The following is a 60,948-nucleotide window of genomic DNA, read 5'->3' as shown; positions in this document are numbered from 1 at the left end:
AAACCAGATACTTCCCAGCCCCATCGAGGGTTTTCTCGTCGTTCATTGAAGACCAATGGGTGGTGGCATTGGGCTGACATCTATTTTGAAACTGGTAAACCGAAAACCTGTCTAAACCGAACCAATTTTAAACACCAAAAGTGTTCGTTTTAGACAGGTTTCACTGTAAAATTACTGTACATGTATTTACTGAAAACCTGAAGTTGTAACACGTGCTTCATGACAGTAATGACCGAACTACTTTCGTCATTTTTATTAGCAGTAGTTGAACAGTGATTATTTACAATATTTATGGAAACAAGTTGCGTGGAGTCGTTTCATTTTAGGTAAATACATAGGTTTACATGTAATTGGACATATCAGATTGTCCTGCACACCCTTGTTTATGGCTTTACCGATCCAGTTTGTGTATCCACTGGTTGTATTCCATACCGAATCATCCATCACTACGATATGGTTGTCCTTTGCCATAGGTTTAAAATTATACAAATCTTTTTCAGGCACGTCACCACTATGTCCACCGTCGATGAAAATAAAATCGCATTTGATGTCTGGGTTTTCCTTCGTATATTTAGGGAGGTTGACGGTCGAATCGCCTCTTATAAGTGTGTGTTTAATGTTAGGATAAAGCCTATAGATTTCCTCTTGACCGATATCACAACCACCGTTGTTATTACACATGTCAAAAGATATTAATTCAATATTTCCCTGGAACAATTTTGCCCACATCATTGACGAATGGCCACCGTTGAATCCTGTTTCACAAAACCTTGAAGAATGTTTCATATTTTCCTGAATATAATCATACAACGCTTTTAGCTGAGGTTTTTTGGTTAACTCTAGCGTAACACTATCCCTCATAAATATATGCCCTGTCACCTTTGTATTAGCTAAACGTTTAGACAAGCGGTCGAAATCATGTTCATTATTACAAATCCACTGTTCAAAATCATCGTCATTTTCACACGTTTTGTCTACTGTACGACAAACGTGATGACTTTTCATTCTAACGGCCATATCAGGTTTTAAATTTAAAAGAGAGTAAAACATTAAGAATAGTGTCCCTGTTAGTAAAACAAAAACAGCGATACAGTATCTCTGGTTATCAAATGGCTTCTTCATTACGTGTATAAAGTGCAGCACGTCGAAAGTGTTCATTGCCGTTCGATTTATAATGATATATATTGACACAAGTAGCCGGACATTCATTATCCTGGATTAGTAAGCGGATCTTACGATTATGGGTATGATTCTGATGATAGGTCCCTATATGAGACTTGGTGTCCCTCCCCCTTTTGTCTATTCAGACAGACCCAGAGGGTTGCCCGACAGAAAATAATGCTTATTGCCTGAGTGTGAAGATAGGCAGTTGTAGTACTAAATATTGCACGGGGCAATCCAATACAAAAATGTTAAAATGAATTACTATGAACAAAGAACTTCAGTTGTAAAATTTCTCCTAGCCATTCTTAACTTAGTAAAATCTCGATAGATCCTCTTTTTTGCCCGTGCATGAATTTTTCCATCGTTAAAATTGAGCATAGAACCATTTAGAATCGACATGATTAAACATTAACATAGTTTAGTTAATTATGCTTGCATATGTTACAGGACAAATTGGAATCCAGGACGATCGGGAATCATCCTAGGGCAAATCGGAATTCCATTTTTTCCTAGTAGAAATTTAAATTCTGATTTGCACTGGTTTAAATCCAGTACAAATCAGAATTCTTATTTCCATTATAACAAATTGAGATATTCCTAGAATCCAGTACAAATCAGAATTCTTATTTCCGTTATAGCAAATTGAGATATTCCGATTTGCCCTAGGAGGATTCCGGATCGTCCTGACATAAATGAGCGTACATTAAAAAGTTATAATATATGTAAATAAAGAAAATTCTAAAAGTGTCTTTGTGTTATATAATAATAAAATAATTGTCTAATCACCTTTTATTAAAAAAAAAAGTAGTAAAGATATTTTATTGATCACAAATTGGTTAGTGCCCGTGACCTGACTTTTAATCCTTTAAAATCGTGGTCATTCATTATCATTAAATGTAAAGTGATAACATGAAAGAACATAAAAAATAGTTTTATGGAAAACTATCGGAATACGATGATAACTTGCAACAATGACTGTCAACTTTTATCCACATGCAATTTTAACGGCCAATTTAACACTTTGAGATGTTCGTGTCGAAAAACAAAGCTAATATTTTCAACTAAATGCCACAAATAGTATCTTACTAAGTGTTGTAATAAGTAAAGTGCTCCTTAAGAAAATTTTTTTCTCAAAATAATGAAAATGTAACTTGATCACATATTGTAGCTCGATCGAATAAAATATTTTTAAATGTAGTTTGAATTCAGCGTTCAAACATTTCTTACAGTTTAAAAAGCCAGGATGATCCAGAATTCTACTAACTTAAATTTCAAGTACGATTCCAGATCCTACTAGAAATTCAGTACAAATCGGAATATCTCAATTTCTACTAGGACAAATTGGAATTCTGATTTACCCTTGGAGCATTCAGGATCCTACTGGATTCCAATTTGCCCTGTAACACATATATATTTTCTCATACAACCATCGTATCGTGTAATGACAATTCGGTGAAAATTACCTTTTATTAGTACACTGAAGAATTATGAAATAATTAGGTTATAATACATACTTATGATATACTTATTCATTGATATTGATACATGTAATACGTGTACATGCAATATTTATATTATATTAAATCATATTATTTTGATATTATATGATTGTAAGTGTAAGAGTAATCAAGGGAACCAATGTTCTAGCGGAAATAAAATAAATATAATCCAGCGACAAAAACCAGACATGGAAAACAGACTTACACAATAAAGAACATTAAGTAATTAAAATAATACATGGATGAGAAACTCGGACTCAACTAAAAACTGGGAGCATGGACCAGATGCACCGGTAGGGTTAGCGTCCTTTGCTTTTCTAGAAACACCCGCCGAGTTGCTAATAAATATTCAAGTCCGGGGTAGGTGAAAGAGGAAAAAAAACTATGAAACGATGAACACATCAGTTTTCATAGTGCAGATGGATACACCGTAACGCTCCACGAGTTCGTAATACCATAAAACTTCTGTAGTAATGACTTCAATCTTGTAGCTTCATAACCCAGTTCCAGAAGCCTAACTGTAAGAAGTCTAGCGCGATAAAAAAGGTCTATTTATGCTTAAGAAACATATTAATTATGATTTTATGACTTAGTCTCTTGTAATTACAACAGGATGCCATTATCTATACAAAGTAACTTGTGAATGGATTAACTTAAGAAGACGTACAAGTTGACACTACAATGTACATCCTGTTTATATTTAAGTGTCAGTCTCTGTAAGAATCAGGCAGTAGGTGAAACATGGTATGAAAAAAAACTTCATTTTGATAGTGTAATTTGACTATTTGCATGATCATAATCAATGGAAAAAAGACAATATTTTCCATATCATGTTGGCTTATTGAGCTGTAATTTTATTGTACTGCATTGAAAGCGAACATTTCAAGTGCAGATAACTCTGTCAAAAACCTCATTTTCTAACATTCTGTTGAAAAATTTCTGAGCAAAGCCAGTGATGCTTAGATCAAATAATGGTCTTTTCGAATAGAAAAAGTATCCTTGAGTAATATTACATTATCAGATAGGTGGGCCGGGTTTTGACATGCATGTTTGTGATTATTCCCATTTTGCCTGATTCTTACAAACACTTACACTGAATAGCCTAAATGTAAAAAGTTGACAACTGAAATAACTTCTTGGATGGCTTCATTATAGTTACATGTAATTCAGGTTACTGTTATTCACTCGATCTATGTGAGTAACACTGTCTAGACACGATTCTGATTTCAGAATTATGCCACAGAAAATCGATGAGAATGTGAGTTTGTTGAGTATTTTCGTGCAGTTACTGTTTACCAGAAGCATATACAAGTAGTGATATACTTTTATTTTGAAAACTGCGCCACAGACTTTCATCGACCGAAAATTAATATTTGGGATTTTTTTTCTACACCAGTGTGGACACAGACTGGTATTGCCCGATGGGGCAAGTATGGTGGCAGACTGGTATTGCCCGATGGACAAGTATGGTTGCAGACTGGTATTGCCCGATGGGGCAAGTATGGTTGCAGACTGGTATTGCCCGATGGACAAGTATGGTTGCAGACTGGTATTGCCCGATGAGCAAATTCGTTTTTTCTTGAATTTGTGTGTAGTGGCTATAAGACAAAATATTGCGGTATTTAACAACAGTTGAAGTTTTAAGTCCAACAACTCAGAAAGGAAGCTGAATAGTTATTATAGATTACATGAAATTACAGAAAAATGAGAACTTTTCTAATATTCTTGTGCAAAAAAAAATTCAAAGCAATGAAGTTTGTGCCTTTTCCTGACAGTTTGTATCTTTTGGTGAAAGAACGCAATGAAATCTCTTGCAAGCAAGAGTTTATTTGAAGCAACAATCTCCTGTGCAGTTTGGTCAGTAATGTCTCTTCAGAGACTGCAAAATAATTAATAAAATTAGTGTAAGATGGTATATTTATATGATAGTTGTTGATTAACTGGTCAATATCGTAATACTTAGACTGCCCAGAGGACAGTGGTATTGAATAAGACAGCGATAATGACCGAGCAGCAGGCAAGTAATTGTGTGTAGTGTGAACAAAGACAGAGTTCTTCAATTTTAATCTTGAAAACCATGCATGGTATTTGTAGTCCATAGATGAAAAACCCTTTCAGTTGATAATATGATTTCTACGATGGGACAGTGTAGATACATTTATAAATATTATAAAAATGTCCAGTGTATCAGGATAGGCCTCTGTAAATTACAAAAAAATGTTCTACTGGAACAGAATAGTAATCAGATTTCTAACATTACTATTTGAGCAATCAAGGCTGTTCAGAATTTTTTTTAGATACGTGTACATAAGGGATAATAATACATGTAATCTTCAAATGCTGGTATTTATTAAGACTTGCTAATCTGAGTTAATCAGTTGCTTCTAATAAACTGTACACATGTAGCACCAATACGTGCAGAATGTTTGGCATTTCATGAATGTTTGTTTATACAAATGTCTGCTTTAAAGTGCATTTCATGTTTATGTTAGACATACTTGGTAGACCTAGGTTAAGGGACATAACTCTTGAAATCAGTGATATGTTTGTATCATATTCAACTTCACCTACGCCTTTCAAGCTTTCCTTTGAATCAGCATGAAATCAGTCCATGTTACTTTGATGCTTACATGAGATTGATGTAAAAAGTTGAATACAAACGTTCCAGTGATTTGTAAGAGTTGTGTCCCTTACCCGAGGTCTACCTCCTTAACTAACCCCTTGTCTTGTGGAACCATATAAGACCTACAACTTTCATTTCTAGTAAAACTAGAATGTAAACTTAAATAACCCCTCCAAAATTTAGTTGGAGAGGGGTACCGCGGGGTCCCAACTTTTCATTTAATAGACAAAAATGTTGACTAACGTGTTGTAAATAATCCACAGATGTATTTCATTGAAAACGTGTCAACTACTCTTAAAGGTAAACTATTCGCATTGAAATCATGTTCAACTAAGTTTTTGAAGCTCAATTATTTATCAAAAATTTCATTCATTTTTAAAAGAAGTTGTTACTGTGATAATTATAAATATAAAAAAAAAAATGTTCCGCTTACTAAAGTACATATATGATTTTCAGGAGTAAATAATAACCAAGGACGTTAAGAAATCCCGTAGTCGGTCACGATGATCATATATTACATTTACCACATATAAGTACAAAGTATTGAGTATATACATGTATTCTTAGCACGAAAACGACAATAACACCAAGTATAGGAACAGTCAGCTAATTGAAAGCGTCACACTCATCGTGCGCTTGATTGGTTAACACTGAAACTCTCTCATAATTATGCTTGGCTAGCAATCCTTATACGGAGTTTCCTAAGATGTGTTGTCAAATTTAGACATCATTCGAAAAAACGACCATCGCATATCCATTACAAATATCTCATAAAGCTTTGACTCCTCTGACTTATAAGCATTAAATATTTTACTCTTGTAACTTATATTTACGAACTGTGTTTTAATAAATTCATACATGTAGCTGACACTGTCCATTGTATATAACTCAGGGGCGGATTCAGGCGAGGCGTGGCGGGCGTGCGCCCCCGTCTAAAATTTACAAAGCATGGGTTGTCAGGGGTAGATTTAGGCGGTTTTAGGTTGAAGCTTTAATTTCTCGCTAATTTTACCAGAAAAGATATCTGCATTGCACCAGCTCTAGAAGAATATTTCAAAAATTTTAACTTTTAACTGTGCGCCCCCCCAATCTAAAATACTGGATCCGCCCCTGTAACCTACGCAAGCTACATGTATTGTTTAGTGGATGTTAACACAGAAATCTTGTAATATGCCACCGAAATAACTTCCGTATTTGTTAATGTAATTGTAATTATATTGTTAAGTGATTTCAAGTCATTTCCTCCGTCAATTATAAAGTACACTTAGTTTTATTTTTGTGACGGGATTTCACCAGTTGTTTTATGAATTGGTTTCTGCATGGTGATATGAGGTTCATTCGGAACTCCCCAGTCGTTGTAGTAACACAGAAGAAAAACCTCGGAGGCACTAGATGGAAGAATTTGTCCAGAATTGGACCAATCCAATTCTAAAATTATAATTTTACTGGTTGAAATTTTTACCCTTGCCTTTTTCCTAGTCGTCCCAAAATTCTTGATAATGAAGTATTAATACTGATAAATAGTAATGAATTCCACAACGGCTTGCCATAAAGTTTAAACATTAGTGTGTTAAGATATCATTAAAAAACAAAAAAAAGTCCTGAAAACCATATGTTCGAAGTGCAATAACATTATATAGCAGAACAAGAACATATTTTTAGTTTAATTCATAATTAAAATTCAATATCCAAAAAAAAATGTAATGCACATATTAATAAAATACAATCAACATTAATATTAGGGTCAGGAGGACTACCACGCCTTTTCGACTTGAATGACGTACTAGGAAAAATTTTCTGAATTTAACACTGGCAATAGATTATTTCGTTTTCTCGAAAATATTTCAGTAGAAATTAAATTCATCATAGTTTACACTACATTTCATAATTATGAATAAATCAACACTAAACAAAATAAACCATTGTAATTATGAATTGAGAACTTTGTGTGCTAGAAAAAAAACCCTTTTTTATGAGCCATTCTCTGTAAGCATCAAAATATAATGGAAAGTCATAATCATAGAATTTGATTAGTTTTTAGAGAATAAAGATCTTATGTGTTGAATAAATAATATCAAGAAACAAGGATATGAATTTATTATTTCCATGGTAACCAATCACCTCTTTTTTCTCTGTAGATTCATTGCAACTTCAAATAATATTTGGAAAGAAGTGCACCCGTAAATTTGCACTATGTAAATAAAGATATAGTTATTTAATAATGAACTTTAAATGAACAAAAAGAAAAACAAAACAAAACAAAAACAAAAACAAAACAAAACAAAACAAAACAAAACAAAACAAAACTTGTGTTATTTCATTTAAAGGAGATATTTGCACTGGAAAACTGACAGTTTTTCTACTGGGAGCCTCAATTTGAACAAGATTTATCTTCCCCTATACGAGCTCTTTAATGTTATTGTGCAGACGTCGGTGATGATTTCGTTTGTGTGTTATTGATGGTCCATATCAAGAAAATTTTAGTGAAATTTTGTACTCAAAAACACGACCTGGAAATCAAACATGTAATTTTAAGTAATTCTAGACTATTACCGCCAGGCCAATTTGAACTACTATTTGTTAGCTCTGTTTGTAACCTACTCCAGCAATGCTAAAGGTTGTCTGACAAGCTATTTTCTGACTTGGTGTCATCCTAACCTCTAGCATCTGACATTTTGAAAGCCATCGCAAATGTGGATTAGCTAAACATGTGTTTTAAAATATTTTAAGTCTTTTCTTTACATAAAAGATGTTTAACCTACCAGAAATCAAGCGATAAAAATCCTAAATATTTGTTTAATACCTAGAAAACATTTGTAATGAAGACAGTTGTCAAAATGACCAACCATTTTGAACTAGGTCACTTATTTTACGGAATACAATATATATTTGACAAAACGAGCTTAAAGTTAGTAAAGGCAATTCGTTGGTTAATTTAATATGTTCGTTTCGCAAATTTTAAAATCCGTAATTTTATCAACCGGAATTACACACTCAAAAAGGTAAAAACTAAATATGAAGTTCATTTTAACTGCTTTTACAAAGGATTTCCAGGATTGCTGGATTTTTCTCATTAGGTAGGTCATTTGTTTTTCTTCAGTTTAGTCACCTTTTCCCGTGTTATGGTAAAGAAACTGTAACAAACGTTTTAAATGGAAAATAGTTTACCATAATTCTGCCGATTTCAAAATATGTCGGAACGAGCGTCATGCAATTTGGCACTAGGAAGTAAGAGACTGGGGTATGGAGAAACGGAATTCCAACTTCTTATGTTGTAGGAGTATTTGTAACCGTTCTTGGTTACGCTCACCCCTTTATTTCATTACAAGTCACCGATGACAAAATGCATGCCAACTGAAAAACACCTGAAATCTATCCCATTACTTAGTAGGCATACAACTTTTTGTTAAAAGAAATTACTAACTTAAAGAGAAGGAAAACATGTGAAGTCCCGAGACTGATAAGTGCTCATCCACTGGCATGTAATAGATCTGTTTTTGGGGAAAATGTCTACAAACGAAATTGTTTACTGACTATATATGCAAGTTTTGTATCAAAATCGCCCCGATCGCCAACTTTTGAGCCCCGATGAGAGACTTCAATCACTAGAAATCGAGTATCGATTGGCTGTCGATTGTTGCCCTATTCAAGCACCACAAACTCTATATAGTGGCTGTTTGATACATTTCTGGTTAAGGGGGTCAAACGTCGTTGGGATTTACAAGTTTATGTCAAAACGGCCCTGACCGCCATGTTTTTTAACTATGAAATATCTTTTTATATCGTAATTGAACGTTAATGAAATTGAATTTAATGTCTGTTTGTTTGTTGGGGTTTAACGTCCGAGCAGCAACCTTTCAGCTATATTCAGACGATGAACATGAAATTGATGACAAAATGAACATGAAATGATGATGAAATGAAAAAGGGATGGGACACAAGGACAATGGGATCGACAAATTTTGATTGCCACTGGAAATAGGGAGAGGAGGGTACGGTCGGGCAATTTAGCCTCCTGTGGCGGAGCCCTATGGTTCCTACTCCGGGAGAATACCACAGTAGGGTTCATTAACGTGCGAGGAACGTGGCATCTTTCCCAACACGGTGCACCACTATGGTTTGCGGTCAGGTTTTCCGTATTATACCTGACAACCCCAGCATGTAACACACCAGGGGTACCCCATTCCACCACCTGGGGCACACATCCCAGTTGCTCTGTGGGCAGAGCGCCCTAGCCCCCGGCTAAGGTTCTGAGCACTATTTAATCGCCTTTTACGATAAGCTTAGCACTGCTGCAGGCCTATTCTTTTACCACCCGGACCTGCACGGGGCGAATTTAATGTCAATCGAATGTCAAATGAATATCAAACAAATATCAAATGAATGTCGAATAAGTAATTTCACATCGCTGGTTATTCATTGATTTTCAATTGAAAAGCAAAAAAAAAAAAAGCAAAAAAAATTTGTGTAATGAGATATATGATACATGTTCATAGGCGGATGTAAGATGCTGGGGAGGGGGTATATCATCAGTTTGCAAAATTTGTGAAAATAGTGTATTTTCCCCTTGGTTTATAACCATCACCTATAGCTTGAGGTGTGCAGGGTACCTTGGTGCCAGGTTGGCTCCCCCCTTAGGTGATTCTCTGGATCGAACCTCTTTGATCAACATCACATTTAAATCCGTGAAATTAAATGCAACAAATACAATTACATTGTACATGTACATTAAATGCAAAACAAGTTCAACAAAACATCACCTATATGCAAACACCAAGTAAGATGTAGAGTCATTTTGATGTATTTTGAAATCTGGATACAATGTACATGCTATGCGTTAGGAACCAACAACTGTCGAACTAATGCAGAAAGATGCACCAACCAAGTGATGCGATTTTTCAAACAATTTAAGTAGCACTCCAGCTAAGGATCATGCAAAATGTGATTCATGGGTAAAAAGCCTACATATTTTTATTTTTGATATTTTGTGTGAAATGCCATAGTAAACATAAATTAACATGTGGTTTTTCATATAACCCGTACCCTTAGGAGATAAAAACTGTATAGAATGCACTGTAGATTTCAAAATTAAGGGAGATAACTCTGTAAATGACACTCAAATGCAATAGAATCTACTGGATTTTCAATGTTCATCATCCCATAAGAGCAAGCAGATTTGAATGAATAATTACACATTTCATAGTATAGACCCACCCATAAAACAAAAACATTACAAAAATAAAAATATGTAGCCTTTTTTAGGATGTATCACATTTTTCAGATTTTGCATGATTCTTACAAAGACTGCTTCTTAAAGCAAATATGGGTATTTTTGTATTAAATAAATGTATTCCTTTATTACTCTAAATCATATCCAAAATGTATAAACATTAATAGAATATTATAATATCATAAAATGCACGAACATGGGATTTTTTTCTTCTATCTTCATGTCTATCATGTCTTATCAAAATATCCGATCAGACAACAGTGAATAGTGTAGGACATGAAGAGTTTGAGAGTTTTCAACGTTCAACGTGTCATAGTTTTCCTTTCCTCTTTCGTCTACCCCGGACTTGACTTTTTATAAGCAATTTGGTGGGTGTTTCTAGAAAAGCAGAGGATGCTCACCTAAACAGTGCACCGGGTCTATCTCCCAGTTTTTAGTGGAGTTGCTCATTTACTTTTGTTACTTTCTATGTATTATTTTAGTTACTTCATGTTCTTTGTTGTGTATGTCTTTTTTTCCACGTCTGGTCTTTGTCCCTGGATCACATTCTTTTGATTTCCGCTAGAATATTGGTTCCCTTGATTACTCCTTCAGCTATAATACGATAATACGATTGTGGTATGGAAGATGCATTGAAAAATTATTATACCCCTCTTCTAAGAAAAGGTGGGTATGCTGTTTTAGCTCTGTCTGTAACCAGAATTTTCATAACGTTTTTCTAAGGAACTACTGATCGTAGCGACTTTATATTTGGTATGCAACTGCAGCGAGTGGTCTTTTAATTACCCAGCTTATGACGTCAGTCCTGTTGGAAAATTAATTCCTCTTTTCCAATTTTATTTTACTTGCTTCTATTTTTGGCTGATTTTACTGGAAAAAAACACTGAAAGGCTAGTTCTTGTATATGTAGCAATAAAAGCGATCGTTGATACCACACGCTAATCGTCTGATGGCTTTGATTAAAGTTGGGCAAATTAACAATTAATTTTCTTGTACTCTTCAACATTATATCAAGATCAGTTGTTGTATCTATATTAAACATTCAAGTCCGTATGCCTACAGGCTTCAAAAACTAACATTGCGTCTACAATTGCCCAAAGTGAATGGAGTTAAATATGTTTTATATGTTTGCTCAGAGAATCTTCACTTTCTTCTTGAATAGGGCTTTTCTATTGTATTGAAGTTGATGTGAAAGGAACCATTTGTATTGTTTTGAGTAATCATATAAAAAAAGTTTAAGGATGCCCCTATGGAGTACAATTCAATAAAGGTACATGTAAACACAGTGCATGTATTTCAAACATTTATAGAAAATGTGTGGACAGATCTTTTTGTATTAAATATCTAATATAATTCGATTGTATGATTACTATTGCAGGTTGAATGTACAGATTCTCAATCTGAAGCAGTCAAGCGGTTTATTCACAATCACAAGTATATTTAATGCACAACCCTCTTTGTTTTCTTGCCAATTATTATGGTTGGACTTTTCAAATGGAGTGTAATAGCTTTTATAACATAGATCTTTATACCACCAACAATTTGTTGTTGTATTATGTTATGATTCTTTTTTTTTGGCATTGCCATTTCTAGACTATAAGATTTCCATTCAATGCTTGAAATTTCAACACAATTCTACTTTATATCAATGAAAATTTGTCGACCCTACTGTCCTTGTGTCCCATCCTTTTTTTCATTTCATCATCATTTCATGTTCATTTTATCATCCCTTTCAAGTTTATCGTCTGAATATAGCTGAAATGTTGTCGCTCAGACGCTAAACTCAACAATCAATCAATCAATACTTAGGTTTGGATTAAATTTGGATTGCTTTATGGTAGGGACCAAATCTAATTGTCTTATATTTCAGTGCAAGTTATCTATTTCTTTTCTTCTTTTGAGAGGTTCTTCTCCTTTTTTGACGTAAGAGGTCAAAGGTTACCAAAAACTTAAATTTGGATTGTATGGATAATATGTATTTTTATACGCCCGTCAAAGACGGGATTCATTATGGTATACCGTTGTTCGTTCGTCTTCCATACTTCGGACAATTACTCAAAAACGCTTTCACCAGCTCCATTGAGACTTTGTTGAATTGTTTATATCTTTTGACGTAAGCTCTTTTTCGATTTTTATAAATTTCAGATTTATCCTGTTATGATTTTTTTTACTTAAAAAAGGGGGTTTCAAGTTTTTGGCCAATTACTCAAAAACACTTTCACTAACTTTATGAAACTTTGGTGCATTGTGCATATCTATTTGCGTAAGCTTCCTTCCGATTTGTATAAATGTCAAATTTCATGTTTCCGTTTTATGGAGTTTAACTCTTTAAGAAAAATTTAATCGGTGAAAAATCGTTTTAAATAGACCATTTGTTGTGATGGTCGACTGATAAATATAAAAGGTACTTGGTAACCTTGTCAAAAAAAGTATGTTTTAAACAAGATAAAAATGTATGGGTGAAAAATCAAGACAATAAACTTAGTTAAAATTGAGATAGCCTTGATAGTGCCAATTCTTTTTGTGCATTTTTTATTTCCTGTTTTTTTTTTGTTTTTTTTTTTTGGGGGGGGGGGTAGGATATTTGAAAAGGTTCATAGTATTTCTAATTGATCATATAAATTCATTAAAAGCATAAGGACAAGTTAAAAGGGCAACGAGCGTATCATGCGCTTTAAGCGCAGCTCTTTATTGATTTAAGGTTAAAGGTTTTTTTGCAAATTATTCCTAATGAAGAATTCGACAAATGTTACTACATGTATCATTCAAGTTAAATGTACAATTCTGTGTTCAGCATCTTACTAAAATTGATTGATTTATTTTCTTTATTTCCTCCAGAAGATGAAGATTCATAAAACAAGAAAAAAAAATCACAAGTATAAAACAAAAATTACTTAACAAAATAGAAAACTACACACATATAATTATATACACAAACTGATGCAATACTTTTTATACCATGTATATAATACTGTATTAAAAAAGAGTAGATAATACACAATTTTAGGTAGCATATATTGAGTATGATACACTTACATGTAATTGAATGTTAAATACTAGTATTGAATCTTAACTCAAAATAACTTTCCTGAAGTTAGTGTACAATTTATTTATGTGACCTGCGACGCATAGCATTAGCTGGTACCATATGTCAGAGTCTAGTTCATTAGCAAATTCGGTAATGCCACCAAGGAATGTTATAAGAATGTCATCATCCTCTTGGTTAAATAATTTAACTGAATCGTGTACTGGAAGTAAGTCTACAATGCCGTAAAACATTGAGTTTCTATCATTCGTAAGCGATTCACAATGGAGTATGGAATGTTTAACTATGTCGTCAGTAAATTGGTCACAAAGAGAGCATTGTCCACTTATAATAGCTAGCGACCCTAGATAAATTAATATCATAAGTTCATTGCGTTTGTAATGGTGCTTGGAACAAAGTCTAATCAATCTGTGTTCTGTTAAAGAATGGTGAATTTTGAAATATCGCCAAAGGTCAGGTCGTTGTTGTACCAATAACTTCCATTTGTTTTCTTCATAAATAGTTATTGTTTGACTTACGACTTTTGACCAGAGTCTTTTGTCCGGAATGAAAGCTTCTTCAATGAAGTGCTCAAGGAATGATGACATATCATATTTCAATAAAGTTCGAACGAGATCGTAAGTCAAAGATGATTTGTTAGGTTTGCCAGATATTACATTTGCAAGCCTTAGGTTAAATAACTGTTTATGAGTTGTCGTTACCGACGCTCTACACAACCGACCAAAGAATAACATTTTAAACTTGTCTATCAACCCCTCTATAGACCACAGTCCTAAGTTACTTACAGAAGAAGCACTTGATGAACGTTTATCAAAACACAATATAAAACGAGTAAAGTATCTTTGAGTCTGTTCCAACATAGATGTTTCAGTTTTGTTCAAATGACCCCAAAGTTCACATCCGTAAAGAGCTGTAGGTAAAATTACACATTTCCATACAACGGTATTTGCCACCGGTGACATGCCATTTGAGTTTACACCTACAGTGTATAGTGAGTGCAAGTTACGTTTCAGTTTTTTACAAGCATTGTCATTTCTATCAAACGTTCGGGCATGACAGTCTATGAGAGTTCCAGCATATGTGACTTTGTCTATCCTGTTAATAGTTTGATCACCAAATTGAAAATCTAAATTACTTTTCAACAAATGTCTCTTAGAAGTAAACAGTAATATATTACTTTTCAAAGCATTGTATTTCAAACGCCATTTTTTCGCATACTTGTGGACAATGTAAAGCGAGTCTTGCAGTCCCTTTTTAGAAGAGCTTAATAATGTTGTGTCATCAGCTAATAATATACAAGGAATGTGTAAGTTTTTTATAAGTAACCCATTTTTCGATTCTACAAGAAGTTTAATTAATCCATCGATAAATAACGAAAAGAGCCAGGCAGACATAACACGACCTTGTCCAACTCCCTGACAGATTTTGAATGATTGACTAGATATTGACTTGTAGTGAACATTAGCACTTGCAGATTTGTACCATACATATATTAATCTCCACATCTTTCCAGATATTCCTAACTTCCAAAGTTTGTACAACAGGCCATCCTGCCAAATTAGGTCGAACGCTTTTTCGTTGTCTAAGAATGCAGAATATACCACAGAGTTTCGTTCTGTGTAAAAAGTTACAGATTCTTTTAACGTGTAAATTGCTGGTATAGAACCATGGTCTTTAACAAATCCAAATTGAAGAGGGTGCGGCATTGTTATGTTCTGCTGAGTTAAATACACTTGAATACGGTTTAAGATGATCTTTTCCAATAATTTACTGAGGACAGAAGTGAGCGTAACAGCTCGGTAATTGGTAGGTAATGTTCTGTCTTTATTATTTCCCTTGTACAGAGTTATTATAGTACCGTGACGAAACGAAGCCTGTATGCATTCAGAAGTCATAATCATGTTATACAGTTTACACAAATGTTCTAATACTCGTTTTCCGCCATAAATAATATGTTCATTACAAACGTTGTCTGGACCTGGGGCTTTCCCACACTTCAAAGTTTTTAACCACTTCAATTTCATCAACAGTAATTGACTTTTCTATCTCGTATATGCGTTCAGTCTTCATGGTAAAATACGACTGCACATTACTAGTTACTTCATTAAAGAAAGGTTTGTCAAAATCGTTATCATTTTCCTTTTGTTCTGAGTATAAATCACGAAAATAGTCATGCCATAAGTCACTAATAGAAATTTCGTCACAGGCGACTTTTCCATCATAGTATAGGATAGTTTACTGATTGACGACTTCGGTTTCTTAAATTGACGAACACGTTTGTAGAATTGTTCGATATCTACTTCGGCAGCATTATGTATTTCCTCGAATTTTTTTTCTCGCCACAATTTTTCGGCTAAACGTTTACGATTTCGGAATTTCCTTTTCTTATCTTTGTAATTAAAATAGTTTAGATCAGTATGTGATCGCGGTCTACCTTCAGCTATCCATGCCCGCCGTGCCTGTCTTTGTCTAAAAAGATAATCGTCTAGTTGACATTTTTTCCAGTACGGTTTTAAAAAAAACTTCGGTATTGACCTGTCGGGATACACAAACTTGCAGCTTTATGTAAGGAATTAGTAAACACTGTTGTATAAATTTCAACGTCATTTGTATCAACATCAACAGTTTCAGTGGAGATATTAAGTAACTTACAAATTTCAGACTGGTAAAGTTTCCTTTCAAAATCGTCCGACCATTTCAAAGCATGTCTATTGGATTTATACATTTCCGCTGATGTACCAAGCAGGTCTATATTGACATGTACACTAACTGGAAAGTGATCTGATACAGAATAAGGACAATTAAAACATATTTTGTTTAAAACAATATTATTTGCAATATCATCTGGAATACAAATATAATCCAACAATGTTCTAGTAACAAAATCCTTAGACCTATATGTGTATAAAGGACCTACCCTACTTTGATAAAAAGGGGCCGGTCACAAATTTCGATCTCTTAAAAAGTCAGTAAAGTTAGAGACTTTGTTGACTGCCTGTGTTTTAGTAATATCAACATTAAAATCACCTCCCACTTTTACTACATTATCATCATTATAAATATCATAGATTCTACACAAGTCATCTAAATATTTCAAGTATGTTTCTTTATCATGGTTTATTGATGGAAGCAATACACATAAAACACAATTACTCATATAATGTTTTGAACTTAGTTTGACTCCACATATTCGATGGTTCATTGTATCTAATTTGTGTATTTTAAAACCAAGTGATTTTTTAATAAGCAATGCTGTACCCCCAAAACCTTTCGAGTAACTATTGCTATTCATACCAATACTGTACACACAATCAAACCTATTATCAAACTTCTCTAAAAATGAAATATTTGATGCATTTAACCAGTGTTCAGTCAACATACAGATGTCGCTGTTATCTAATACACTTTGAAAATAAAATATGGCGCACCATACATCGCGCCTCTCATATTCCATACACACAATCGTAACATAAGTGAAAAATTAAACAATAAAGCTATACGTATAAAAATACCAGTACAATGGTAATTGTGGAAGTGGTCTTTCCCTGTACTCTCCCCATTGTGATTCTTTTTGTGTTTTGTTGTAAGGTACATAGTCTCTATAATATACACCTTTCGGCCAGAATGACTCGTTGTTCTCTATTTCACCATAACAATCATCCTCATTTATATTCACGCGCATAATGTAAGTTGCACTTTGACTACTTTCACGCGTTTTCAGTAACCTTGTAAATGTCACGTGAGCTCCTCTCTTTTCTGCGTAGAATCGCAATGCACTTTCAACTGCCGCATAATACTTGTTTGCTCGCACATTATACAACACAATGCGCTTCGTTCGTCTTCTAACAACACCACAGAATGCTTCTGTATCATCAATAATTTTTTGTCCGATTCTTTGTTCGCACTGGGTGTATTCAGAAACATTGTCATAATCGTTCGCACGGTGGTCACTTGTTGCATTATCGTAATCGACAAATTCGTTTCTCTGAGTGACAATGCTCGTATCGATGTACTTTTTCTTTCGTGTTGGTGCATCGACAACAAAAAAAAAAAAAAACAAACTTAAATTATGTACAAATATGGGTCCAAAGAAATACCCAAGAATTTCCCAGAATACCCAAGAATATCCCAAAATACCCCCAAAACATTTTCTATTGAGACGTGACATATTTGAATAGAAATTTATAAATATTAAAAACTGATGAGTTTAGACACTGTTAATAGAACACATGGATTAAACGTTCGTTCATATTAACGGATCCACGGCTTTCAGGTTTGTATGGATTTGTATGTACCTGACCAAAGAATAATGCAGCGTGTTGCCAGAGCTAAACTTTTATTTAATTAAAATGAAAACATCATTTTGAAAACTTTGATTATTTCAAAGGGCAATAACGCTTACAAGGAGTCTGACGACTTTTGTAGTCCTAATAATATGGATCATTTCATCTATTGTTATCTAAGTCAACATATATCAAAGAAAACAAATCGAATAAGCATTATATTGCAGTAAATGGTCACATTGATAAACTCCGGGTATTTGTTGAAAAATTGTTAAAAAATGAATAAAAACAATATCTTTCATTAAATTAAACATATTTTTATCAATATGAAGGTTTGAATGAATATTGAGAGTATTTTTAGGTATTTATATGGTCCGTACAAATACATGTTGTTCACTTAATATGTATTTTAAAAATATAGATTTGGAGCTATCTTTACTTAGAGTATTTGCTTTGAGACTTTTTTTATTTAGAGCGTTAAAAATGCTTAGGGAGAGCTGAAAAATTTTCTTTCATGTTCTACACAAGGTAACTAATATCGTATTTGTTTCAGCAATCTGTTGGAAGTTACATGTATGGCAGTTGCATGAAATCCTTGAATATTTTCCTTTAATCAGTTAATCTACCAGAATTTTCTGATCAGGAAAGAAAGTTTTGGAAGACTTATTCTCTGAAAAGTATAGACAGATTTTCAGATATAATGAGGGTGATAATTGAATTATTATCTCCATGTGAAGTAGACGAGAATTTTACAGGAATGGAGTCTCAGGAAGAAAGAACGGAACATCAAATACCAAGTATTTCAGAATTTAGACTCCTACAAAAAGGTAGAAACATGGCGGCAGGGTAGACAGGTCCTTTCTATTCTTGCATCTAGAATGTCTTACAAAGATGTAATGTCTTTGATTACTGAAGTTGCACCACATCTTTATGCTATTATGCTGCACTTAGCACCAAAGAAAAAATACACTGACAGAAAATGGATCAAGGTCCGGGTGTTAAAAGAATAGGCCTGCAGCAACCCTAAGCTTGTCGTAAAAGGCGACTAAATAGTGCTCAGAACCATAGCCGGGGGCTAGGGAGCTCTGCCCACAGAGCAACTGGTTTGTGTGCCCCAGGTGGTGGAATGAGGTACCCCTAGCGTGTTACATGCTGGGGTTGTCAGGCTATAATACGGAAAACCTGACTGCAAACCATAGTGGTGCACCGTGTTGGGAAAGATTCCACGTTCCTCGCAAGTTAAAGAACCCTACTGAGGTATTCCCGGAGTAGGAACCATAGGGCTCCGCCACAGGAGGCTAAATTTGCCCGACCTTACTAACCTCTCCCTATTTCCAGTGGCAATCAAAATTTGTCGACCCCATTGTCCTTGTGTCCCATCCCCTTTTCATTTGATCATTTCATGTTTATTTTGTCATCAATTTCATGTTCATCGTCTGAATATAGCTGAAATATTGCTGCTCGGACGTTAAACCCCAACAAACAAACAAACAAACAAATATATTAATTCAAATATTAGAGTAAAATTGATTTTTAACGTTTTGGACGGACAAATAGACTGATGGACGAATTTATCGAATTCTTCGTCTGCTTAGTTGGAATATCCACACTTTTTACTGCAAAGGGTATGTGTATAATAAGTGACAGCAGTTGAACACTGTAATTGAAAAGTGTAAGCGACATGTTAAAACAAATCAACTCTTATTACATACATGGAAAACAGCGTTACAATAATGGACATTACTTTTAGATATTATCGATAATTTGAGCAAAATTCCTTTGATGTGTACTAGCTGATAATGCTTAATCGGCAAACGTACTTGATACAAGAAATTATTGGGTCAGTTTGCCCTTAACATGCGCCAATCACCCTCGTAGAGATCCCGTTTTTTGGGTAGGCCAATGAAATAATACTGTACTGTAATATTATGTAAACAAATACAAAAGAAAATACAATACATGTAAAACAAACAATATTACAAATCTCTTTATCATTCATACTGAAATGGTATAATAAATCAATGCGGTTTACTTATCTTAAGCCTCAATAAAAATTTGCTGCAGTCTTACATGTACGTGTAAATCGTCTCCTCTCGCGCTAAAGAATATAATGTGGAAAAACCATGATGATCTTTTGAGTTACGTACATGTAGCTGATGTTTATCTTGTCTTGTAAACAAGTTACTATAAAATACCATTTTGAAATAAAACAGCACTTGGATGGTAACCAGAGAATAACAATGTTTATCGGCTTTGGCTGTGGCTTTGGACTTGAAGCAACACGAGAGTGACCATATTTCCAGGAGAACTGTCAGAATCGTAACTCATTATTGAAGAATAAGTATAATCCTAATAGTAATGCACAACAGAAGTTAACAAATTAAATTTGTGGTATGCCAACCTTCTCTTGTTACATCACTTCATCAACTAACGAACGTGCTAAATTTTGACTGGACGGTATCACAATTCATTACGATCAGTGCTTATCCTATAAAATAGTCTCCGTTTTAGCAATTCTTTTTAAGTAATTTTTTAAAACATATTTCAGATGACGAGCATCATTTTTCCTTTATAAATAGCAGATCACAGATAAAAGGAATAAACGTTTTAGATACATGTAGTGACTTCATCACGGTTATTTTCAGATAATATATGAACCATGATAAAGTCACTATCATAATTGAAGTGCCATTTATTCCTATAGTATTACTTCAATACCCCCAATTACATCACAAGTCCCAACTCCCTCAACTATTTTTAAAACGACATAGCCGAGTGGCTAACTGGGACTTCTAAAACATGCTTTCTTGAGCGATCCAAAATCCGATATAATAAACTGACTTTAAATCAATACCCATCTCTTAGCAAAACTAATTTCTGTGGAATAGAATTGGCTTTTATGATTTCAGTATTTTTCGAAATTGCTAATTTCCAGAGTTTAACGAAAAATATGGGTTTCGCCTGTTTTAAGAATACGATGCTCAAGTGTAATAACATCTTTGAACTATTATACTGGTAACATGATTCCCAGACTTAGAATCCTCACCCCATCTACTTCCCTTCTTCAAATATTCTACTCAATGGACCTAACCGTGCTTAAAATTGCTGTGATGAATTTACCTAAATTTTTTGAATAAAGAAAATAGCAAATGAAGTGCAAATCTTGATGAAGCGGCCAACGTAGGACACTATATACCGGCTTGAATTTGGATCTCCTACCGTTTCGATCCGTCAAGAAACACCAACTCTTCGAATCAAACTCAATTTTATCATCCTTATATTAAGATCAAAGTGAAAAAAGAATTTCGATTAGGAAAGTTAATTTTAATTCAGAAGTAACACGGGGTTAATCGAAGTTTGCAAAAGTGTGTAGTCAAACTTTGACATAACTAGACCTTCGAAAGATATTATACATTCTATCATCAATAAAATAATCTTCTTAGAAAAGCGTGAACTGCCAAATATAAAACACGGAACATCAGATGATCTGACATAGTTTAGCATCACCTGAAGTTGAATAGTTATGTTTGACTGCTGTTCTGTGTGTCATGACCAGTAATGTAACTCAATCACTTTCGTAGTTAGATAAACTGTTAGTTTCAGTCATTATGTTGAGCATGAATCAATTAAGTCGTGTTAAAAGCATGATTGGTCTATGTCATCTGACGATATGCAACTTTCGTCGACTCGTGTGTCAAATATGTATGCTTAGAATAATTTGTTCATGTGTAGGATTTAATTGCGCGTACCTGGCATCTGTATCACAAGCCATTTTCCCTAAAGTATCCACATTATTTACATTAAATATTTACCCGAAGTATTGCGATATTAAAATTGATTTTTCTGGTCTGTTAATGCATTAGATCTGTATTTTGATTTACCAAGATGAGATTACGTGAAGTTTTGAAAAGCTTTAAGCGATGTTTCGGTATTGGAAAAATATTAACAAAGGAGAAAAAAAAAACGCCAGTCAATGTAGCTCTTTCTGAATAAATACTTGGGTTGCATTTTTTTACTGCACTTCAGCATTTAAAATGTGGTCTGAATTATTAATTTTAACCATTTTCTCTTTAGGAACATCAGCAGACATCTATGGATATCATAAATCGCTTTTGGATTTGATTTTTAAAGAATATAATCCTAGTATTATTCCTATCGAAGAACCGAACATACCATTGAAAGTTAATGTTACGATGTTTTTGATGTCTGTTATTGGTTTGGATGAGAAATACCAGATTTTTAAAGCCTCTATATTTTGGGCTTTTTTGTGGCAGGACGAAATGTTAAAATGGAAAGATAAAATATTTTCAAATGTCACAGACATTGTTATCAAGACTGACAATATTTGGGTTCCGGAATTGTTCCTAGTCAATTCTATCACCGATATGCGTTTAAGAAGTTATGACCAGAATGACTACGTCAATGTGGCGTCAGACGGGTTAGTAAGATGGTATCCGGTTATGGAATTAAGGACATCCTGCGCAGTAGATCTAACAGTGTATCCGTTTGATACACAAACTTGCACTGTTTCTCTAGAAACATGGTATCATGACCGCAGATATTTGATTCTCCATGCATCTGCAGATGGCTTGGCGCGATCCCCTTCCCATTTCATGGAAAATGGGGAGTGGGAAATACTTAACATTACTGCTAGACCACGTGAAGCCCTGTACGTCGGTAAAGAAGTTATTAATTACTTTTATTCAAACATACTGTTCAGTGTGACGTTGAAACGTAGGTCATTTTACCATGTTGTTACCATAGTGTTTCCTTTTGCAGTCTTTACTTTTTTGAATTCGATTTCGATTGTTGTACCAATTGAATGTGGAGAAAAACTCGGATTCTGTACATCTAATTTTTTAGCAATGTTTGTATTCCTTACCTTAGTCGCTCAGAACATGCCAATATCATCTTTTTCTATACCTTACCTGACATACTTAATCGGAACCCAGATTCTTGTTAGCGGAATAACAACGGCTGTTGTTGGATTAAGCATATATTTAAGGAATAGGAATGCATCTTGCTCTTCGAGTGTCTGTTCTGTTCAACATCATCATTCAAGCAATTTTGATTTAGATGACCAAATCGATCAATCAACAGACCAAAAAGTTTGTTTTTGGCCAAAGCCCGAACGAGCGCTTGAATTGGTAATGCAAATTGTTCTTATCCTTAGTCTTGTTGTAACATTTTTCTTTTTTGTGGTCTTAAGTCAATAACGTTATATTATTATATATCATATTTAATATGTCTTTCATTGACATTGTTATCACTGATGTACATTGTCGTAAAATCAGCTTATATGAATATCACTTTTGAATTTGTCAATCAGATATTAGATATCTCTTACGGTGTTCGAGTCCAATTTTGTAAATTTGCAATTTTCCAAACAAGTTGTTGTGTCCATAATGAACTGTAAATTCCTATGTCCAAGCGTGCCAGAAACTAGTACTGTGTAACACTTGCCCCAAGTGAATATAGTTCGACTTGCTGCACTCCGCGAAGCTGTGCATTCTCTCCGGAAGTTAAGTCAATTCTTAAAACACATGTAGACCACAAATTAAATACATTTTTGTACGTCTTTAATTTATCCTCGAAATGTTATTGACCAGTTCAATGTGGTGAATTATGACGGTACTTTCACAATATAATATGATGGGGAAGCTTCCTATAGATACAAATGTACTGTGACGTGGGATAATGAGATTATTTGCTGTGCAAGCGAGTGCTAGTGTGTTGGGTATTGTTTACACTTTCGGAATGTGCCATAGTGCCTGGTGGCAGCTAAAAATCAATCAACAGGATATTGGGCACGGAACTTTATAGACAATAATAGTGCACTGACTTTTGTTCCGCTAGGAACGTAGCAGAAAGTTTACCGACATATATTGTTTTGTTTGTTTGTTGGGTTTAACGTCCGAGTAGCAATATTTCAGCTACATTCAGACAATGAACATGAAATGGATGATAAAATGAACATGAAATGATAAAAAAAGGATGGGTCACAAGGATAAAAGGGTCGACAAATTTTGATTGCCATTAGAAAAAGGGGGGATGGGTAAGGTCGGGCAATTTAGCCTCCTGTGGCGGAGCGCAAAGGTTCCTAGTCCTATCGAATACCACAGCAGGGTTCTTTAACATGCGAGGAACGTGGCATCTTTCCCAACACGGTGCACCACTATGGTTTGCGGTCAGGTTTTCCGTATTATAGCCTGACAACCCCAGCATGTAACATGCCAGGGATACCCCATTCCACCACCTGGGGCACACATCCCAGTTGCTCTGTGGGCAGAGCGCCTAACCCCTGGCTAGGTTTCTGAGCACTATTTGGTCGCCTTTTACGACAAGCTTAGCGCTGCTGCAGGCCTATTCTTTTGACACCCGGATCTGCACGGGGTTACTGACATATAGGAATTGTAACAAAGTCAATCTGTTTCATTTCTAGCAGCATGGTATATTTGTAGTTAAACTCCTGTTGTGTTGTTAAAGTCTACATTGTATAATGAAAAAAAACATCGTAGTTACAACTACTTATGGAGCATAATTAACATTCCTAAACATTACACATTAAGTTTTATTATTCTTTTATAATTTTTGTTAATATGTGTCTGTTCTTTCCATGCTTAAAAAAAAACAAATAAAAAAATGCAATATATGTAGCAAATATCTTGCTAAGTGTTAAATGCCTGTTACAAAAATATGGTTATGAAATCCTCCAAATTACAAAAAAAAAAAAAAAAAAACAAGACAAACTCTTTTTGCATTAGAGATATTGACGAGCCAAATAACATTGTTGATCATACTTTTCTTTTCATGAAATATTATATATATATACTGATAATATTATTACTGTGAAAAGTGCGTTGTAAAATTACATCTAGATATAATAATTAGTCAGATGTTTGCAACAAGAAAACTATTATTGTGAAAGATAATTGCCCTTTCAAACTTCTGTTGGTATCAAACAAAACAATTAATTAAATTAATTGTGTGTCTTTTGTTTTCTTTCTAATTTTCATTACCACTTTCAGATTATATGTGTCCATGCTTTAAAAATAAACAAATTACAAAAAAAAAAAAAAAAAAAATGTAATATATATAGCAGGCTCCAAAACAGCGTGTGACGTTCAAATTACACTCTAGACGTTGCAGTCAGACCTCTCAGAAATTTCAAGAATCTTGAAAAGGTAATCAAGGGAACCAAAGATATAGTGGTAATCAAAATAATGTAATCCAGGGACAAAGACCAGACAGGGAAAACAGACATACACAACAACTAAAATCATACATACAAAGTAAGAAAAGCAAATAAGCAACACCGACTCCACTAAAAACTGGGAGCATGGACCAGGTACACCGGTAGGGTAAGAAAAGGCGGGACGTTTTCCGATTATTAAACAACGTTTGATATGAATAATGTGCGAGAATTTCGAAAAGCCTGTCTGCAGCTGTTAGTAAAAGAGGAAACGAACGACTGCTACTGCGTGGAGCTTGTATATGTAGTTGATACTTTAAGCAATAGTTAACATATCGGAAAAGCAAATACACCAATGTTGTATGAGGCTATTCAACCACGAACACGCTATATGTATTATCAAATATACAATCGTAGCTGTTATTAAGTACCAGTCAGTATAAATTTCAGACACTGCCCATGATAAAGTGATTCATGGTGTAGAAAAACCTACCGATCAGATGATGTTTTTTTGGTCTACGTATGCTATATCTATGTGACAATATTCCTTTCCGTATTTAGATCTGTACTTTTGAGAAAACTACTCTTTAAATTCCCGATAAAATCAACCAAATCAAATCATATCAAGAAAGATAACTCCTGGTATGTGCTAATTTTTATGTACATTCGACGCGGGCGGGTCCAGGTGTCAAACGAATAGGTCCGCAGCAGCACTAAGCTTGTCGAAAAAGGCGACTAAATAGTGCCCATGGGGGCTAAGGCGCTCTGCCAACAGAGCAACTTGGTTGTGTGTCTAGGTGGTGGAATAAGGTACCCCTGGCACGTTACTCATAGGGCCGTCAGGCAATAATGTAGAAAACCTGACCGCAACCATAGTGGTGCAACGTGTTGGGAAAGACGCAACGTTCCTCGCACGTTAAAGACCCTTCTGTGGTATTCTATCGGAGTAAAAACCATTTTGCTACGCCACAGAAGTCGTAATTGCCCGACCCTACCCACTTCTCCCTATTTCCAGTGGCAATCAAATTTTTAGACCCCATTATTTCTGTGCCCCATTCCATTTCATCATCATTGAATGTTCATATTAAATTTCCGCCCCGTGCGGTTCCGGATGTCAAAAGAATAGACCCGCACTAGCACTAAGCTTGTCATGAAAGGTGACTAAATAGTGCTCAGAACCATGACGCTGGCTAGGGCGCTCTGCCTACAGAGCAACTGGGTAGTGTGCCAAGATGATGGAATCGGTTACCCCTGGCATATTACCTGCTGGGGTCGTCAGGCCATAATACGGAAAACCTGATTGCAAGCCATGATGATGCATCGTGTTGGGAAAAACGCCAAGTTGCTCGCAAGTTAAAAAACCCTCCTGTGGTTTTCTGTCGGAGTAGGAGCCATCCGGTTTCGACGCAGAAGGCTAAATTCCACGAACCTACCAACTTCTCCCTATTTTTAATGGCAATCAAAATTTGCCGACCATTATCCTTGTGTCTAGTCCCATTTTCCATTTCATCATCATTTCATGCTCATTTTATCATCCATTTCATGTTCATTGCCTAGATATATCTTAAATACGGTTACTCGGGCGTTAAACTCCAACAATCAATAAATCAATCATTTTAATTCTATATCAATTTTTTCTCAAAAGCACTCCCCAAAATGAAAAACTGAGATTTGTTTTGTGATCTATAACGGTTTCTGAACACGAAATAAAACTGAGTTCTGTGGGTTTTTGATTTGCATAAAGTTTAATTCTTAAAAATGAATAAACACTTTATTTAAGCTACTGTTTAAAAAATAAAATATACAACATCAACAAAAAAGCGATACATAGTTTTGTCTCTATCATAGCTTCTATTAAAATAACATAATATTAAATGCTGACTCTTACATCTTGAAAATATCTAAGGATAACATATCTAATAAATAAGCAAAAATCATCATATCCTCAACCTTAAACCACAACTCAAATGCCGTCCTAAACCTAAAATTTGTCAATGAAGATGGATGTAAAGCAAGCTTCAACAAGGTGTTGACAGTAGAAACCTTCAAGTTATTCCTTAACAAAGTCTTTATCAGATTGTACCAACTGAAACCCCCTTCACATTCAACAGCTAAAACAACAGACAAAGAAATGAAGCTCAGCTTCATTGGAGTAGTCTAGAACAAAGGAATTGTTATAAGATGTAACCAACTATGGTAGCTAGGTGTGCAATATATGGCATCATTTGAAAAACAAAATTTGGTAAAAGATCGTCATAACTGATCGAGTAAACTGAATTAGCAAAATTTATGTTTGTTTGTTTGTTGGGGTTTAATGTCCGAGCAGCAATATTTCAGCTATATTCAGACAATGAACATGAAATTGATGATAAAATGAAAAAAAATTATGAAAAATTGACATTTATATATAATTTTGTTATTGATTCAGATGTTAAATCGTGAAAATCAGATCAAATTTATTATACGTAGATATCGATATGTGGTTAAATAAACCAACGCTTATGGCATTTGATTAAAAAAAACAAGCAAAATTAGAACAAAAAAAAAACAAAAAACAAAAAAAAAATTAAAACAAAACAAAACAAAAGAAAAGAAAAAAAATTAAACCAAAAATCGGCAACCTCCATTTCCCTTCTTACTTACGCTTGCAATGTAGGCCTTTTAGAAATTCCCAGCCAATATTGAAATCAAAAGTCCTTTCAAAATCAGATTCAAGTACTTTCTTGTGTGGTTACTGCTAGCTATAATGTTGGCCGCTTGTACAGTGTTGGTTTGAGAGTCCAACACTTGCACATTTGTATCTTGGGTGCTTTTGTTGGCAGGACCCGGGTGCGTGGGGTGACTGAGATCTGCTCTGTGAAGGACTTTTGCCAAGAGTGGGAAAGTATTATATCCTAGACTTGATTGTCAAAAATTGACGAATTTAGTTGGAAGCCAACCCAACCATCCTGAATTGGTTGAAATATTCTATTGAAGCTTGAAATTGAACTCCTTTTCCGTAGTACGGTGGTCGATCAAAGTACCTTTATATTGTCAAATACTGTGTTCGTAAACACACGGGCTAAAGCATAAGTTACTGAGTCGTTCGTCTTGTATAACCTATAGTTTTAAGAGATAATTAAAGTTCGATAATTTATTAATTCAATTAATTATGAATACAGACATGAATACAGACATGTAAAATAGAAGACAGATTTACGTTATTGACAGAAAACTACATTTAGCTGTAAAAAAAATTTACAAACAATCTAAACTTAAACTGAAGCAAAACTAAATTATCTGTGGTTTTTTTTTTGACTAGTTTACCTGTGCAGGTCCGGGGGTTAAAAGAATAGGCCTGCAGCAGCGCTAAGCTTGTCGTAAAAGGCGACTAAATAGTGCTCAGAACCCTAGCCGGGGGCTAGGGCGCTCTGCCCACAGAGGAACTAGGATGTGTGCCCCAGGTGGTGGAATGGGGTACCCCTGGCGTGTTACATGCTGGGGTTATCAGGCTATAATACGGAAAACCTGATCGCAAACCATAGTGGTGCACCGTGTTGGGAAAGGTGCCACGTTCCTCGCACGTTAAAGAACCCTACTGTGGTATTCGCTCGGAGTAGGAACCATAGGGCTCCGCCACAGGAGGTTAAATTGCCCGACTCTACCCACCTCTCCCTATTTCCAGTGGCAATCTAAATTTGTCGACCCCATTGTCCTTGTGTCCCATCCCTTTCTCATTTCGCCATTTCATGTTCATTTTATCATCAATGTCGTGTTCATCGTCTGAATATAGCTGAAATATTGCTGCTCGGACGTTAAACCCCAACAAACATATTTGACTAGTTAGCTCTTTAGCTGAACGTATAGGTTTGAATAAATTTTGATGAGCTAACAAAGAGATAGATAAAGATGTGAAAGATAGATGTCGAATTATTTCTGCATCTCGGCACTTATTGTCCATTCACCATGAGTATGTCTACAAAGGTGTATAAGGAATGGTCATCTAGAAACAAAACAAAATAATATTAAGTTTTAAAAGCGAATTTTGTTTGACATTTGGATGAGTTTGAGAACAAAGTAGGATTTGTTAATTTTCCGGAAGTAGAGGATTTATTTGAGTGGCTTCAAATCTGAACCAAAGAAATAGCACCTGAATGCACTGTTGTGAAATATGTAGGAAATTCATATTACATGTAATCGCGCGTCATATAAACTTATAAACGAATAGTTGAAAGTGATGATAAAAGAATACATATATTACAGAGAGAATTTAGCGTGAGACATGTAGCAAGTCTATGAACATATAGTCAAAGTAGCAAAGAATAGCAAATGAAGGAGGTAGAAATCAGTAGTATGTTTCTATCGTATTCAATTTCACCAAAGCCTATCAAGCTTTCATTTGAAATAGAATAAAATCATTACAAGTTACTTTGATGTTTACCTAATATTGATGTAAAACGCTGAATACTACCGTTCCAATAATTTGCAAGAGTTGCGTCCCTTACCATAGGTCTACCACCTTAATTGCAGGTTTATTTGCTATTAAAGAATCATAACGGATTCACATACATATAATAATTCAACTGAGCGATACAAACAAGGACAAGTTGATGAATAATTAACAAATCATTCCCAGTATATGATTTTTACAGGTCTGTTGCTATTAAATATTTAATTGAACAGTGGTTTAAAACAATCTTGACTGTTTTATGAAAGGTTGACGATTATACAACTATGTTATTGATTCACCTGAAAGCAGCGTTCAGTTGTTAAAACATCCCATGCAGGTCCAGGTGTCAAAAGAATAGACCTGCAGCAGCGCTAAACTTGTCGAAAAAGGCGACTAAATAGTGCTCAGAACCCTAGTCGGCGGCTAGGGCACACTGCCCACAGAGCAACTGGGTTGTGTTCCCCAGGTGGTGGAATGGGGCACCCCTGGCGTGTTTCATGCTGGGGTTGTCTGGCTATAATACGGACAACTTGACCGCAAACCATAGTAGTGCACCGTGTCGGGAAAGATGCCACGTTCCTCGCACGTTAAAGAACCCTACTGTGGTATTCTCCCGGGGTAGGAACCATAGGGTTCCGCCACAGGAGGCGAAATTGCCCAACCCTACCCATCTCTCTCTATTTCCAGTGGCAATAAACTTTTGTCGACCCCATTGTCCTTGTTTCCCATCCCTTTTTCATTTCGTCATCATTTCATGTTCATTTTGTCATCAATTTCATGTTCATCGTCTGAATATAGCTGAAATATTGCTGCTGGGACGTTAAACCCCAACATACAAACAAAGGAACAAACAAACAAACAAACGCTGTCAGGGTTCAATCAATTTCAGTTCCAGAATAAAAAGGCACTGTAACAAAAATGAACATATCAATATATATACATCTAGCATGTAAAGGGTATAACATTAAGCGTAATACTAAGTGAAGTTAATCTTAGCTAAAAATTGCAAAAATGCAAAAGAAACGAAATATGCGTTCATTTCAAAAGAGCAAATGAAATCAATTCCTACTTTAATGATTCGTCATTAATCGACGCTATTAAATACTAATCATGGAAAAATCTAAAGTAAATTGACCAGATTTATAATTGAATAAAACATACAGATGCGTGAAGCTATATTTGCTTGCATTTGCCGTAACAAGTGAAATACACAACAAAATTATACCAAGAAAATTAAATAGCAGTTACCTCACATAATTGTGCAACTGCTCCTACATCATAAACATCATGAGTTGGATAATGGAGTCTCCTGACCATGAAATATCAGTCAATAAGAATTGACCCATGATATAGTAATTTCTATACCTTTGAGGAGAGTTAAAGTATCGGCCGTAAAAATGAACCAGTTATAAATTTTACATTTAATCATTATTGTTAAAATTAGCCGCGTCGTTCGACACTCTAAATATTTGCAATGATGTATGCAAATGTATGCAAATCTCACGGAACTGGTTTGCTATTTTAATAGAAAGTTTATTGCAATTGAATTTAAAGAATAATGGAAATGAACTATGAATGAAAAGTTAAGCAATTAATTAAACAAACCAGTTCACCATTTACGCACGCATTCATACAACACTTTATTAATTAAATTACAAATTAAATAGTATAGTGCGGCAAATAAGAACAAAACTATGCTAGATATATACATGCAAGTATGTAACGAACCTGACTCGAAACTATCGAAAACAAAATGGTGCTGTCCAAAATGAATACTAAATAGTGCTCAGAACCTTAGCCGGGGACTAGGGCGTTCTTCCCACAGAGCTACTGGGATGTGTGCCCAGGTGGCGGAATGGGGTATTCCTGGTGTGTTACATGCTGGGATTGTCAGGCTATAATACGGAAAACCTGACATCAAACCATAGTTCCTCGCACTTTAAAAAACCCTACTGTGGTATTCTCCCGGGGTAGGAGCCATAGGGCTCCGCCACAGGAGGCTAAATTGCCCGACCCTACTAACCTCTCCCTATTTCCAATCGCAATCAAAATTTGTCGACCCCATTATCCTTTTGTCCCATCCCATTTTTTCATTTTATCATCATTTCATGTTCATTTTATCATCCACTTCATTGTTCATTGCCTGAAAATAGCTGAAATATTGCTGCTTGGGTTTCAGTAAAACATAAAACATAAGCTCTGTATAGCTTTTAGCCTACATACATATCAGAAAAACATAATAAATAATAAAACAAGACGCATACAAGAAGCACAGCACATAAAATTCACAAGACACACACAGTACAATGAAATAAAGTGTTTGTTGAGATACTATGTAACTAAAAATGATTAGAAAAATAAAACGAGAATTAGAAGCAACTATAAAGTTAAGATCTGCAGTAGCCACATCTGAATGAGCTGCCATTCCAGTTATCAATGAGACTTAAACAGGTTCAAATTGGACTGAAACCGAATTTCATTTGGCAGTTCATTCCAGAGTGTGGCCCCAGCATACCTAACGGAGTGTAAAACAAATCGTGTTGTTCATACTCCACGAAGTTCTGCCAAATTATCATTCTAAAAAGGGTAATTAGATTTTTTTTAAATTTGATGTTTGTTGGGGTTTAACGTCCGAGCAGCAATTTTTCAGCTATATTCAAAAGATGAACATGATAAAAAGAACATGAAATGATGATGAAATGAAGGGATGGGACACAAGGACAATGGGGTCGATAAATTTTGATTGCCACTGGAAATAGGGAGAGGTGGGTAGAGTCGGGCAATTAAGCCTCCTGTGGCGGATCCCTATGGTTCTTACTCAGGGAGAATACCACAGCAGGGTTCTTTAACGTGCGAGGAACGTGGCATCTTTCCCAACACGGTGCACCACTATGGTTTGCGGTCAGATTTTCCGTATTATAGCCTGACAACCGCAGCATGTAACACGCCAGGGGTACCCCATTCCACCACCTGGGGCACACATTCTAGTTGCTCTGTGGGCAGAGCACCCTAACCCCCGGTTAGGGTTCTGAGCACTATTTAGTCGCCTTTTACGACAAGATTAGCGCTGCTGCAGGCCTATTCTTTTAACATCCGGACCTGGACGGGGCGATTTTTTAAAAAATATATTATGTCATGTAAATAAGTGAAACTTTTAATGGGTAATTTTAAAAAACTTCTATTGCCATATATCGAAGACGTCTTATTTTAAGACATGGAAAACCAGATTTTAAAAGTAATTCTTCATATGTACATTCACAATTTTCATAAATAAAGCGTGAGGGCGTTCTTGTATTTTTTTTGTCTTTTTTGTATTGCCCTCCCCACAGAAATGCCAAACCACTGGACAGTAATTAAAATTAGACATTATAAAAGAATAGTAGATTGTTAACCTCCTCAATTTTGACAAATGTTTTCCAATGTGTTTAACTGCCTTGACATCTTTTTTACATATATTTGTAATGTGAGTATTAAATTTCATTTGTCAATTGTCACCCCAGGAGCTTCACTTCATCTTCCAAAAAAGGCGACTAAATAATATTGTCCAGAACCTTAACCGGGGGTCAAGCCGCTATACCAACAGAGCAACTGGGTTTGTATCCCCAGTGGTTGAATGGGATATCCTTGGCATCCTGAAAGCTTACGTCATCAGGCCATAAAACAGAAGCCCCATCCGGGTCTGGATTTCATAAGAATAGGATCACAGCAGCGCTAATCGTGTTGGAGGTGTTTAAATACTGCTTAGAACCGTGGCCGGGGACAAGGGCGCTCAGGCCCTCAGAGCAACAGGGTTGTATGCCCCAGGTGGCGGAATGAGGGTCACCCTGTCATCCTATATGCTGGGGTCGTAAAGCCATTATATGGAAAATCTGACCGCAAACCATAGTCGTGCAACGTGTTGGAAAATATGCCTCGTTCCTCGTACGTTAAAGAATTCTGCTACGGTATTCGGTAGGAGAAGGAACCTTGGTGCGCCGCCGTACCAGGCAAAATTGCCTGACCTTACCTACCTCTATTTCCAGTGGCAATCAGAATTTGTCGACCCTATTATTCTTGTGTCCCATCCAATTTTTCATTTAATCATCATTTTATGCTAATTCTATCACCCATTCAATGTTCATTGCCCGTATAAAGCTGAAATATCGCAGATTAGGTGTGAAACATTGATCAATCAATCAACCAACCTTAATACAGCAAAAATGACCACAAACCATAGTGGTGCACCGTTTTGGGAAAATGGCTGCGTTTCTCGCATGTTAAAAAAAAACATTTAGTGGTATTCCACAGGAAAATGAGCCTCAGCTTCGCTAGAGAATGCTAAATTGCCCGATGATACCCACCTCTCCCTATTTCCAGTTGCAATTGAAATTCGTCGATACTATTAACTTTCTGTCCCGTACCATTATTCATTTCATTATCATTTCATTTCCATTCATCATCTATCGTATGTTCATCGCCAGGAAATAGCTGAAATAATTATGTTTAGGTGTTAAACCCCCGATTGTTTTGTGATGATAAATATTTATACAAATCAATAATTTGTTTTAGACTTTTGCATAGTTGTTAAATATAATATACAGGTTAAATGTAATTTGCAGTGAAATAAAACAAAGCCGCTTAGAGGAAGGGCATGATAAACTTGTTGCCTTCCCCTTTTCACCTTTACATGGCGGGTCGGTTGATGTTTTATTTATGCCTTAGTTTTCCCTTCTTTTACTAGTTTCATACACTGTGCTCATAGTAATATTTTTATTATACCCTGCTTTCCGGATTGTGTATAGTGATCATGGAGTTGGTCCATCCGACGTTACTGCTACCCATAACTTGTTTGGAATAGTTTCTCTGTGACTACTTTAAAATAGTCACTATTTATTTGGACAGACACTTTAACATATTACATGTATTGGATTCCATTAGAAGTAAGCAACATCAGCTACTGTCCATGTATTAATTATTTGCGGACATTGACACTAGATATATTTTGGGTACCAAGTTTCGCGATTCCTTAAAAAAATTAGCGTTATAAAGAGCTAAAAAAATAATTTTTTGGGTACTATTTGTCGCGGTTTTCTGTCCACAGCGCCAAAAAAAAATTAATACGTTTGCAGTATTTTTTAAAACCGTTCATATTTTGTGTGTATTACTATTGGAATGGAGAGCGGGATATCCTTTAGTGAGATTTGCAGTTTTATTGCTTTTTGTGTAGAACATAATGTATATGACGGTATGAACAAGATATCAAAAACAAAGAGCTCCTTGCAGTGACATGGAAATATTGCTCATTTGTTTATTTCTTCTTTTTATAGTTAAAATGCATTTTCAAACATATGAATGTCAATGATAAAAATGAAGGCAGCGGGAAGAAATATAAAATCTCATTAGAATTCCAAGCTTCTCAAAGAATATCAGTGCGACATAAATCATTTGTCACGTGTAAACCATTTAAATGCATACAATTGAATAGGCATGTGTAACAGTTATGGCATTGTAGCTTATTAAAAAAGAAATGGTAAACAAATTCAATTGTATTGAATAATATTTTCTGCGTCTACATTTGAAGATAAATCGTAAGACATACCAGTTAATGTAATTGTCAATAATTGCTCAAATATCTTCGTAAAATCATTATATTAGACCCGACAGTTCTATAATCAGGGGAATGGCCATTACAGTCCATGGAATGATAATATCAATTTATTATTACGGTTGTATAATTAGTGCCAGCATAATTTACTTGTCTGAAATAAAGTTGATTGTTTGTTTACGGAAGGCGAATCCAATCAAAGCATCTCTTATAAATTTTAAACTTGAACCTTCCATTTATTAATGAAACTTGGAATTGTTGCGAAATTTCTGAAGTATTAAATTAGAGAAATGGGACTAACTGTTATTGTTTTGCTGGTATTTTCTGTATCTTCTACACTTGCGTGTCATTGTCCCAGCAGATACACCCAACAAGCTGTTTGCGACGCAGATATAGGTAAGACTTTTAATTTGAATTTTCTAAATTATGGAATAGATTTGAAGCCGATATTTTTTTTTACGGCTTAACCGCGAGTAGTTGGTCATTTCATGCTTTAAATACTATAAGAATACCAATGTAATGATGCCGTACCTGTATGGGGAAAAACTTCCCATAAGCCATATTGGAAGATGGAAGGCATTTTTGATATGCAGGATGGTGAAATTAGTTTTTTGAGAGAAATCAAGGCAACCAAGGTTATAGCGGTAATCAAAACAATGTAATTCAGGGACAAAGACCAGACATGAAAAACAGACATACAAAAAAAATCATAAAGTAACTAAAATCAATCATACAAAGGAACAAAGACAAATGAGCAACTCGGCCTCCACTAAAAACTGGGAGCATGGACCAGGTGTATCTGTAGGGTAAGCGTCCTCTGCTTTTATAGAAATACCCGCCGAGTTGCTCATAAAAAGTCAAGTCCGGGAAGACGAAAGAGTAAAGGAAAACAATGACACGTTGAACAAGTCAGTTTTCATGGCGCAGATAGATAAACTATAGCGATCCAAGAGTTCATGATGTCTACCAAAAAACTTCTATTAAGTTGAAAAATTAATTTTTTAATTAAAATTCGATTGAAATTATAAAAAAAATAAAATATAAAATTTGATTTGATAATGTAAATATTTAATACGAAATATCCAATAGGGATTTTATGTAGACCTTCTGAAGCATATTCAAAGCTTTTAATTAAAGAAGAAACCAATTTTTTGTTTTCATCCACATGAATATAATTATATATTTTTTTATGATTTTAGTTATAAAAGCACTAGTGGAAGATGTAAATGTGGGCATTGCGTATACAATGTATTCGGTTGTTATCGGAGAAGTTTATAAGGTAAGTATCATCAGTGTTCATAGTTTAATTGTCATGGATGTCTTTAAACTTCTTGCGCCGAATAATCATGAAATATTTGTGACTGGGTGTAAAACAGACAACAATCAAGTAATCAACTGTTTACGGAAAAGAGTCAATGATTTTAGGTCTATTTTATTGTGTGGGCTTGGTTCTACACTTCGATTTTGTTTGTTTGCCAATTTCAGACCGTCTTTATTTAACTTAAACAATTGTAGATACATATTTTGTCTTTGTCGTAAAAGGTGTCTAAATACTAATTGTGTTTAGAAACCTGGCCGGGGCAACTGGGTTGTGTGCCTCAGATGGTGGAATGGGGTACCTCTTGCATGTGAAATGCTGGGGTCGTCTTGCCATAATACCGAAAATGTTGGGAAAGGTTCCACGTTCTTCGCACACTTAAGAATCCTACTGTGTAACACTCTCGGGGTAGGAACCATAGGGCTCCGCCACAGGACGCTGAAATTGGCCCTACCCATCGCTCCCTTTTTCTAGTGGCAATCAAAATTTGTCAACCCTATTATCCTTGTATCCCATCCCTTTTTAGCTCACCTGGCCGAAAGTCATGTGAGCTATTGCCATCACTTGACGTCCGTCGTCGTTAATATTTTTTTTCAAAACTCTTCTCCTCTGTTACTAATTGACCAATTAGAATCAAACTTGGTATGAATGTTCCTTGTGGTATCCTGCATAGAGGTGTTGTAGGGATTATTGATCCGTCGAAAGACATGGCCGCTGTTGTTAAAAATAGAACATAGGGGTCAGACAGTATGTTTTTTGAATATATCTCCAACACCGTTACGTTTAGTCAAATTATGACACTGTAAAAGTGTTCCGAATGACAAGATCTATCTGCGGTCATTTTAATCCATTATACCATGTTGGAGTTATTGCCCTTTTTAACGTTTTTTTGCTATTTTTAATGTTATTTCTTTCAACAATCTTTTTTCTGACACTACTTTACAAATTGAAACCAAACTTGTAATATTGTGTTTCTAGGGGTATATTGCTTAGAACAATGTTGACATCGTTGCAAAAAATAGAACGTAGAGGTCAGACAGTAGTTTTTCGAATATATCTTCAAAACCGTTAGGTTTAGCAAAATTTCTTCAATGGCTGAAACGATCCTTATTATTAGGACTACAAAAGTCTTCAAGCATAAAAGTTTGTTTGTTTGTTTGTTGGGGTTTAACGTCCGAGCAGCAATATTTCAGCTATATTCAGACAATGAACATGAAATGGATGATAAAATGAACATGAAATGAAAAAAAGGATGGGTCACAAGGATAATGGGGTCGACAAATTTTGATTGCCACTGGGAATAGGGGGATAGGTAAGGTAGGGCAATTTAGCCTCCTATGGCGGAGCGCAAAGGTTCCTACTCCTATCGAATACCACAGCAGGGTTCTTTAACGTGCGAGGAACGTGGCATCTTTCCCAACACGGAGCACCACTATGGTTTGCGGTCAGGTTTTCCGTATTATAGCCTGACAACCCCAGCATGTAACACGCCAGGGGTACCCCATTCCACCACCTGGGGCACACATCCCAGTTGCTCTGTGGGCAGAGCGCCCTAGCCCCCGGCTAAGGTTCTGAGCACTATTTAGTCGCCTTTTACGACAAGTTTAGCGCTGCTGCAGGTCTATTCTTTTAACACCCGGTCCTGCACGGGGCTCAAGCATAAAAGTTGTCAGACGACTTCTTGTAAGAGTTATTGCCCTTGACAGTGAAAAATGACAGTTTTTTAACAGTTTTCAGCCAATATCTTGGATAGATAGAAACTTTCAATTGCTGAAACGATCCTTATGATAAGTCCTACCAAAGTCTTCTTGAGTCAACATTGTTGGACAACTTCATGTTAAATTTATTGCCCTTGAAATACAAAATTCAACCAGTTGAGCGATTCAGGCTCCTGGGTGTTAAACTCAAACAATCAATCAATCATTTTTTATCGTTAGTATGTATTTCTTTCCTTTGTTCTTGTTGATATTATTCTTTGCTCGTGCATGACAAAATATTTCAAAATATCCGTCAAATTGATGGGAGTGATTGTGACGTTAGAAGAGTCTTCTTTGGAACTGTTAACGAAAACTGCGTCACGCACTAACAGTTGTAGTCGTACTACTATATTTTGTTAAAGGTACATTACGATAATAAAAATACAATTATTGGATTACCGTCTGTAGTCGTATTACTATATTTTGTTAAAAGTACATTACAATGACAAAAATGCAATTATTGGATTACCACCGGTAATCCAATACTTGCCTTTTTGTTCATTGTAATTTTGTTAAAAGGTAAGTATCATACAACTTTGTCATATGTCTACCAACGGTAATCCAATAATTGCATTTTCGTCATTGTAATGTACTTTTAACAAAATATAGTAGTACGACTACAACTGTTTGTTTTCCACTCTGTCAGTGGTTACAGCCATCACTGTGATTTGTATGTTACATGTATGTCTCTTCGTTACTGGTATGTAGGGTATCATAGCAGTGGTAACTGGTCTCCCTAAAATTGTGGTAGCATCTTGAAAAACTTCATTTTTATTCAGCTTGTGTTTACTTCATTTCACTACATGGAGACCATGATGCCTTAGTATGTGTAATATTGTGCATATTTGGAAACTTCAGCAAAGCAAAGAGTATACATCTACTAATTCTAATGGTGCTTAAAGTTTGATTAATTATCAACATGTATTCACAAGTTACTATTCATGCCATTGAGGTGCAGTAATTAACATCAAACTTCAGTTTTGAGTAATGTTTCATGTTAACCAAGAGAAATTTTAATACACTCTTTACAAAAGTTAAAAAAATATATGCCAGGAGAGCCATAGAATGCAGGATGTTGCTTCATTTTCCTCAGAGTTTCATTACTTTATTAATCCTAAATACCATCAAATGGGGTTGGCATCTCTGCATTAAACAGAATAACAATTCTCGATGTCGATCTCCTTTACTTGCTGCCCTATTCCTTCACTCTTATGAGGCTGAATCTATAGCTGATATGATCCGAAAGAAAGAATATCGTTTGGCTAGATTCTTTAATCTCAGTTTCCGCTATAAAGATGATGTATTATCTTTAAACAATCCTAATTTCGGGGATTTGATACATCGCATCTACCCCCAAAGAACTTGAGATTAAGGATACTACAGACACGTTAAGGTCAGCCTCATATCTTGACATACGCGTAGAAATCGATGGTAAAGGAAAAAACTATTGACCAAACGTGATTACTTTTCATTCAGTATTGTCAACTTTCCTTTCATCTGTGGAAACAACCCTTAAGCACCTGCGTAGTTTTCATATCACAACTCATACGTTATGCCACAGCTTGCAGAGGCTACGCAGACTTTTGGCATCGCGCTAGAACTCGAACAAATAGACTTCTGGAACAGTGTTATGTTAATACCAGATTGAAGTCACTACAGAAGTTTTTTGGTCGTCATCATGAACTCGTGGATCGTTATGGTGTATCCATCTTCATCATGAAAACTGATTTATTCAAAGGTTCATAGTTTTCCTTTCCTCGTTTGTCTTCCCAGGACTTGACTTTTTCAGAGCAACTCTGCGGATGTTTTTAAAAAAAAATAGAGGACGATTACCCTACCGTTGCACCTGGTCCATGCTCCCAGTTTTTGGTGGAGTCCGTTTGTTTGTTACTTTGTTGATTTAACGCCCGAGCAGCAATATTTCAGTTATATTCAGGTGATGAACATGAAGTGGATGATAAAATGAACATGAAATGATGAAATAAAAAATGGGACGGGACACAATGACAATGGAGTCGAGCAATTTTGATTGCCACTGGAAAAAGGGAGAGTTGGGTAGCCTCCTGTGGCGGAGCCCTATAATTCCTACTCCGGGAGAATACCACAGTAGGAATTTTTAACGTGCGAGGAACGTGACATCTTTTTCAACACGGTGCACCACTATGGTTTGCGTCCAGGTTTGCCATATTATAGCCTGACAACCCCAGCATGTAACACGCCAGGGGTACCCTATTCCACCACCTTGGGCACACAACCCAGTTGCTCTGTGGGCAGAGCGCCCTAGCCCCGGTTATGCTTCTGAGCACTATTTAGTCGCCTTTTACGACAAGCATAGTGCTGCTGCAGGCCTATTCTTTTCACACCCGGACCTGCACGGATTAATGGAGTCCGAGTTGCTCATTTGCTTTTGTTACTTTGTATGTATTATTTTAGTTACTTTATGTTCTTTGTTGTGTATGTCTGTTTTCCATGTCTGGTCTTTTTCCTTACACTATCATGATCGGTGCGTAACAACTTTGTACTTTTACAGCTTTTTTTCCTTATAAATCGGTATGTAATCGATTAAAATTCAATATTAGGGACTATTTTTGGTCAATTTCCTGAAATTTTTTTCATTGTTTGATGAATATTTTCATAAAAACATACTACTCATAAACGGAGTAAGTGCCAAATTTACTGCATTCACCGTCTTAAATATCAAAATTCTGACGAAGAGAACACGTCTCGCTGTAATTTGAAATGATATTAAACTGCATTTAAAATATCAAAACAAATTTATTGATTATTTAACATTCTGTAGGGAGAAGAGATATTAAGGGAACTTTCAGACAGATCAAAAGTATCAACACCGAATGATTCTGGAATGTGCGGACCGATATTACTTCGATCCGGTGCATCGTATTTCATCTCAGGTATATAAAAAATATTGTAGAGGGAACACAATGCAATGAGCCGAAAAAGTAAAGAATATGACCATCGAAGTAGAAATAGTTTAAAATTCTGTAAACACCAGTTCATTGGCTTTAAAAGATGTGTAATGGATTGATCATTTGGGTAAAATGAATTGCGCTCATCTTGGAAGTCTGAAAAAAATGTATAACATCTGCCTATTACAGATTGATTTAAGGTATCCGATCCATAAATGGTCCAAAAACAACCAGCAAAATATTTTGGTTTTTTATTAATAGTTATAAGCAGAGGTGTCAAGTGGTTCTTACTATGAAATAAAAATCTGTAAAATGTTCAAAGTATTAGCAAAGGGCTTGGTTACATTACCCTCCCCTTTTTTGCCATATTTTGGGGGTGAGGGGGTTAGGGGGTACAAGAAGTGTTCAAATGACAGTAACCACTTTAATATGATATACTACTATATACCTCAAGAGGAACCATAAAGATGTTTTTATCAATTGAAACTAATAAAATCCTCATAGCTATAGGTTTTTCTATTTTTAGACATGTATGGTTGTTACTAAAAATAGAAATAGAAGAAAAGGCTAAATAGGCACCACCTCAGAAATTAAGGAGTCCAGAAATACAACATTTTTTGAGGCACTCAACATTTGCATTAAAAATAACTTCAGTTATTGTTTATGTTGTAAAAAAAAATCAAATACTTTTACCGTGCCAATTTCTATGAATTAAGATTCGTAATGACAAGGTTATTGTGGTGAGATGTAGACTGGCAAATCAATTATATATTTTTTTGTGTCTCGTTTCAGTTTATCTCTTTTGTTTTTCACAATACTTTAAGTTTGCATAGAACTTTGATAGTGTGTCATAATAGGGACATTGTATAGCTATAGCTGATCACGTCTTATCAAATAAAATAAGAATAAAAAGCTTCACAGAGTGCAGCATGATACAACTGCAAAGGTCAAATCCTGAACACTTGAGAGTGCAAACAGAATATTAGTTTTTGGCACACTTAAGCATAGTGACTTTCAATTCATTATGGACACAACAACAGGTTTGGACACTATATGCACACAATTTTAAATTCAATCAAAATATTTCAAAATCAGACCAAAAATAAGAGTCAATTTTTTGGTATGGGGCCTCTTTTACCGTTTATAACTCAAAAACTGAATGGGATATCTGAAATCTGATTGACAAAAACACCAGCAAGACTTTTTATAAGGAATCAGTTAAAAAAATGTTGAAAATAGACCAAACATTTAACAAAGTAGTAGGAACCTTCCTTTAGTCAATAGTAAAATAATATCCAAATTTCATAACAATGGGTTAACCACACGCAAAGTAATTGCATGGTAAAAATGGTCATCGTTTTCACTATACACACACTGCTTCAAAGCATGGGATACATAAGTCCAAAATGATACATACAGAACTATGGTTCAAATGAGCTAATGAACACTTTAACAATTCTGCAAAAAACTTGCATAATCTTTGTACCACAGACGACATTAATCTTTTATCATTTGAAACCCTAGGTTTTCCAAAAATGTTGTTTGACATCAAGAACATCAAGAAGACCATCTTCTCCTTTACGAACATATATAAGTTTTAAATGTACACAGCTTAAACCTGACCCAGCCATGTTCTCTGATGTTGTCATTTTCATTACATCCATCACTAGCAATAAGGGGATGAAAACTTGGCAAGTTCTTAGATTTTGCCTTGATGAAGTTTTCCTGTATCAGATGACTATTTATTTGATATGAGTACTTAAACAGTTGTTCAGAGGTTATATTTGCTGCAATAAGTATTTTGTCAAGCATCTTTACATCATCTTCAGCATTATGTGCATTATAGATTTCCTTAAAAAAAATGTTGGGCTAGATAAGGTTGACTGTATTTTCCAATTTTTTGAAATTGTGATCTAAATAAAGCTAATGAGTCTACAAGTCCTACTACAGTTTTTGTAAAGTTATCAAACATTCTACAATTATAAGCAGCTGCTGACAAAACTCAAAAATCAAAACTTTTCCCATTATGTGCTACAAGTTAAACATAATTGATTTTTTTTAACCAAAGAAAAAAAATCTGATATGGCAGCCCTAATATTAACAAAATCAAGTTCTACACTTTTAACGAAAGTTTTTGTCCATTCCAAACAATCCCAGTTACTTGTTCAGCTTCATCGGACATTGGCATTTCAGGAGAAATTAATCTGTGTTCTGTGTTCTTCTGCTGCTTTCTGCACAATGTGTGGAAATATATTTCTTCTGCCTGTCAGAAAATAAATAGGAATAAATTTTGAATGATTTCATGCATATTCTCCTTGCCCAGTCTTGCATATATAAATGACCTTTATTGATTGTTCTTTAGCAGATCTGTTAAGAATGTATGTTTGAACAAACATACTATACATTGAAGTAGTCTTACATGCCGATTCAGATCTTTATTGTGCTAACTTTGACTTATAGCCAACAAATATTCATTCTTTCTCCTACATGCATTGTTTTGACTAACATGTAGATAGCAGTATCTACTAACTTTAAAGTGTTTAGTGTGATCAATCTCACAAATTGTTACACTTATGGTGAGCATGCTACCACCGAAGCGGTCCCATATGCAGGGTATGAATGGTTTAGATATTTGATATATAAATGTATAATTGGATTCAAAATGTAACAAAAATTCTAGCTTAATGTAGGCATTTCTGTAAGTAAAACATCCTCATATTTCAAGACCTCTTATTTCTTTGAAAACAGACATAAAGCTAATATCATCAAACATGGCATCAGGCATTGTTTATTGTAAATGTTAGCGTATAGGAACAAGGATTTTACAAATTGCATAATTGTATAACTTATTTGTTCCTCTGTAGACCTGATTTGGTACCTGAAAAGTACCATTACTTACTCAAGTCTGTAGTTTCTAAATCTATTAGAACAAAAGTTGGATTGGCCAAAGGTGGTACTGAAGTAAATGCTGGCTTTGAAATAGCATCAGGAATCATTTCAATGTCATCTGCCTGTTCTGTTAGACTTATCTCTGAAAAGAAACAACCATGAAGATGCACGTCTGTTTGAGTCTTTGCAGTTGACGAAGAGAGTTCAATTTTATGTTAAAATGTTGATAGTAATTCACATAATTCAAGAAATTTTGTCATATTCACAATTAACTTATTTTGACCCTTCTTTGAGTATATAAGCAATTCTTCTTCAACAACAGCAAGTAAAACTTTGACTGGACTCAAATATCAATTTTCACAAAACAGGGCAAATTTCACCCATAAATGTACCGCATACATGAATGTATACCAATGGGTTTTCCATTGTAGATAATTTTAACTAGCTACAAAAGGCATACAAAGTTAATATGTGACAAGAATCTAAGCAGATCAAAAACCTTCATCTTAGGATTGGTCTAACTCTGTTGTACGTACCGGACTCACAGCTTGCATCCTCTGACGCCTCACATGCTCCTTTGGAAGTTGATCTTTCTTCCTTTAGTTTTAGGCGGCGTAATTTCTGTTCTGGTAATATGGACTTTCCTTGACGCTTTTCTCTTTTCAATGTCTTTCTTTAAGTTGTATGAAACTGTATAGCTGCCTGGGGAAAGCCCATTCTTTTGGAATGTCTGTGAACAGTTTGTTTTTGCCTGTTGGGGTTTAACGTCGGAGCAGCAATATTTCATCTATATTCAGACGATGAACATGAAATTGACGATAAAATGAACATGAAATGATGATGAAATGCAAAAGGGATGAGACACAAGGACAATGGGGTCAACAAAGTTTGATTGCCTCTGGAAATAGGGAGAGATGGGTAGGGTCGGGCAATTTAGCCTCCTGTGGCGGAGCCCTATGGTTCCTACTCCGGGAGAATACCACAGTAGGGTTCTTTAACGTGCGAGGAACGTGGCATTGCTACCCATCTCTCCCTATTTCCAGTGGCAATCAAAATTTATCGACCCCATTGTCCTTGTGTCCCATCCCATTTTATTTCATCAACATTTCATGTTCATTTTATCATCACTTTCATGTTCATCGTCTGAATATAGCTGAAATATTGCTGCTCGGACGTTAAATCTCAACAAACAAACAAAATTAAGGGAGATAACTCTGTAAATAACACTTAAATACAATAGAAGCTATTGGATTTTCAATGTTGATTATATCTTAAGAGCAGGCAGATTTGAATGAATAATTACTAATTTCATAGTATAGACCAATAAAACAACTTAATAACAAGAATAAAAATATGTAGCCTTTTTTGGGGTGTATTAAATTTTTTCAGATTTTGCATTATTCTTACGAAGACAGCCTTATAATTATTTGAAGTCTTTTGTTAAAAAATCATATGTAAGCCTCCATACATTATGTAGAGCAAAACTATGCATTACCAGTTAAACTATCAAATCATCTTTTTTGCCATCCATGGTCTGCACAAACAGTCTTTCCAAAAGAATTCACAGCAGGCCCAGATGCATATCTGTCAAAATAAAATCAACAAAATTGAAAACAAAACCAAAAATGTTAGTGACAAAATGTGTTAAGTGGTGTAATGTATTTTATACTGAAACCAAACTATTTTAGTTACCAAGAAGCAATTATAATACATATACATTTAAAACAATGTTACTATTGACAGATGTTTCTTGAAAAGCAGATGGCGCTAACCCTACCGGTGCACCTGGTCCATGCTCCCAGTGGAGTCTCATTTGCTCATTTACATTTGTTGTTTTACACATATTATTTTATGTTATTTTATTGTGTATGTCTGTTTTCCCTGTCTGGTCCTTGTCCCTAGATAACATTCTTTTGATTTCCAATACAATCTTGGTTCCCTTGATTACCCTTACATGTAACATACTGACATGGACTAAATATAACTGATGTATTATTAGCTGTATTTACATCTTCTATAGTATTAAAGTTCCTGTTGAATAATATATTTTTTTCAAAACATTGAAAAATCCGAATAGAAAATGGATATACAATCATGCGGGATAATACAAAAACAATGGACCTTTTTTCTTCTTATTGTTACATCTATTCAATTTTTAAATTACACATACACACATATTTGACATGTGCAGTGCATGCACATAATATAAAATTCAGATTATAATCATAAAAAATACCTTTATGTACAACTTTTAGTGGAACACAAAAATAAAACATTATTCCTTTGTCTCTTGTATCTTTTGATTCTTTGCCAAGGTCATAGCTTCAGTATCATTTCTTATACATTTTAAAACACTTTCAATGAGTGATTTACAAGTACATGTAAATTTCTAGCAGATGCATTTTAATTAATGTTACAAAATAACTAACCTCATTTCAGATTCAAAAGCCTCTCTGCCTCTCTGCTCCACACTTAAGTTTTCGAAACCTTCTGTCATTTCTCCTTCTCTTCTTTCCATCACTTTTAAATTTTTATGGGAAATAGGGGGTAGGTTCAGTGTGGAAAGGACATTATTCACTCTTTGTGGACCCCCTAAGTCATCTATCATTGCTGAAAGGAAAATTCAAAATATATCAATATCATACAAAGTACATATTTTTACATCTCAAATTACAGTAGCAGCATCACACATAATCATGAAAATAATATAAAAAAATGTTATAAAAGTAGCAATTGGTTTGAATCCTATCATTTACAGTCCATGTCAAAATTTCAATGGATATAAATAAATCACTTTTACACCAAATTAAGTTGTTTTTTGTTGTTTTTTGTTGTTCAGGCTCGTAAAGCTTGAACTTTAATATTACTTTTTTTTCAGGGCATTTTGCCTCAAAGCCAATCTTCAATATGAATAAACCATTGTTCTGTAAATTTAACTACTTGAGACTATTTTTACAAGCCTTGAAATGGGCATGTGTTGCTGTTTACTATTGTCTTTTTCTTTTAATGTTTGAGAATTGAAAATGACAGTATGGGTATTCGACTAGAAGTACATTAACAGGTTCAGAACAAGTCCAGAAATCAGGTTATCTCCACCTGACCCAACCCCCATTTCAGATATAACTTTGCTCCCACCCTAAGAATACCATGCTAATTCAGTCAGAGTTTTGCTCCCTATACTTAGTCTAAGGAGTGAGGCTCTGTCTGAAATGGGGACCTACAAATGTATATATGACGTTGTACTGATCAAACTGATAAGCAAGACACATTGTTTCTTACCTGCCCCAAGCTTTGTGTTTATACTGAAACTTGGCATCCCCTTGGAGCTTTTGTTGTCTTTGTGTGTTGTACCATATGCAACTCGGTTTAACTCGTTACAAGTCATACATTGTACATACAGGTAGCCACCGAGTCCACATTTCATTTCTGCCTTCACTATTTTGTGGCTAAGAATAAGCGGGCCAAGCAAACACTGTCTACAAGACTGCAGGTTGTCTAGAAGTGTGCCCCGTTCAGTCAATCTTCTGCCCGAATGCCAGGACGTACTAGTGTTTATCTTGGAACTTCGCAGAAGTTTGTCAATTCCGGGACAACACGCCTCACAAGCCGTTACTCCCGACATGCAAATATGATCTTTACTATAATTATGGTCAATTTCTATGTTCTTAGTGAAGATTCGACTGTCTGGTTCACTGTCAGCGCTGGAGGGCTTAGAAAATCGCCCACGTCTATGCCGGCAGACGACCGAGTCAGCCATGTTGTTGTGTTGTTGTTATGCAATGAACTGCAATTTTTATTTCCGATTCGTAAAATAACGTGCAATATTTTTTTAAAGAAAAAAGGATTATACTATATTTTTTATTGAAAATATACAATTTCAAAGTATTTTATTTCATTCTAAAAAATTGAATAAAAATTAAGTGTACTTTCGTTTACTTTACGAGAATTACCGAGGTTAAAAGAAATAAGACACCTCGGTAAACTTCGGAAAATTGACCGGAAGTTTTTATAATGGGTCGGATACCTTAAGTGCCCATAAAACTATGAAAAATAAAAAAAAAATAAATAGAAAAAAGACAATATTGTTTTGGAAAAGGCACAACTTTTGGTGGAAATATCAAACAATCAATGTAACAAAATAATGTAAGTGAACAAAATAAGCAGGTTATTCATTTTGAATTCATAATGCATGATTTTATAAATATTATGAGTGCATAATTCAAACAAGATGTTTACATTAAATCTAATCAAATAATTTCAAATAGGAATGGTGTATGATGGAGTAATGATGACAACTCTTTGTGATTTTGTTGAAGAAGATGCTGCCTTAAGCGAGTCTGCAGCACGAGGGTTATCAGGAGATTACATGTCTAACTGTGATTGTAAGGTACGTAACTGCATGATGGATATTTCTTGTTTGGTTGGTTTTAATCAAACGTTATAAATGCATGTTTCAAATAATGAACGAAGCGAGGAATTATTTGTTTGTACGCGTTTGGTGGGTAATAAGTTTTAATCATTTGATTTTTTTTTATATATTTTTTTTGTGTATTCAGACGAACGTATTTGTGAGATACATTTACATCATTATTGAAAAATAAATTCTCTGTTAAAAGTTCATCGAATGTAATTTAAGGAGGAAGACCTGGGGTAAGGGACATAACTCTTGAAATCAGTAATTCTTTGATGCTTATATTAGATTGATGTAAAATGCTGAATATAAACGTTTCAATGATTTTTAAGAGTTGTGTGCCTAACCCCAGGTCTACCTCCTTTAATATTGAATTTGGTGACCTGTTGAACATGCATTCTTCATGGATAGGAATGTTGATATGTGTAACAAATAATTACATTTTGTTTAATAAAAATCAAAAACTAAAGAATAAAAAGATAGGTCATTTGAAAAGATGCCGATAAGGTAAAAGTAAGCGATGACAAAGTATCGAATTATTTTTTATCGCGCTAGAATTCTAACAAAAGGGTTATGTTGCTACAAAATTGAAATCATCACTACAGAAGTTTCATGGACATCATCATGAACTCGTGGATCGTTATAATATATCCATCTGCGTCATGAAAACTGATTTATTAAACGTGTCATAGTTTTCATTTCCTCGTTTGTCTACCCGGGACATGACTATTCATGAGCAATTTGGCGGGTGTTTCTTAAAGGCAGATGACGCTTACCCTACCGGTGCATCTGGTCCATGCTCCCAGTTTTTAGTGGAGTCCGAGTTGGCTATCTGTTTTTGTTACTTTGTATGATTTTAGTTACTTCATTTTCTTGGTTGTGTATGTCTGTTTTCTATGTCAGGTCTTTGTCCCTGGATTACATTCTTTTGGTTACCGCTATAACCTTGGTTCCCTTGATTATTATAATACCTGTGAGTTTTTTCTCGCTTGCATTAATGCACTTGTAATATGCCTTACCGGTTTTGAATTAATTTACGTTAAATTGTGGTCACTTTTATGTAGACGGAGATTTACCATCTATTCTACAGAATGTACTGGATTTGTAAGTATTTTTAATATATGTAAAACGGGGCATTTTACGTGTGTCGATTTGACTTATTTTAGCGTACTGTTTGAAAACGCTGGGCCTATCTTAATGAAATGCTTATCAACTGCCCAATTTCGAAACGTCATATTTTGTATACTTTTTGCCTCAAATCGACAAATTTGACACGTGACATTATAAACGCCCCTTTCAAATAAAGCATAACTTTGAAAGCACACAGTGATTTGTTTTATTTTCGTAACAGATACCATATGAGTGGAGCCCAGTTCGCCGTGGAAAACGTCGTTGTGGACAAGCTCCACGTGGATGTTCAGGGGACACAATCTGTGCTAAAAATCAACGTGGAAGATGTAGATGGGAGGAGTGCTAAATCTTTATTTTTTGTGTTAAAATGAAAGAGTCCATATACAAATTGAAAGATAATTTTTTTTTAATTTAATAAATTATTGAGAGTCAAAAATAGTGTGTTTTCTTTCTTTCAAATATACGCAATATACCAAAAACACTGATATGACACATGTTTACAGAAATTGATATGTGGATAAATAGTTATAAGTATACAACGTGACTTTATTCATAGACTACTGCACGAGGTTTTTTTTATATTTTATGTGAATGGATTAAATTTGTGTAAGTACATTACTATGTATTGGAAATTAATATACATATTCTCTAATCAATCTTCACAGATGCAAGAGTTTTGATAATGTTTTATGATATTGTAATTTTCAATTCAAGGTCAAAGATAGACATAAAAGGCCCATCAAAATGAAAAAAAATATTGTTCCCTTTTATATCTTTTTTGACACTTACATAGCATTATCAAGGTTTTTTGTGTCGCAGTCTATGATAAATTCCAGTAAAGAAACAATGAAAATTCTTGATTTGTTTTTGTTAATATTTGCTTTTTCCTGGAAGACCAAAGAGATTCGATAAGTTCAAGAAATAAATGTAATAATGATTTTGCAGTTATGACGCTTGAAATACAACTACATGATCTCTAGATATTTTAATTCACATTCGCCAACATAAGGTGACAAATTGCGAAGAAAACGTTTGTATTCAAAGACATACATATCATGTCTTCAAATTCTGGTATGATTTTTTTTTAATACAAATCGAACTTATTCATAGAAAATATCGTTGAAACTTTATTTACAGCTTTAAATAGTGTTCATAGTTTCATGCATGTAGACATAACCTGGATAAGATGAATAGAGTAGGCATGGCACAATATAATACAAAGAAGTCAACAGTGGAAAATATAGATGACACATAATTCGTTTTCATCGTCGAACTCAAATGTAAATTAGATGGCTTTGACAAATGACTCGGGCCATTCTTTTAAGAGACAGCATTTAAATTCGGGACAACATATATAGGTTATAACATGTTATTATTAGGTAGTTATATTCATATTGGCATAGTTATAGGTCCGATGCTTGTCAAATACGCTTGAGGCAACGTAATGATACCTTACTTATTAATCATCTTCAGGCTGTAACTAAGTTTTATTGCCTAAACTTCCGAAGTCATTTTGAAAAAAAAGGTTATTTGGACGGTATTCCAACCCTATTCTCAAGTTTGTCTTAAGAGTAAGGTCCGTTTGTTGTCATCATGACTTTGATATAACATCCGAATCACCCTTAAGGTCTACATATTTCATTTACATGCAGCTCTTAATGAGTGTGATGAAAGGTTCTCATTTGCATCAATATTTGCGTATCATCATGCTAAAATACAATGTTTTTTTATGATCTTTTAAATAACTTCTTTTGACACAAGCATATTTCATCTGCTTTTATTCTAAACTTTCACATTCAAATAATTCCCCTTGAAAATTGTTTCATTATAGTTTTCATCTTGTGTCACATTTCCACAGTCCACTTGCAACTTTTTTTTTATAAATTTGCAGAAGGTAAAATCCTAAAACTTCCGAACGTTTGACTTTACGCTGAAGTCAAGAATTTTAAAACGAACTCAGAGTAAATTTATAATACTTAGTACATATTGTTTATATTGCCTCCGATATTAGCCCTTTATGTGATCAAGCGATAATACCGGGGCAATATACCGTGTAACGTTTTTTGTTTCGATTTCGTAATTTTCGTTTTCGCATTTTGCTTTAGGAATACGGTTATGAAATGTATTCATTTGTCATCGTCTCAGATTTAATAAAATGAAAATTATATGAAAAAAAAAAATTCTTGAAATATATTTGGCAAACGTTTTTTTCGTGGTTTCCCTAACTTCGCAAATATGGCGAACATTAAAACCTCTCGTTACAATAATGTAATAACATATATATCACATATAAATGGATATAAGAAGAAATAAATTATAACTTTAAATTTAAGAAAATCAACTGAAACATTTCATGTTCATTGCCGGACATAGCTGCTTGCGTTAAACACCAATAAATCAATCAATCAATCAATCAATGAAACAAGAAATACAAATAACTAAGAAAGAATGTGTCAACATTTTATTACATAGTTGTTCTTTACAGAACTGTTAATAATGATTGTAGTATTTCAATCTGCGCCATGAAAACTGATCTGTTTAACCTGTCATGCATAGTTTTCCCCGGACTTGACTTTTTTATGAACAACTTGGCAGGTGTTTCTAGAAAGGCAGAGGAGGCTGCACCTGGTATATGCTCCCAGTGTTTAGTGGAGTCGAGTTGTTCATTTGCTTTTGTTACTTTGTATGTATTATTTTAGTTACTTTATGTTGTGTATGTCTGTTTTCCATGTCTGGTCTTTGTCCCTGGATTACAATCCTTTTTTTTCGGCTAGAACCTTGGTACCCTTGCATGGTTACTCTTCCATGACACGTAGTAGCATTATTTAACGCCAAGACTCTTTGTGATAGTAATTGCATTAAAGTGTTCACTGCTGCTAGTTTTACATTAAAGAGTTTACTGCTGCTTGTTTTACATTAAAGTGTTCACCGCTGCTATCTTATATCGCAATCACTTTCTTGGTCAGCGAGAAGGACAGTTTCAAACAGCATAAAAGCGGTACCAGTCGAGTATTTAAGCTTTGAAAATTATTGTTCGGACTCGTTTAGGTTAGTACATTTGCAAAAGCAGTTTATTCATCGTAGACACACCGCAACATCACTGAAGATTATATCCATTTCCTCTTGTTAATGCAAAAAAGCACTATTATACTCATTGAGAGACGCCAAGTTGCATAACTATTGCTGCCTCAACTTTTGAAATAAAAAAAGAGGTTACAGTGGTTCTTTTACTATATGATTTAATTTTTTACTTTTCGTCCTGATAGTCCACACTTTTCTGACATTCTTCTGGCAATGTTTCAAGTAGTGCTTTTACCCTACCAAAAGCTGAACTCAAAAACAAAATTTAAACCATTTATGTCTAGTGTTTTGTTTGCTCATGAGGGAAACCGACTCTTTTGGGTCAAAATATCTTTATTCATTCTTTAAATACGTTTGTCTGTAAATGAATAAATAAATTACATAAATTGAATATGGATTAGGTTTTATTGAAGTATTTTTGGAATAATATTTTTGTTTATTATTGTTGTCTTGGTAAGTGCACATGAATGTACAATATTATATGTATATGTCTATTCGTTTCTCAATATTCCTTTTTTTTCTTTTAATATTTTTTTCAAAGTTCAAATTGATCTTTGTTAAGCTGCTTTAGTTGTTATTTTTTTATTATTAATAAGAAATCCATGTTTAAATTTGTAAACATTTGTAAACCTTTGAGCAATGCTCACAAAATTTATAACCCACCCCACCTCCCCATCTCATAACATGCACTTTTTACCACCAAATGAATTTGAAGTGTTTACTTTCCTCATCAATTTCTTCGTGTGGGTCAATGTATGCAGCTGACGTCATAGTGGCCCCATCAGGTCCGGATTTCAAAATAATAGGCCCACAGCAGCTCTAAGCTTGTCGTAAAAGGCGACTAAATAGTGCTCAGAACTGAATCACATTACAGTAATGCCCAACGAGAAGGCACCTGGAGTGTGCGCCTCAGGTGGTTGAATAGGGTAACTATGGTATGCTACATGCCAGGCAATAATAAGGAAAACTTGACCACAAACGATAGTGGTGTTCATTAGGAGTAGGAATCTTTGCGCTTCGCCGAAAAAACGCTAAATTACCCGACCTCACCAACCTCTCCCTATTTCCAATCAAAATTGGTCCCTATAATCCTTGTGTCCAATCCCATTTCTCATTCATCATCATTTCATGTTCATTTTATCATCCATTTCATGTTCATTGCCTGAATATAGCTGAAATATTGCTGAGGTTAAAGGATCTAGCTAAATGATGTTCCTTCTTTTGTATTAGATCAGCTATAAAATCAGCTCGTAAGAGTGATGGAATAGGTCAGCAAGTAGAGGAGGGCAATTTTCATTGTTCCCTCTAGAATTCCGACCTTTTGTTGAAAAATGCGTCCACCACACTTTTGTCGATGAAAAATTCGAGCATTTTGAATACATTTTCTTCGGTATATATTTTATATATTCAGTATCCACACGAGTATATCTTTTATAAATCTGATAAACCTCTCAATAATCGGTCTTTTAACATTAGTGTTGGAATGTTGGACTCCAGATCGTTCAACTTCTGTAAGATTTAAGAGTTGACTAGTTCCATCAGGTTGAGACACAAGGAGAAAGTTGCTTCCTATCAGTTCGTTTCTACATTTAATCTGTTAAATCTGCCTGGCCTCAAATAGTCAACACAAAGATCCATTTTATTCTTTTCCGTTTCTGTCCCAACGTAAACATTCAAATTCTTTAAACGTTCAGTTGAAATATATAAAATACTCCTAAAATAAAACGAGTCTTTTCTTTTAATTTACAATATTTGTATTTATCAAATTATACTAATGCATCATACAACTGTATCTAAATTAAGTTATATTGATTAACAATGTTAGAACGTTTACGGAGAAGGTGCATTAAGGGCTCTAATTGGCGTATGATACAAATATATGATATAGATCCACAAGTGTTGATTAATTGTGAATTTGGAGAATTGAATTCATAACAACATGCTCCGAGCAGGTATGGGTGTCAAAAGAGTAGGCCAACAGCAGTGCTAAGCCTGCCGTAAAGGGCCCGGTGCAGGTCCGGGTGTTAAAAGAATAGGCCTGCAGCAACGCTAAGCTTGTCGTAAAAGGCGACTAAATAGTGCCCAGAAACCTAGCCGGGGGCTAGGCGCTCTGCCCACAGAGCAACTGGGATGTGTGCCCCAGGTGGTGGAATGGGGTACCCCTGGCGTGTTACATGCTAGGGTTGTCAGGCTATAATACGGAAAACCTGACCGCAAACCATAGTGGTGCACCGTGTTGGGAAAGATGCCACGTTCCTCGCACGTTAAAGAACCCTGCTGTGGTATTCGATATGAGTAAGAACCTTTGCGCTCCGCCACAGGAGGCTAAATTGCCCGACCTTACCCATCCCCCTTTTTCCAGTGGCAATCAAAGTTTATCGACCCTATTGTCCTTGTGACCCATCCTTTTTTTTTCATTTCATGTTCATTTTATCATCCATTTCGTGTTCATTGTTTGGATATAGCTGAAATATTGCTGCTCGGACGTTAAACCCCAACAAACAAACAAACAAATTGTCGTTAAGGTGACTAATGGTTGGGGCTAGGGCGCCCTGCTCACAGGGCAACTGGGTTGTGTGCCTTGGGTGGTGGAATGTGGTACCCTGGCATGCTACATGCTGGAATCGTCAGGCCATAATATGAAAACTTGACCACAAACCAAACCGGTGCCATGTGTTAGAAAAGATGACTTGTTTCTCTCACGTTTACGAAGCCTGCTGTGGTATTCGACAGTAGGAAACTGCGCTCCGTCGCAGGAAGTTTAATTGCCCTACCCTACCCCACTCCATATTTCCACCGACAATTAAAATTCGTCGACCCTATTTTTCTTGTGTCCTATCCCATTTTTCATTTCAACATCATTTCATGTTCATTTTATCATCCATTTCATGTTCATCGCATAAATATAGCTAAAATATTGCAATCAATCAATCAATCGACATGTAGGTACAACTGAAGTTCCAGAAGGATGAAGTATACTAAGTTACTTAAAGCAATCTTTTATGTAGCAATATCAGCATAGCATGGGATCAGCATGTTTTTTAACGTGATTAAATCAAAGACATTTGATTTTTTCTGCGAGAAATATTAGCCAGGAGTCTTATTTTTTTGCATTACTGGATTTTCATCCTTTATAGTCTACCTTATTTTTAATGTGTACTATAAGAAAAATTTTGGTATCGACTAATAAATAATTAATAGTTGCAGACAGAGGTTTTTAAGTCTTAAATTTAAATGAACTTTGTTAATGGGTCGTGATATTTTGTCATGAAGTAGCATAAACATGTATCTTAATATGTGGATTTGTGTCAAGTCAATGAATCGAATTGGCATTTGTTCGTTGGGCAAACATTTTGTATTATATGTAAAGAAAAATACAAATGGACGATAACTCGATTTTACATGGATCCCAACGACAGTATATAAGATGAAAATCACAGACATATATCCGGACCACATCTACATATATACCAGTGACCGCTACTTGTAGGTCTAAGACAAGGCCATCTGTATTTTATATATTTGAGTCCCATTTTACGTAATGAGAATAAGACGCTTTTATTGTATTACATACCATAGAAAAGCTAATGATAGTATTTACACACATAATTACTAATGAATAGAAGAGATGAATATAATACAGTTCAAAGTCTAAAGGAAAACAAAATAATAAAACAAACGCATTATGATATAGCCCTACGTCAGACTATAATCGCCATGCAATTTAAAGCCATGACCATAACATTTTAGATATGGGATATTGGGTAAACATTAAAAAAATACTAAATTCCATGTTTTATAAAATCATGTATGGTCTTGTGCGACCAAATATTGCATATTTTTTCATTCTTCCCTTATTTTTTTACAAATATGACAATAAATTGCTAGCATGCAATCGGCTTTACTTTTCAGATAATTAAAAAGATTACTATTTATTTACATTACACAGAGAAGAAACTGAAAACGGGGGATTTACCAAGGAGGCATTATCTATCCAACGTAATGCCCAATTAAAAAGTGCTAAAAATCAGTTTATGGTCCGTTGAATAATTTGCATTTTTTTTGTACTCGTCTGAAGTCAGGAATCTCAAGTCCGTTTTATGGCGTTCAATGAACGAAGATAAATTTACTTTGCAAGGAGTTTGCCATCGACAGACACATAAACGGCAAATTCACCAGGCAAATTGGGTAAATCATGTTTTAGTTGGCAAAAAATCCATGTAATGGCATGCGGCATCTTCTTTAAATTATTTTAAAGATAATTGGAATATTCGTTTGGTTCCCTATACTGCCAATAAAAGTCTTTTATTATCCACTGAATTCATTAATAAATATTCAGTAATTAAACTATATGCATATAAAACTATAATGATAATTGTATATGAAAATAGAGGTTTACTTATTAATGTCAAAACGAATTTTTGTCTTATTGGAAGATAGCAACTTTACACCTAATACATAAAAAGACAAATATTTTTTTTTTTTTTTTTTTTTTTTTTTATAACGACAAGTTTATTGACAGTCACTTATATGTCATCAAAGGAAGAAACACGAAGGCCAGAACTAAGCTGTTTATTAGCATGTGCATATGTTATTTATTATTTGTGATCAGAATGAATACCTTAAGCAGGAGACATACATCACACGGAATTTGATCGTTATATAGCAGATTGTGTCTTTTAAAGAGAAACTTAATGACTAGGCGTCCTTTTAAAAAAAAATGGTTTGTATCCAAAAAATCATGCATTTTGATCCCGATTATTCAATTGAGGTGAGGCCGGATATTAAAACGACTCGAATTATTCCATTACATTTCTAGTGCCTCAACTTAATCAGCCCCGTGCAGCTCCGGGTGGCCAAAGAATAAGCCTGCAGCAGCGCTGAGCTTGTCGTAAAAGGCGACTAAATAGTGCTCAGAACCCTAGCCGGGGACTAGGGCGCTCTGCCCACAGAGCAACTGGGTTGTGTGCCAAACATTCAACTTAATTAATGAATGTATTTCAATAGAATGAATTTGCATTGTACTTTTACGAATGTGGTAGAGATAGCATCCTCCCATGTCAGGGTTTTGAATTCACCTTTGTTCCCTCAAACTCCTGACATCACTCATTCATATTAAGCAGGTATCGTTCAGCCAATTTCGATTGGTTACTTATCCGGGTAAAAAGCACCAAAGAAATTCGATTTAACATATTACGTCAGAGGAAAAGTAAACAATAACACGATATAGTAACTGATAGTTATAAGATGTCACAAATAATTCAATGTTAGAAAAATTGATAACTGTAGATTATGTTTAAAGTCTTTACTGAAAAAAAATAGATGTTATGTGTAGCCATTTTGAAAGTAGTATCGAGGAGTTTCTGTTACGAGTGATTTGATTGAATGTTGGATCTATGTTAAATTTAGGTAACTCACTAGATGGCGCTGGATGATACCCGCTAAATAAATGAGTGATGTCTGAAGTTTGAGGGAACGACCGTGGACTCAATACCCTGACTTGGGGGAATTTAGAAATGATTTTTGATCAATGCCATCATAATTGCATAATTATTATTTAGCCATTAGTCGGTTTTTATGTGACCAGAAGCAAAAAATCCACTAATTAACAAAAACTATTATGAATTTTCATCACTTAAATTATTTACATTGGTATTGTTTATTTTTGCTGTGTTGAACTAACGCTAACGCAGACCTTTTGTTTCGCGTTAGAAACTCTTAATAAGTAAGCTTCTTGAACAGGGTTATGTTGCTACAAGATTGCAGTCATCACTACAGAAGTTTTATGGCCGTCATCATGAAATAGTGAATTGCTACGGTGTATCCATCTGCGACATGAAAACTGATTTATTCAACGGGTCATAGTTTACCTTTCCTCGTTTGTCTACCCCGAAAAGCAGAGGACGCTTACCCTACCGGTGCACCTGGTCCATGTTCCCAGTTTTTAGTGGAATCCGTGTTGCTCATTTACTTTTGTTATTTTGTATGTATGATTTTAGTTATTTATGTTCTTTGTTGTGTATGTCTGTCTTCCATGTCTGACCTTTGTTCCTGGATTACATTCTTTTGATTACCGCTATATCCTTGGTTCCCTTGTTTACTCTCTCAAGTTCTTTAGGGTAGATGCAATGTATAAAATCACGATACCAAGAATTAACGATAACACGTGATCTATCTAGCGGAAACTGATATTATAGGATCTAGATAAACAATGTTTTTTCGTATGAATCAGATCAGAAATAAAATCACCCTAATATGATTGAAGGAATAGTACAACGAGTAGAGGTGCATAATTTGTTCCCATTGGATTGCCGCCCATTTATTTAAACCACGTCTACGATACTGGGAAGTTAATTTGTCGATACAAATTCCAGCATTTGGAACGCATTTTCTTCGGTTTATTTGGAAGAAATCGTTTTTGATAAAAAATGAGAAATCTCTTCAAAGAACTACGTATCTGTATCTGGGTATATGATACAAAAACTTGTTTGTACTGCCAGAACACATACATACACAAAATGGATTTTATACCAAGTTATAAACTTCACGAAAGAAATATAGCTGTTTTCTCAAACATATTAATTTGACCATTTTGCGACGTTTTTGGGAAATCCGTGGTTTATTTTAGCAGTTGATATCAAATAATTTTCACTAAGTCTTTTAAAGAGCAAACGGTGAGAACTGAAAATATTTTTTAACAGCATGGTATAAACATAAAAAAGGAAACAATCTGTATACGTTTTTTTTTCATTGGAGCGGAATCCAGAAATTTTTAGTAGCTTCAGTTTTAAAAACATGCATTGTCGGTTTAAAAATTTCATTTTCAAGGCGACTAAATGTATAATGCAAATATCAGAAGCGGTATATGATACTTAGTCATGAAAAGCAAATTTATATTGAACAAAATTTTAAAACGAACAAACGTCTGACGGGTTTTTATTTTTAATCTGAATGATGCCTATATTATATCTATTTTGTTAAAAATCCCTTTGACCTTGCTATAGGATAATTTTCAATTTCACGCCAATCGAATGAGAATGAAAATTATAGCTAGTTTCTATGTCCTCGCGTAGGAATATTTGACGACCCAAATAACCATCTGCTTGTTTACCACGTTTGAAATAATTGTTAATTTGTGGCAATATTTTCTAGTCTACAATGGAAAGTGATTAAATACAGTAGCTTACCCGATTAAAATGAAGTAATTTCAAAATTATTCCACAAATTTTAAACGATAGTTAACCGATTTTTGTTTCAAATGACGTGTTTCATAGCTGCGCAACATACGTGATGTCACGCAGCACGTCGCCGAGAAATAGTCCCGATAGGAAACTTTGCAGCGCTAATATAATTTCCATATTTAGGTCAGGATAACTGAAAATAAAAGAAAACTTATACTTTACACTTCAGCAAAACAGCGATAAACATATTACTAAATTCTTTTTTTCAACTCGCGGGAGTTTCTCATGCTCATCTTGTCTCGTGGCGAAGCATGAGAAACTCCCTCTCGTTGAAAAAAATAAAAATAAATAAATAATCTAATATCAACATCTTATATTTTTTTAAATATACATAAGTTGATCAAGCGTCATAAATCATCAAGAAATATGCTTTTAATCCAAAGAAGGAGACTTGAAATTCCAATAAATCTGTCAATTCGTGGTCTATTTATATTAATGTTGGAATGTTAGGCTTCATACACTTCAATTTCCCTGAGATTTAAGAGCTGAATAGTTCCATCGGCTTGGAGCAGAAGTAGAACATTGCTTCCTATCAGACGTTTCCTACACTTAATTTTTAAGACTTGTCCAAGATAACCTGGCCCCAAGTAATCTCCACAAAAGTCCATTTTATTCCTTTCAATTTCTGTTCCAACATAATTATTCAGATTCTTCAAACGATAAGCTGAAATGTATAAAAGACATTTTTGATTTAAAAAAATAATAGTGTAACAAGATATGAGAAGTTGTAAGTTTGAAATAAATCTCATGTAATAAGATCATATCACAATTAGTTCATATTAGTATTATGTCATATCATATCAATTTGCTATTAATACACCCTCATTAAATGGGTTTCTACAATGAAAGATTGAAAACCGAAGTTAGACGCAGTGGTAGCGCATGTCCAATCAAAATGTGTCTTTAATGTGTTCTCCTTTTGAGCCTATAGAGTGAAATCATGTCCAATTTTGAAATAATGTTTTTTTTTCGGTAATACTTACCACAGCAGTCAATTCGGTTGATTGCCACAATTTCAACAACTTTGCACGTCACTTGTAGATCTATCAATAGGTAGGGCTCGGGTCCCCAATTTGTGGTTACAATATTCATATTTATCAGCCCATCAACTCCAAATGATGGAGAACAAATACTGCAATTGTA

At 34.8% G+C, this 60,948-nt stretch overlaps 4 protein-coding genes and 1 pseudogene across 4 annotated transcripts in view; 2 read left to right on the top strand and 3 right to left on the bottom strand.

The window, feature by feature from the left end:
* Positions 1 to 276: 276 nt before the first annotated feature.
* On the bottom strand, positions 277 to 1,122 carry LOC148597087 (uncharacterized). The gene has a single exon (XM_088563518.1). It carries the CDS (start codon positions 1,120 to 1,122, stop codon positions 277 to 279), a length of 846 nt encoding a protein of 281 aa, XP_088419644.1.
* A 20,839-nt stretch (positions 1,123 to 21,961) lies between these two features.
* LOC148597086 (neuronal acetylcholine receptor subunit beta-2-like) lies at positions 21,962 to 23,091 on the top strand. The gene has a single exon (XM_088564092.1). It carries the CDS (start codon positions 22,039 to 22,041, stop codon positions 23,059 to 23,061), a length of 1,023 nt encoding a protein of 340 aa, XP_088420218.1. The 5' UTR covers positions 21,962 to 22,038; the 3' UTR covers positions 23,062 to 23,091.
* A 12,052-nt stretch (positions 23,092 to 35,143) lies between these two features.
* On the top strand, positions 35,144 to 49,919 carry LOC148597084 (metalloproteinase inhibitor 1-like). Its single transcript, XM_088564189.1, has 5 exons — positions 35,144 to 35,446; positions 36,250 to 36,329; positions 40,926 to 41,037; positions 48,207 to 48,328; positions 49,704 to 49,919. The coding sequence occupies exons 1-5, from the start codon at positions 35,341 to 35,343 to the stop codon at positions 49,827 to 49,829; spliced, it is 546 nt and encodes a 181-aa protein (XP_088420315.1). The 5' UTR covers positions 35,144 to 35,340; the 3' UTR covers positions 49,830 to 49,919.
* On the bottom strand, positions 42,416 to 47,698 carry LOC148597085 (uncharacterized; annotated as a pseudogene).
* Positions 49,920 to 60,164: 10,245 nt separating the features above from the next.
* The window catches only part of LOC148597083 (uncharacterized), a 947-nt gene continuing 163 nt past the window's right edge, over positions 60,165 to 60,948 (bottom strand). Inside the window, exons 1-2 of the mRNA XM_088564153.1 lie at positions 60,789 to 60,948; positions 60,165 to 60,469 (exon numbers count right to left, since the gene is read on the bottom strand). The exon at positions 60,789 to 60,948 is cut by the window's right edge and continues 163 nt beyond it. Of these exons, the coding sequence (XP_088420279.1) occupies positions 60,252 to 60,469; positions 60,789 to 60,897 (327 nt within the window). The 5' untranslated portion in view covers positions 60,898 to 60,948 and the 3' untranslated portion in view covers positions 60,165 to 60,251. The remainder of the gene's footprint in view (positions 60,470 to 60,788) is intronic.

The sequence above is a fragment of the Perna viridis genome, chromosome 15, assembly GCF_037379345.1.
Source record: "Perna viridis isolate PV_CMFRI_1.1 ecotype Kerala chromosome 15, ASM3737934v1, whole genome shotgun sequence".
Lineage (NCBI taxonomy): Eukaryota > Metazoa > Mollusca > Bivalvia > Mytilida > Mytilidae > Perna > Perna viridis.
The sequence above is the reverse complement of the archived record's forward strand: the minus strand, read 5'-3'. Positions and strand labels throughout refer to the sequence as shown.

Bases quoted from the DNA above. Each gene is read 5' to 3' on its own strand.
- LOC148597087 (XM_088563518.1), bottom strand. From the start codon at position 1,122: ATGAAGAAGCCATTTGATAACCAGAGATACTGTATCGCTGTTTTTGTT.
- LOC148597086 (XM_088564092.1), top strand. From the start codon at position 22,039: ATGTTTTTGATGTCTGTTATTGGTTTGGATGAGAAATACCAGATTTTT.
- LOC148597084 (XM_088564189.1), top strand. From the start codon at position 35,341: ATGGGACTAACTGTTATTGTTTTGCTGGTATTTTCTGTATCTTCTACA. The intron at 36,330-40,925 runs GTAAGTATCATC...AACATTCTGTAG, and splicing joins TTATCGGAGAAGTTTATAAG to GGAGAAGAGATATTAAGGGA. The intron at 41,038-48,206 runs GTATATAAAAAA...AATTTCAAATAG, and splicing joins TGCATCGTATTTCATCTCAG to GAATGGTGTATGATGGAGTA.